Source organism: Dromaius novaehollandiae, chromosome 1, assembly GCF_036370855.1.
Source record: "Dromaius novaehollandiae isolate bDroNov1 chromosome 1, bDroNov1.hap1, whole genome shotgun sequence".
NCBI lineage: Eukaryota > Metazoa > Chordata > Aves > Casuariiformes > Dromaiidae > Dromaius > Dromaius novaehollandiae.
Window position 1 is genome coordinate 149,820,393 of NC_088098.1, and position 70,983 is coordinate 149,891,375.

Sequence of the window (70,983 nt, forward strand, 5' to 3'; positions counted from 1 at the left end):
CATAAGGATACGCGTGGCAATGTTTTTTCCTCTCTTCCCCCACCAAGGTAGTCCTTGAGTGACTGCCAACAGGAGAAATGAAAAAAATTAAAGAAAGAGAGCAACCAATGGCTGTTGAAAATAATTACTGTTTTTTCACTTGTTTTTTTTTTTTCCCCCATCTCCAGAATGCCAATGTATACTTGTGGTCCACTTGAGTTTTATACCAATAAAAAAACACAGAATGAATGCCTCTAAGGGAGAAAGTATAGTATAGTGGGAGCTAGGACTGCTTGACTCCACTGCCTGCATTTGCCAACTCATTTCCACTGACAGAACCAGCTCATGAACTACTTGTGTATTCTACATTACTGTTTGCTTTCTCCTGGCTGAGGAAAACAGCAGCTCTCCAGGCAATGGAAAGTGTCAGCAGAGAGCAGAAAAAGCTGCTGCAGGTATTTTTAGAAGCAATAAGAAATTATTAATTCAAAATATAATGCAGGTCATGAGGGAAATTGTCTTCCTTTTCTTCTGGAAAAGATTCATTAGCAGGAATTATAATAAAAGAATTAATTTAAAATGCACAAAATGTATCATAGATGCTGCAGGCTATTCAGACAGGTCTGAGGGCCAGATTGATCTGCAGGTCAGAGGATGGCTCCTGGCAGCTCCTGCTACCCTCAGATGGAGCCTCTGGTGAGATGAACTCTACCAGTGCTCAGGCTGGGCTTTGAGAAAGCCTGAGAGACCTACCTGGGGGCTGAAAGTCCTGAAGGACTGGGCCTGAAAGGAGGGTGATAAAGAGGAATATGATGTATAGCTGGGGAATAGGAAGATGGAAAAATTGAGGAGAGGAGTATGTGTGTGTGGTGGGGGGAACAACTGGCACTGCTTAACTGAGAACAGCTCTCGAGAAAAGGCAGGAAGGAAGGATGGGTGGGTGGAAGAAAGCTGGAGGCTGCTTTCATTTCTGCTGTGGGCTGTAAAGCAAGGACAGGATTTTGGAAAACCTGTTGTGCTGTAATGAGTGGGTATTCTTGCAGTAAGATGAGAGAGAATTGCAAGGTTATTCTTACAAAGTCTGAACTAATGTTTATGTTTGAAGGACACATGGAAAGAAAAGGGTAGAAGTAAAAGCCTCTAAGTAGTGTTATGTGTTATGAATGCTGCCGATGACTAAGCGCATAGTAAGAAAATAGGAGTGCCCTGATAAATATGCTACAGTGAATGATGGAGATGACACAGGAGGGGCTCTGTCACAGCTGAGCTTTGTTTGTGTGTGAAAACTGCAAGACTCTGCCGCATGGCCATTAAACCTCTCCATTTTTAAGGTGAAACAATCTTAATTAGAGTTAATATGCTGGCACAGATCAAAAGGTATGGCATGACACGACCATAACAGTCTTCTACTGAAAGTGTTTTTCTGTTCATTTCCCTCTGCGTGCATTGCTAATTAGATGACCGAAATCCGGTTTCTATTTCTTATTTCCAACCTGACTCTCTTTATTGTCCTTCCTCTCTGCCTTCGGCTCCTCTTTTTACTGTTTGGGTTTACGGTAGGATACACAGTGGTTGCAATGAAAACATTCTGTGTCAAGACTGCCTTTTGGAGTCCTTACAAGTACTAGAGAACAGTGGACAAACGTTATTAATAGAGAAATAAAAATCTTCTTAGGTGGTAATCATAAACATAACTTTTGAGGCATTTTCCCCAAGCAGTGTAAGAGTATCAAATTTTTGAGTGAAGGAGCATGTTGTAATTCCAGCTGCATTCATCACTCCAGCTTAGTTTTTTCCTAAGATTTCCTTGCAATTAGGCTAGCACTGGATCCATATTCAGTTTGTGCACAAAGCTACTTATGACTAATCTGTTAAAAATTACTAACAATGGCAGTACTATCTGCAAGTTTATTTGTTATGACAATTTAGCAAAAACAACATGAGAAAACAGAAAAATCAAAGTTTTTGAAAGAATTCAGTGGCAAGGTCTGCACAGCACCACTGGGCATGCATACAGCAGACATAAAATTGACTGCCTGGCATGACATTAATCAAAGTATTCTGTATAGTCCCTAGAAATATTTGAGGCAGCACTTAGCACAGTGATTCACATTCAGCCAGTTAGAACTCAGCCCTATGAAAGACAGTAAATTATCCTCCAAAGACTATAGGTTCATGCTCCAGTCATGGGAAATCAATTGCTGTAGAGAATTTTCTTCTTTTCTCTCGAGCATTATCTTCCACAGAATAGCTACTTTGATTTTCTTGCTTTTTTGCCGCAAGTAAAGTGATAGCTCGGGCAAAAATAGCTCAATATTTCTTTTTCTATGTCTTGAGTTGTTTTGAGGCCACAGCTTTCATAGGTGATAGGAGAAAGCAGCAAAGTGCTTTCTGCCTGTGTTTAAGGCAACTTAACTTTCTTTCTAAACTAAGGAGAAATCAGCAGTATACCCCAGCATTTCCTGAGGCAGAGATTTATTTTTCAAAGCTCATTCCACTGCAAGTTACTGCTCCCAAAGATTCTTTCTTTTTTATCATCATGTTTCAGGATCTGCTGTAATAATGTGTATCCTTTTGGTACTGTCCTAGCAATTCAGAAAATAGTCTCATATGGGTTCCTTCAGGCCACCTTGCTATTCCAGCATAGTTGTTGCTTTTGTTCATGTAATTTTAGAGGTATTCTATCAAGGGTCTGAACAACCTGACTATAGACATGCAGCCATTATACAGTTTGTCCAGATTTTATGGTGTGCTGCCCTTTTCTCGCTTGGCAAGCACAGTAAATTTAGGATTCCTTTGCTCACAGATCCAGGTTCCTTTTCCACATATTGCCCTTAATTGTATACCATTTAAGAGTAATTTCTGAGTGCACATTGTACATAGCAGAGTGCCACAGCAGAAATTAGACAGCCGCTCCATGATAAACAGCAGACAGATTTTAGTCACTACAGACAAGGACATGTATGCTAGCTGTACATGAAGGATAAACTCTGCATCCATCTTACAGACTTCACAGCAAATTAGTTACAGCCATTTCAGTTGCACTTCTGCTGACTCCAAGAGCTTTAACCCACAAAACAGGATATGATCTTGAGGTGGCTGTGTGTCAGGCAGAGATATCAAGTTGTGAAACTTGATTTTCATTTCACTGACTCACCTATTGGCTAGTGAAGCCATCACTTTCTTTGGCTCTAATGAGTTTTGTTACTGCCAGCACAGCCTCCACCTCAAGGAAGTCCTGAGGAGACCAGTAATAACCTTTAAGCCATTCTGGGATCTGCCTTGAGAACCGCTTTAGTCCAAACCAGAGCTATTGAAGTAATGACAGTAATGCAACCACTAATGGTTTACTTAAGTAGCAATGTAGTAAAGCCAAAAAAGCAGTTTTTTGGACCTGCTTAGTCATGTCGGGAAAGAGAAAGACTATAGAGCTTCTGCGTGCTGAAGAGAAAAAGGAAAAATCCCCAACAATTGTCAGCGTTGCTCTCAGGAGACAGGTAAACTCAGAAAGGATAAAACAGAGACACACCCTATAAAGAAATCCACAGTGATGTATTTACATGGTTGGAAGGGAGGAAAAAGGTGCTCCTCCTAGCATAGCACACATTCTGGGTTATATATGATGCAGTAGCAATCATACAACTGCAGAGACACCTCCACATAAACTGCACTTGTGCATGCAAACATGTAGAATTAATGAAAGATCTGCTAGCTTTTTTAAAAAGAAAACTTAAATATCTATTTTTGACAAGACTACATTCATTGAAGCTGTCTTTTGAGATAATTGGTATGTTCATGTTTTTCACTTACTTAATTACAGAATCACAGAATGGTTGAGGTTGGAAAGGACCTTGAAAATCACAGGCTCACCTAGCACAGGTTTCCATGTCCAATCGAGTTTTGAATACCTCCAAGGATGCAGACTCCACAACCTCTCTGGGCAACCTGTTCCAGTATTTAACCACCCTCACATTAAAAAAGTGTTTTCTTGTGTTCAAATGGAATTTCCTGTGTTTCAGTCCATGCTCATTGCCTCTGGTCCTGTCACTGGGCACCACTGAGAAGAGTCTGGCTCCATCTTCTTGACACTCTGCCTTCTAGTATTTATACACATTAGTAAGATCCCCCCCAGAGCCTTCTCTTTCCTAGGCTAAACAGTCCCAGCTCTGTCATCCATTCCTAATTAAAAAATCACTTGGAGATCATGTGCTCTACCCAGTGTAAATTTGCTCTAAGTGCAGACAAATATACTTGACCAAATGATGAAATCTCTCTGCTTTGTATGGAAACACCGGACACTACACCTGAACAAGCCTGAACACAAGAAAATATGCTTCAGGTTACTGCCATGTGTATGGAAGAGGTTGGACATGTCTTTGAAGGAGTAACACTAGAAGCACTATTATGAGTACAATGTCATGTCTGTGTCTTTTGTTTTTCAATTGCTATCCTGTCCTCTCAAGAAGAGCAAGCTTTCTACGTGAAGTCATCTAGGGGAAAGGATACAGTAAGATATGTAGCTTCTCAGTTTTGGTTTGGACTTTGGGCTTGGCTGAGCACGCTGCAGTTAATAGGAAACCCCCCATCCCCTTATTTAAGAATTTCTAGAATGAGAATCCTGATAGGCGGAAGCCCTTATGTTGTGTTAAAATAGGTGTCTTCAGACTGTAGAAGACTTGAAATTGTTTTGTGTTTTCAAAGGCCATAGCTCTTGGTGCTACAGCAAGCTGCAGCAAGATTTAACTCAGTATAAATAGATTTTTTGGCAAAAACTTGCTTTCTTTCCACATTATTCTATATTAAACTTCAAGGCCAGAGAGATCAGTGGAGAACTTCAGTGGAGCAACCAGGAGTGCCTTTGAGTAAACAAGTGTGACATAAACATTGTCATCAATATCTGTGGTGGATGTGTCAGAAGGGGCAACTGGAACCAGTTACTGTGTTGCTCTGAAGTCCACACCGGCCAGTTAGCACCGGATACTGAGAGACACAAACCTCTGCCTGGCCTCTTAATGCTGACTGATTTCTGAACAGTGCAGTCTAGCTGGCAGCAACCTGGCATCGGACCAGAGGTCTGAGCCCTGAAATATGCCCCAAAGTCCTGGAGTGGGAAGCAATGACAGGCTTTTCCCAATAACATGTGAAGTCAGCACTCAGGTACACTCACACAGTTAACTGTATAATTGGGTAACAGGTTGAGTTGTAAAACTCATTAGGGAAAAAAGTTCTACAGTGGAATGAGAACAGACATTAGCAAAATGTTCTTCTCTAACTTGAGTCTTATTGATACTTACTAGATGTTTCATGATAAATTCATCTAGAATGCTCTTAGGAAACTCTAGGAAATATTCCCTGCTCTGAGAAAAATGCATACTTCAGTTTTGAATCACTAGTTGGCAGTGATGACACTTGCGTGTGTTCTTTTAGAAGAAGTGTACTTTTGGTTTTATATGAATATTTTGTCTAAAATGAAATGCCACAGAATGCTTTGGGTTCTTATTTTAAAAGTGTGGTTGTGACAAATACAAGATATCAGAAGTGATGTGTGCCAGACTGTACAAATGAGCTTTTTATCATTCAACACTTCTCAAGTATTGTATACTTATCCATGGGTATCACTCTCTTCCTTGAGACTGCTGCATTTCTGGCATGTTTCCTATTCCCTTGCTACACAGTCAAGAGCTTTCCTGGTTGTTGCTAGCTACTGGAAGACACTTCTTACTCTGAGCCCTCCCATGTCACCAACTCTCAGGCTAGTTCATGCAGCTTAATCATAAGCCTTGCTGTTACCCTTTGGGTATTGTGGAACGAAGTGTTGGGCATATAAACTCTTGGAGCACTCCAATATGCTGGTTCTAAAGATTGCTATAGCCTATGAAATGTAGCATCTCAATGCTAGCCAGTCACCTTAAAATCACCCTTGACCCAAATACAGTTAAGGTAAAAGCAGATAAAAGCATTCGTTTCCACAGCTAAAACTGACATGATAGTTTGCAAAGGCTTATAAACACGCAGGGCAACAGGAATAGAAATTTACTCATCTAGCACATAAAGGTTTTTCTCACCCTTTACATGTCATCTAACAAGCATTTCACAGCTTTCCTCTCTGAGAACTCCATGGCTAAAGCAAGCTCTTCATCCTAATATTGTGTCCAGGGAAGGAGTCCAGAATGAGAGCCCCTCCCTTCTTGTAATTACTGTTAACAAAACCAAGACGGAAGGAATTTAGCTCTTCTACCTAAAAAAAGCTCAAGCTTTCCCTTTGGGTAATGTTCTGCAAGTCTGGAAGAGAGGAACTCATCTAACTCATCAGTTAAAACATTCATTTCCACTTTTTTTCCAAACCCTTAAGAAGTTGACATTCTCTTCACATTGGTTTAGGAATTGTTCAAACCGCAAGGTGAAGCTTCTTACATTTGCTTTTGTAATACATATTAACATTTGTTTGCTTTATCCAGCAGGTAAATAGAATTAATGCATGTGGATCTTTACAGTTTTGAATAAGAGCAGGCACAGGGATAAGCAATCGCCCTGAGCACCCTCCAGTCCTGCTTTGGAGCAGTGACTAAAAGTGAATTTATAGGAACCAAACTCAAGGAGAAGGCATTGAATTAATAGCAGTAGGGAAGGAAATAATTCCGTAGAAATTTCTCCCTGTCTGAAAAAAATTACACTTCTATGTTTAAACATGTTTAATTTGGCTCCCAAACAAAAGCAAGAACTATATATAAAGTCACCATCCTAACCCAGAAGGAAGAAACTATTGTTGGAAAAATAGATGTCGTGCCACAGTTGAAGGGACAGCCGATGAAATTAGATTAAAAGTAAACACTTAAATGATCACTTAATCACTTAAATGATTGAAAGTGAATAAGGCTCTGCTTCAGATGGAAAAGTTGGGCAACTCCAGGCCATGGAGCAAGGGAATGGTTGCACAGGGCGCTCATGTTTCTGCCCTGAATGTCCCAGACAGAACCGGGAGTCCTTGTACTACGATTCACCTCATGAGCGGGGTGTCTGATTCACCAAGGACTTGCTTCATTTGTGCTGTACGGGTCCCGCCTGCACGTGTAGGTAAGTCCAGCACGCTTTGGATGTGTACGGGCCGAATCCATTTATGTGAAAACTTCAAATACTCTAGTTCGTGTTTCAGCTAAGCAGTTAAATGGGTTTTAGCCCCTCGTCTAGGTCGGACCTAACGAACTGAGCGTGTCGGGCAGGTAACAGCGATCCCGCGCTGCGAAACCTGCCGGGCCCGCGGTGGCCGCGAGCCCCGCGGAAGCTGAGGGCACACTGGCACCACAGCGCCGGGGCCAGCCGAGGCTCCCTGCGGCGACGGCTGCAGGGAGAACCGAAACCAGGCGCCGCGGGAGACGGAAGCAGTGGATGCCAGGGGAGGAGGGTGGTTTAAACCCCTCCGTGTGACGGGAGATACCGCGGGGCTGCGCGGGGCGGGCGGGCGGCTGCCTCCGCGCCCGCGGCGGCCGGAGCTGCCCGTGGGCGGGGGGCGGGGCGCGGCGGCGGCGCGGGGCGAGGCGGGGCCTGCGGCGGTGGCTGTCGCTATGTGGCGGGGGCGGCCGCGGCCGTGGAGGCACGCGGTGCGCACGGAGGTGAGGAAGGGCGCGGGGCTGGGCGGGGGCGGTCGCCGCCGCGCTCCCTGCGCGGGGCTCGGCGGCGGGTCCGGCTTGCGCCGGCCGCGGCGCCGCCATTTCCCGTGCTCCGCGGCAGGGCGGCGCGGGGCGGGACGCCGCGGCCGGGCCGGGCGGGGGGCACCGGAGGCGACAGCGCGGCCTGTGTCTGGGCCGTGGCCCGGCCCCGAGCGGTTCCCCGCGGGGCAGCCCTGAGCGCTGCCTGCCGGGGAGCTGCTGGTGCCGGCTGCGCCGCGGGGTTACCTGTGCTGGGATGAGTGTGGTGCCGTGTTCGCGCAGCTGCGCGGTGTTTCTGCGTAGCTCCTGGTTCCCCGGGGGCTGTTACGGTGCCTACTAGCATTCCCAGCCGTCGCTTTTATTTATCGTTCGTGCATGCTTGCTGCTAGTGTATCGCGTTGTACAGGCGCAGGTAGGAAGTAGCGTCTGAAGTGAAAACTGGGGGAGCTGCTGATCGCTACCGCGTTTGTTTAAAGTACGTGTAACAGGAAGCAGGATAAAGCTTAGCTTAAATCTTCTTGACCCCGTCAAGCACAGCAGAAGCTATTTATTGCATAACCGTGGTCAAAAAGGGCGCTTTTTAAACCGTGAGGATGGTGACAGGAGCGAGGCTTTGGGACAGAGAGATGCCCTGACACAGCTGCCTGAAGAAACATCTGTATCAAACTCAGCAAACAGCTGCTTTGCTCGTCCTGGGTCTGCGCTGGGCACATCCGAGACGGGGCTTAACAGCTGTCCGTGGAGTGACAGCTTTGTCGGGATGAGTTGTTAATTACAAACTTGATGAGTTGAATCAAGGTTCAAGGTAGTTCTCAGAAGCAGCTCTAAGTTTGGATTGGATTATTGCACCAGGGACTTGAGCAAAATGCTGAATGCATTTTGTTTTTGTGCATCGTAAATTTGGCAGCTTTGTGCTTGTTTGACTTGGACCGTTTGTATGTGCTTAGACTCTCAAAAACAAGTTAGGGTTGCCAGATGAAAACATGCTTACCTTTCATATGGATTATGAAATTAGAATGTTTTAAAAGCTGAGAAACTGGCATAAAACTACCTCCAGGAAAAATTGTTTTATAACATTGGATCCTTAAGTCATATTTTAAATTAATCCTTAAGTTAGAATTACCTGTTGCTTTCTTTTTTGGTAGACATTATTGCTATTTTTCCCTGAGAATAATACATTAATTTTAATATTTAATTTAATATCATTGTACTGTTGAAATGTGTGCTTTTATTTGAATGACAACTTCTGGTGGTCCGTCTTCCTGCTTTTCATTGCACTTGAAAAATGTTAGAGAGTAATACTTTACTTTGGACTTAAATATTCTTATCAAGTACACATTGCTTTGTATTAACAGGTAACAGGAGTTGAAATGACATAGAAAACTGTTCCAGGCTCTGACTGCAAAATGGGTTCCTCTCACTTGAGGCTAGAATGAGGTACTATTTTCAATTGATTTGAATGAGATCACTTAATTTAAGGTAATTTGGATGCTCTGGTTGCCTGCTCTTTGACAGGAGGTAGAAATGGGTAGAATGGGTAGCATTTCATGGTGCCAGAATCAAGTGGTGGAGGGATTCATAGATCCAGATAGATAGATACCATTAACAAGTATTTCGTTTAGATGTAGAGTGGCTTATACTTTGTCTGTCTTGAAGTTGGACTTCAATTTAGTTCAGAAAGATCTAACTATTGCAGACCTCTTTGTGGACATTCTTCTTTCATGTGTGACTTCATTTTGATTTAACTTTAACACAATGTCTTGAATAACAGATTTTCTTTAGGGGTATTTGAGTTAAAGACTGCAGTTTCTGATTATCATTTCAGTGTCAGAATACCACAGTAGTCACCCAGACCCACCTTTAGAGGGTACTTGTGCATCTTTTTGTGGGACTTGGTGTTCATGCATGCCCCTTTAAAGCGGTCAGCTGCACTTTTGCTTTTATGTTGAGTATGTTTGACAGGAAAGTTGAGATCGCAAGAAGAGGTAGGTGGGAAACAAGCTGTGGTCTGCTAGAATAATTTATCTTGCTTTGCTTAGCTCGAAGAGGCTTGATGACGAGGAAGTACAGCAAGGAACAAGGTGTCAGCTGTATGAATTGTTTTTGGTGGGTCAAATCTTGTCTTCAAGTGGTTGGTTGTTGTACCTTGGAACAAGTGTCCATACTTTTTTTTTTCACAGTTTCAGTTAAACTTTAATAGTTTTATTTAAATTTAAAAAAGTTAATGCAGTTCTCTCATATAGGTGTGCCACTAAATTGGGGCACTTTATACCTCTCAGCCATTATGTTGTTTGCAAAGATGATAAGTAGTTACCTTTGAGTCATGTTTTCTGTGTTTCTCTTCATGGCTAAAGGACAAAGAAACTGTTTGTTCTCCTCACTACAGAGTCCCCATAAATAGTCATCAATACTGAAAACCACCTAAATAGATTAGTAAGTGCTGATACATGATACACGGGGCTTAGATGCTCTCTGAGCTACTGTCTTGAGCGTTTTTCAAAGTGTTGGCCTTTGTAACAATCAATCACGTCTGTGTATTTATAAATATTTACAAATAAAATCTTTTAAAAATTGGAAACAGAAAATCTGGAAAACAAAGATGCAGTTATGTCTTTTGCGCAGCTTCCTGAAGGACACGTTCGCTAATTCTAGTGCATACCGAGTTAAGGACTCAATATGTCTTTAAAACCCGATCTTACTTCATTTAAAGTTGGCAGTGTGCCTATGGCAAGTAAAGGGCAGGTTCTGTGAAGAGAGACAACCTGTAAAGAACAAAAGTCAATATCCTCAATTAGGTCCGCATATTTTCTATTTCTGTTTACAAGATCTTCATTTTAGAAACCTGAAGTAATAAGTTGTATTTCAACTATGGGAAGATAAATATCAGGAAAGGAACTTGCGAAATCAGAAGAAACCTTTTTTAGTAGCTCATACCACAATGAGGATTGCTTGATTTTTTGTTTCTTAAAAGACTTCACATGAATTCTTCCTTTGAGTCCAGCAAGCTTTGAGCCAAAACAGTTTTCCAAACTAAGTATATATGGCAGTCTTGTCAGCGAAGTTGCCATTCTTTCTATGCAAGTGAGATTACTGAGCTTCTGTTGTGTCACGAGGCAAGAGGGCATTTCACCTTGCTGGGACTGAGAGAGGGCAGTACTAGGCTAAAGCTGTTAGGTATGTGGACAAACTTACGCTTTTAAGCAAAGCTTGCTGTTTCACATTTGTGGATTTTGGATAATGCTTCACTGTAAATCCTGCTTAAAGAAAGAATGTGCACAAACCTTGTGGGGTCACTTAAGATCGCACTGACTTGAACAGAATTGCTCTGTGTACTATCAAGTATTGCAAGTGCAGAAGATGTTTTTTTCCTTTTTTTCCAGAGTGCCTAAGCTTTACCTCTGGCTTAACTGAATTTAAAAAAATGTGCACTTTGTAAAGAATAGAACTTTAAACAAGCTGAGTTTTAGCATACAGTTTAGAAAGACATTCACTCTTGGTATTGGAGATGAGTAAAAGGTACAAAAATGTGAAGTTTAACCTGTTGGATTGCTTAATTGTTCTTACCCTAAACTGAGATATTTTTTATTTCTTTTCAGTTGTTAAATTTGTTATACTGAGTGGCTACTTAAATCTGGTTTGGTTGCTTGCTTTGACACCTGTGTAATATCTCCTTGTTTTTGACAGAAACATCATTTACTAAAGGCTTTTGCTAGAATGCTGGCTAAATCTTTACTGAAAATTTTATTTTTGCTGTTTTGTTTTAAGTGTCTGCGGTGTAGACAGAGGGATGGGCTTGCTTTTACATTTAGGATGTCTGTAGAAAATCTGGTTTTGTATGGTTATGCTGTTGGCCAAATGATGTGTTTTGTTAAATCCTTTCTCCCCCTCCCCTTCTGTGCTCTTTACAGGTAAACTAAAACTTCAAGAATGATGATCATCTCATTGGCAAGTTACAGGAAAAACACATATAAGGCAGCTAAATAAGGACTACGGTATGAATGCTTCATCAGATAAACTGTCCGAAAGAAGTGAATGCTTGGAGGCTGTTATGTGCTGCTGTTGAACTCTGTGCTGTGTGTCCCTTCCTACTACCCAACACTTCTTTATGTGAAATCTTGTGAGAGAGAGAGCTGATGTACTTATTTGTCTTAGATAGAGTGAATTCTGAGTAGGTCAAGGTCATGTATGTTTTCCAGGGAATACATCCTCCTCTTCCAACCCATTTCTGGCTGGGTAGAAGACAAACATTAACTAAAACCTATGCAGTGTACATGGTGCAATCAACTAGAACTCTGCTTTGGTGTGAAAAGAAGCAGCAGATGGAATATACCTGAATGGAGGAAAAGCAAGACAGTTCAGTGCAGCCCTTGACCTACTGTCAAGAAACCTGTCAGAAAAGGATGGGGTTAGGTGTCTGTCAGCTGGCTGACAGTAGGTGACTTGGGGAAGGGCTCTGATGATATCATGTCAAGAAAAAGCAGGCCCATATAAGAGTGTGCAGGACGTGGTTAAGATTCAGAGGTTTTGTGGAAGCACATACCAAGCCTTGAGGGCAGTGGGTTTCTGTTCAGTCGTGTCTTGGTTGGAGAAACCTGCAAAGAAGACTTGAGCTGTGAAGTGAACTTACAGTTGTTGAACATTTTGTTGCTGTTTTGTGTGTGACCGCAGCACGTCCACAACAGCTATGGTTTCCACGAATGTCTGACAGGCAGTACTGTCACTTTCGAAGCGAAGGCAGGTGCCTGCAAGTTCACCTTAGGGTTACAGCGTGTTTGTTCTTCAGCAAAGACCTCTAAGTTCATCTGCTATGAACAGCAGTGTGGTGTCAACTGTACCAGCACAGTTCAAAGAACTCTTAAAGCTCTGCAATTGTCTCCACCGTAAAAATGCTGAGAGTAGCATATTCGAGCTTGATATATCAATTGTACAATATAGTTTAAACCACTTTATGGGAGAGAGGGAGGGAGGGAGGGAGGAGTGTGTGTGTGTGTGTGTGTGTGTGTGTTTGCGCATGCATGCATGCATGGGTGTGCTTAGACTGGCAAAAGAAGTTACATGTTTAGCAAGAGTTGCTCCAATAGAAAGTTGAAAACATTCTAATAGAAAGTCAAAAACTGAGCAGCTTTCTATGGGGGCCAATCAGTGCTGTAGCTGAAATGTTCGAAGGCTGGGCCTAAATTACCAGACCCATTTTTTCCCTCCCCAAGATGACCAATGCTTCTGAATTTTCAAGGAATAGTGCAGGGTGCTGAGGACAGTGTGGCTTAAGCATTCTTGCTATACTAATGGAAAAAATTATTCTTTGCAGCAAAAGATGATATCAGCATTTTTGCTCATTGTCTATCTAATTCTAGTGACATCTCCGTTCAATGCTGGTAAGTTAAATATGTTGTTAAAACTGTCATTCTAAAAAAGAAAACCTCCTAGAGGCAATTTATGTGTATGTAGTAGAAATGAGTTACCAATATCAAATAGTGGATTTGGGGTTTGCTTATTTTTGCTTCAGCGTATTGAGGATATGCCAAGCACTTCTTTTTAGACTGAAGCTGCATTTTGGATGGAACAGCTTAACATAAACATGTTTAAATCTAGCCACATGAATCTGAGGATATTGAGGCTTTGAAAGTCCTCTCTATATTTCATATAGAGAAAGTCTGAGGAAATTAGTGTCCTCAAATTGATGTTAGCTGTTGAATGCCATTTTTAAGAGACATGCTTTCTCTCTAGTCCTGAAAACAGATACATAGGGCCCAGTTTACTTCTGCAATGAATTAGTATTATTTTTAATGGCATATTTATTTTTTCAATAGAGTTTAAGATTAAATAAACTAATGGTGTTTGTCTTGCAACTCTTGGTATAAGTAATCTAACATTAATGGATCTGGTTTGGTTTATGCTCCATAGGGAACTGCTTAGGAATTTTTAAATTAGTTGACAGGAAGGGAGTAAAGGAAGGGTGAAAACTCTTTAGAAATTGAAAACTTTGTCTTTGCATTCATACAGTCACTCAGCATGATTTGTAAAATCTGTTCAGTCAGAATTTTTGCAGTTTTATAGTAATTCAGATTTGCACATGCATGCAGAATTTTGGAAGCTTTTAAAATCTGCTTTATGGCCAAGTGTCCTGCTCACTTTATGATAAACTGATATTCTCACAATAGTTTTGACTTGCAGATTTGTGGTTTTGATGACTTTTTGCAGTATCTGGCCTTCTTCTTCCCCTGGTATTTTCTGGCTAATATTTAAAAAAAACCTCCTTGCCAGGATGCATAGTTGTATCTTGTTAACTTTTTACACAGCCATAGTTATAAAAATGCTGTTTATGCTTGCCTTATAGCTCAGTGTGATGTTCACAACCATGTTGGTCATTTAAAGGAAATTCTCAATAAAGAGGAGAGAAATTTCAAACCTAGCAAGGAAATAATACATTCCAGTCAAGACTTCACACTATATATATTGCCTGTTCTCAAATTTGTTCTTATAATAGCACATTGGTTTACCAACCTCATTGATGTGTTGAGGTCTTGATCTAATTCCTTTATATCTTGTTTTTTCAGGTCAAAAACACTTCTTTCTTTTTTTCTCCTAACTTGTTTTTGACCCCACAGTCACAATGGCTAGAGTTCTGTGAGGAGCTCTGCACTGCTATTGTTTGTGCTATTCTTTTATAGATAGTATCTACATTAACAATTTGGTAATTTTTCATGAGTACTAACATGTTCAAATAAGCATGTTAGGAAAGATAAGTTCTAAAGCTTGTGTTGCCTGGTAAATCACGCTTGTCTTTATATATTATGATTTACAGTGAGGCTATTGGACTTACTTACATGCACATGTTGCTACCTGCTTTAATTAAGGGAAGTTATAGCTTAAGCTTTGTAAATTACCTGGTTTAGATCCTCGGATAGAAGGGGCTAAACAAATGAAAAAGAATAGTCTCTCACTGTTCTGATGATAAATTGTTACAGGAAGATTACTTCCCAATTCTGTGCAACTGGGAATGGATATTAATACCTCTAAAAACATTAAAAAAGTACAGATTAAAAATATTGTTAACATTTTTTTCTTTTAACAGGAGAATGCATTATTTGTGATTACTTTGTACTTGTTGGAGAGCCTACAGCTATTAGTTGCCCAGTAATTACATTTCCAGCGCTTCACTCTGATTACAATCTGACATGGTATAAAAATGGTAGTGTTACGCCAGTAACCACAGAGAAGCATGCCAGAATCCATCAGCGAGATGGCTTGCTTTGGTTTATTCCTGCAACACTGGAAGATTCTGGACTTTATGAATGTGACGTAAGGTAAAGGAGGAGGGAAACAACTGTACTGCTGATGTGTACAGTGCAATAACATATTCATGACGCTTGAGTGTTTTTTTTGGTAGAGAACTTGGATAGGTTAGAAGCACTGTTTTGATCTTGCTTGTTGTTTCTATGTGCTACCCTTTTTTCTTTCACAGTAGTAGAGTTTATCATTGCAAAATATTTCATACAGAAGAGCTTATGTTAAAGCACAATAATATTTACAATGGTGCGTGCATGTGTGTGTGGTTTATGAAGTGTAAGCTCAGGAAAAAGTCTTAACTGCTTCAGCTTTTTCTAGTTCAAGCTGTTGTTTGTTCCTGACAGATCAGGAAAACATTTTGGTTTCTTCATTTGTTATGGTTAAACGGGGAAGGAACTAAGAAAAGCAAACTCTGTATGTTATACAGTATCACCACATACAGACTTTCCGGAGGGATCAGCAACTTTGGGGAAATTGTTTTAGAAATGTACAAATTAAGAGGCAGAGAACCATTTTTGTTTGTCTTATTTCAAAAGCTTTATCAAGTGTTATTATGCAGAAAATGAGATAATGCCTGAGAAGATCAAGACAATGTGTTAGAGAGTATCTCAAAGATCTAAGTGCATGGAGAAGAAGGAAGAAGAAATAGATTCTTTTCAACTTTCCTGCAATTTTAAAACTGTTGTATCTAAAGTTCAGGTTAGTGGGTTGGACTTTACCACTTCAGGTTGTTGAATCTTTCCCACAGTGGCTGAAATTAACTGTGTGCTGAATGGGAAATTAATTTGGGGAAAATACACAGAAATTGTTCTTTTCATCATGACCTTTCTGCAATATGCTGAAAATAGCCAGTGCAGGCTTTTGAGATGACACAAAATTTGTTTTAGCAGTGTGTAGTTATGTGTAATAATGGACATACAGTACACCAGTTATGCTGAAGGGTTTTGGATTGTGAATGAAGTAACAATGATCAGTAAGAACTTACAGTGGAGGCAGAGATCATAGGCTGTTGCACCTTCTTGTTTCAGAGTCAATAGTGGATCTAAAAGTGGAAGAGGGAAGAAATGTAATCCCTTCAAAGCTGGCTAGTTAAGTAATAAACATAAGTTTAGTCATTCTTGCTCTGTTTCTAGTTATTCTGTCCTTGAGCTATATTCCCTTGGGCACCTCACATCTTGCTAAGTCTAGCTTGCATAATGTCAGCATGCTGCAAAATGCATAAAAGTTCAGTTGCATTAACTATAGGCTACATTTTGTGCATGAGGCACTTAAACCTTAATTATAAAACTTGCCAAGGTGCAGCACATGGAGGTTGTAGCCAAGAGTGTCAAACACGGAGTTCAGTCTTTTAGGAATTTCTCACTTAGCATAGCACTGAGAAATGAAGCATGAGCAAGAATTGACAAAGAGCGTTCCTTTATCTCTCGCTTACACTTCTGGTTTCTAGTGTCGTCTCCCTTCGGCAGAGCTCTTACTGTGCTACAGGTACTCCTGTCAGTGTCCTGTGAGATCTCAGTTTGAAGTAGTTTCACATTGGTATTGCACCTTGGTACATCTTGTATTCAAAAGCTTTGTCTCTTTTCTGTGAAGAGTTACAGTCTTTTTTCCTTGAAGTGTCCCTTCAAGGAATGTCATCAGAGAGCTGAATCTGTTTTCCTCTCCTGTTCACTTTGAGTTTGTTTGGGATTGGAGTTGTTTCAATGTGGTTATGTTTTGAGTAACTGCAAGCTACTCTGTGTTGGCGAGTGTAACACTGAAAAATGGAAAGACTTAGCTGGTGTTGTGGGCACTGCAGAGCATCAGCTGTGGCACGTCCTGACTGCTCCTCTAATGCTCCCAGAGCAGACGCCACTTCTATTCACAACTCTGCATCAGAACTTATTCCCATCTCTCTTGTTCTGGTGCATGGAGTGAGGAGCTAAGAATGGTGTGAAAGAGCTAGAGAGGGTGTAAGGGGTGTTAGAGGCAAGGCTGGGGAAGGTGCTGACATTCCTCTAAGTCCTGAAGTCTGCTTTCCATAGATTTCCTGGCTCTTTGAAAACAGTTGCCTTATTGTCAATGACTTGAGTCATCCGCTTTTCTCGTTACAGGAGACTTAACTACTCTAACAAAAAACCTATAAATCTAACAGTTTTTAAGAATGATAACGGTTTGTGTTTTAATGGAAAAATGAAGTTTGAACAAAAAGTGACGAGCACAAATACTGGAAAGATTATATGCCCTGATCTAGAACATTTTAGAGATGAAGACAATAACGAGCCTGAAGTACACTGGTATAAGGTATTGTGCACCTATATTTGGGATACAGAAGATAGAAAATGCTGTATTTTGAATATGTTATACAGTGAATCTGAATAGCAACTGTTGGAAGGAGAGGCTTATTCTCTATACAGTGTAAGGTGTCTGTCTTACCACATTTTTGGGAAAGTGTACAGAATTATAAGAGACATATTCTAAAGAAACAAGGTATCCATTTTGATTGCGGGGCCTTTCAGAGTCAGAGATGTGTGATCACACCTTGCTTTGGTTTGTTCATTCATGCAATAGTCCAGTTTCACTTCTTTTATCCTGCTTATTTTGTTTAGCCGATAAGTTTAAAAATGTGTAAGTTTTGTTAAATATTGGGCTCTGTATAGCTATACCTGTTTCACAGAACATGATGCTTGTCATGGTTGATTATGGTGTAGTATTCTTATGCCTCTTGCTCTGATTCTGGAAAAATACTCTATAGACTGCAGGCTTGGAAAGGTGTGTTTTGCCCATGATGACGTAAAATTCTAAAGTAGTTCAACTCTTGATTCTGATGCTGGTCTTATACCTGTGTGGGCCTGTATCTTACATGTGAAATATCCTCCGTGATGCATGTGGTGCACATCTTTTTTTGAGATGAAATGATTCTAAACTCTTAAGTCAGGGAAGAGAAAGGAGTTTTTCTCTGCATGTCCATTTTCGCAGAAATGGTAATATGCCCAACAGCATGGGTCACTGCTGCAGCAGCTCTGGTGTGTCTTGGTGAAGAGGAAATATAGGCATGCATTCTCTTAATTTCCCCTACAGGAATAATAACCTTTTGTACAGGTGGGGTGGATAACTGGCAAACCACTAGGTGAATGTAGTGTAGTAATAGACACCATTTCTCTTAAAATACAACATTTGAAAACTTAAAGGATTCGTTGCATTGGTTCAAAAGGTACAAATATGGCAAGACATCAGCAGGCTTCACATTAGGGCATAGTGACCATTGGAGAAGACCACCACTTTGTTTTTTAAAAAAATGGTTCTTTGTTTGGCAAGTATTTTATAATCAGAATAGTTATTAGTTTCAAAGAATCACAGGTATTTTTGATACATTTAGGAATGTAAGCCTGGCTTCCTAGAAGACAAGCGACTTCTCTTGGCAGAGGGTGAAAATGCTATTGTGATTCGCAATGTAACTGTACAAGACAAAGGAAACTACACATGCCGTATGCTATATACATATATGGGAAAACAGTATAATGTTTCACGAACTGTGAGTCTAGAAGTTAAAGGTGAGTGCATTGAGGTTTTTCCTTTTCTTTTTGGCTCTGCTATAATTACTTCTATGTAAGCATAATCTTATTTGTCATGTCAGTTTACTAGAAAGCACATTTTGCTCTGTGAAATTACAGCTGCAAGTCTTCTTTAAATTAATTTTGTCCTGAATGCTAAAATTAAAATACAATAATGCATGTTGCAACATGAATTTCTTCTGCCACCCACTTTGGATTAAGTTTGGATTATTTTAGATTACAGTTGAGTGCGCTTACCTTTAGGAAGTGTTCCATTTCCATTTGAATGAAGCTGGGTATATGACTTTCTCTGGATCTTCTGTGTGTATTTCCAGATGAAAGGGAGGGGAGAGAAATAAAGGCAATCCTCAACAGGGTTTTTTTGGCTTTGTTTTGTTTTCTTGGGTGGTTTTGTTTGTTTTAAACTGGGAGGGAGGTACAGGCAGAACCGCTTCCCAGCAACAGTGATGGATTTCCTGGCCAGAACTGCTCTATTCTTTAGGAGTATTTTGCATTTTTACCTTTCCTTGCTGAGAGATTGCCTATGCCAAAAAACACAAGAAGAGAGATGGCAGATGCATAGCTGAGAACGTGTTCTTCTTTTTACAAACTTTGAGAGATGCAGGAGGGAGAGTTGGCTGAACTGCCAATGGATTCGCTTCTGTCCTCTCAGCTGTAGTTGCTGGCATTCGACTTGTTGCTGCCCACTTGAGCCATGCTACTGGGGAATAATTGACAGAGGGAAATGAGAAATACGGGGTTAGGAACGAGAGTTAGTAGGAAGTAGTGGTTACTGGGGTAAGGAGTGGGGGCACTTGGCAATGGAACATATAAAATTGCACTTTTTTGCAAAAACAAATTAGGACCCACTAAAATAAACAAAAAAGGAGTAAAATCTGGACTTTTTGCTGAGACCATGACAGCAAAACTGTTGCCTGTGGCCCTGTTGGTCAACTTGCTATGGAACGTGGCTAGAATCTCAGCTTATGGGAAAGGAGATGTTGCAAGCTATATAAATCCTTTAATCTTCGGTAAATTACACGGGAAGGACTGGCTGACTGTTGGCACTTGGCTGTGCATTTCTGCATCTGGCAGGATGCAGAGCTAGCTGCCAAACTCTCCCAGTACTGTCGTTTGTCTCTCTGATCATTGTGATTGTGTCTTTGTAGGCCACATTGCTGATGACGTGACTGGTACCATGACAGTAGTCCTTTCAGAAAAGATGGCTGGAGGTCAAGTGTTCATCTTGTTAATTTTTTAAAAAAAATCTCAAATTTACTGGCAGTTGATACGAAAGTAATATAAGACCAGGTAACAACAACAACAAAATCTCAATGAACTCTATCACAGTGGTGGATAAGAAAGAAATCAACCTCCTAGATTGGGTGAACATCTATTTAAATAAACGAGCAGACAAGCAGCCATTCTTGTACCACCTATCTAAAGTAAGAATTCTGATTTTTAGATTAAATTAACAAGATGGACACTAAAGTATTTTTAGGGTAAATGGTAGGTTCTGCTGACTTTGAAGCTAAAAAAGATTTGTAGAGAATACAGCAAATCTCTTTAGAGATTTTAGTATTAGAAATTTAAAACTGATAGTAAGTGTGGTACTACAACAGTATCAAGCAATAAGACAAAACCATTGTAAAACTATCAGGTGAAGTAAGATGTGGAGTATTTAATACCTGAAGATTTTGTTTTTCTCTCTGTTTCTGTTAGAAAGCCCACCACAAATGAGACCAGAGTTTATTTATCCAAAGAACAACACAATTGAAGTGGATCTTGGTAAGTAATGGCTATTTAAGAAATCATTAACATTTAGTGGACAGGTTGAGCTCCTGGTCTTTCTGAAGTTGCATGCTAACAATTCCACTGACTTCAGGAAGACTGGGAGGTAGGCATGCGGATTGAGGATATCTGGAAGACAGATGATAGAACACAATTCCTAGAAGTAATTTGCAGGGATAAAACTGTATGCTTGAGGTTGGAGTCTCTTGACCAGCAGTGCTAGGTGGTATGTGTGTTTCTTCTTGTTCTTACCATCTGTCCTTTGTCCCAGTGCCCATGTCTTCACATATCTTCAGTATTTGTAGGAATATAGTTACATATATACACATTAGGATAGTTGCCAGTTGACCAGTTTAGTAGTTTCACCTCTCATTCTGAAGATGCCAGATTCTGGTGAGGATGGGTAAAATTTGACCAAAACAGTGAATGAGCTTTAATAGAAATTATGTTCTCCAAACTCCAGAATGTTTTGTTTTAAACAGGAAAGTATACATGAGAGAGAGAAGGCAGGATTTGATGCAGACAGTGTTATTTCATAGTCTTGCAGTCCTGCAGCCTTCAGATAGTCATTTAATTCTGTTGGAAATACTCAGAAATGGCTATTGATCATACCCTCACCCTCCTCTCTGCTGGTAATTACAGCTTCTCTTGCTTCATTAGAATTACATTTCTGAAAAGCTCTATTTGTGCTCTCCCACTAAAAGGAAATTTACACATCTCAGATTGAAGTAGGAAGACTTACCACAGTCTTAAAAACCTCACATAGCCTGTTCCCTAGGCTTTATGTGTAAAAAGTTGCCTTTTCCTTGCAATCGTAACTGTGGAAGAAATGGGGTAATGTTACGGTGGCGGTTCCGTGTGCTGAATCTCCCTTGCATTAAACTATCAAGTCAGTCTCCTCCCAAATTCTTCCCGATAATTGATCATAAGTTCCCATTTAATTTAGAGAAATTCTTATCAGCGCAAGCTCTACTCAGAAGGAATATGACCTTTCAATTCAAACACCCTTTTACTTACTAAAGACATATTCTTTAGGATTTTCTAAATCCTTTGATAGTACTTGCTGAGAGAATGGAGAATCAAGCAATTATCAGCCCAGGGGCTGTGACACTCGGGCTATATTAAGACCTGTTGTGGGACAGCTTGTTTAGAGTACTCATTTTAGATGAGCATTTGTTCCACTATGTCTCGTACACAATTGATTAAAAGTTGCTGGTGTATTACTTGCTGCCTAAGATCAGCTAATGTGAACAATTCTGGTTTCAATTGAACCACTGATGTTAAGAAAGCAGTCACATGTGAAATTAAAGGCCCCAGACCTTCACTCAGAGTGGGGTTTTTTGGCTACTGAGTAACTAATACAGTACAAATGATCCTTACCACAAGGGGACCTCTTCAAGGGAAGTAAAGCAAGAACAAACAAACAACCCCACCCATCAAGAACCACACAGCACTGCCATTAAATTGGGAGTAGTCTCTCTGCCTGGTATGTTTAATGGGGTGCTGGAGAAAAATCTTTGCTTCTACTAAATGTCTAGTTGTTTCCACATTCTGCCCCACATTTGTTGAATGAGAAATGGCAGAGGAGTGTGCAAAAAACCCTTAATATGTACATGAATGTGTGGAAATATAGGCCTGTCTTTAAACCTCAACCCCATCTTTAGAAAAACACATCACTGAGGTAGAAGGATATGAGGCAAGGGATTGAGGAGTGTCTGTGGTTCCTATGTGAAATGTATCTCTCTGTTCAAATAACTGCTTTGCATGTGAGCTAAAGGTTTATTTCATACTTCTGTTAGAGACTGTCCCTTGGTGGAAGCATCTAGATGTGATGTGGTTCTAGCGAAAGAAACATTGAGATCTTTACATAGGTGAACTGAGAGCTCACCTTCTCCTATCAAATCATAACCTCCATGAGTAAAATACAGAAGGACAGGACTCCAAGAAAGCTGCTTACCATCCTGTAAATGGAGCTCTTTGAGGTACATTGGCAATAAATAAATTCTGCAACTTGGCTTTCTTTCGTGCTACTAAGGCATTCTGTAAGATCTGCACTCTTGGTGGCAGTGGAGCTGAGTTACGGGTGAGCTTGCTCTGGGAGCAGATTATGGAGATGCTCAGAAATCATCCCAGTGGGCAGTGTTGGCCAAAAGACTCTGATCTGGAGTAAAGCAATGCATGTTCATTAATAATGGGATTCAGCTCTGGAGTGTAGACATCTAAATGTGGGTATCTGCATGTGAGTTAGGGGCTTCAGCTCATCATAGGGGCTGTCATCAATAGGGGCTCAGTTCTGTTGCCCACAAATAGTGTCTAGTGCTGTTTGGGATGCCCTGGTTACTGTAGCTCTGCAGGTCTCTTGGAGATCTGGAGTCCTATCTGCCAGCCCTCAGTATGGATGGCTTAGATGCTGGAGAGCATCTCAGATGTCACTGTGCTGTGCGCAGGCAACTGATTTGAGCCCTGGAGGTCTATTGGTATAGTCAGTGGAGTCTGGAGTTCAGCTGATGAGGTCCAGATGTCTATTTTAGTGTGAGCTGACTACCATGGAGCTGAACTCCAATACTAGCTTAGATATCTAGCTCACATGTAGGCATGAACATTTAGACACCTACATTTAGGGTGGAATTCACGTCCAGATTGGAGACACCCAAGTGTGGAGTACAAATGGACGAGTTTTAAGGACTCTGCTTTTCATAAGGTAAGTGGGTTTTTTCCTTCTTTCCCTCCTTTTCCCAGCTGTTCCCCAATCACCTAATCCTGCTTCTGTTACAAGACTTTTAATTGTCAAATTTAAATGTTGGGTTTTTTTTAGGCTCCCCTGTAGTCATGGAGTGTAATGTATCAAGTGGCATAAATGGCTTAATTCCATTCTGGAAAGTTAATGATGAGGATGTTGATAGCTTTGATAGCACCTACAAAGAACAGTTTTATGAGTAAGTATTCTTATCCTTTGAATTGTAAGTGAATTTCTATGAATCCACCATAAAGTTGACTAGCAGTCAACATCAGTAGTCATGGAAAAACTGTTTAAAAGTCTGCATCAGATACATTGTATTCTTATCACTTGGTTTTAACAAATGGAGATCCTAATGCATCTGATCCAAATGTAATGAAGCCACCATATGCAGATTTTTAGAATGCTGTTATGCAACATATCATTTTGTAAGGTTGTTTTTTTGCATTTATTTTTACACTTTTTTTTTTATACACAATCTTTTTTCTTATAGATTAAAGCCTGGTCTCCATCATTAGTGCGGGAAGGATAGATTGTTCAAAGACAAAAATTAAACACAAATTAAACTGGGGTGGGGGGAGAAGCAATTTATTTCAAATGAACAGGAGTTCTTTGTTACTCGACGACTGATTTATGCTATAGCAGAGTGTGGATGTATTATTTTGTTTACTTTCTTATTATGTCAACCACTGCTGTTAAATATAAGCCTTAAAACAAAGAAGAGGGAAAAAGTCTCAGATGGTCAGTTCATACTCATGCAGAAGCATTACTGTCTCCACCAAGTGCCATCATCTGTGTGTGAAACGGCTGGAAACTTGCAGACTGCTTTTAAGATGAATCTTTGATTCATCTGTATCTGGCCTCTAGAAAGGGTCTGGGAGCTCAGAGGCAAGCTGAGCTTGTGCACATTTAGCAAATGGGACCATGCTGCTGTTTCCAAAAAGGTACTGTAGATATACTATGGTTTAGAGGATGCTTTCTTTATGACCCTGCTCAAGCAGGGGGGATTGGACTAGATGATCTTCAGAGGTCCATTGCAACCTCAACCATTTTGTGATTCTTTATATTTATTCTGTAATAAAGAATAAAATATTAAAACCTGAACAAATTTGATCCTCTAGGACAGGAGGAGAGTGTAATAGATGTTTTCAAAAGTCCAGATGGAACAAGCTGTATGAAAAGTTAGTCAATACTTTGCCCTCAGGAAAGCAATCTGAGTTCTACTTTATCTCTAAGCTTCTTTAGAGTACATGATTTTTATTTTCATTGTAGATCTATCTGTATATTTGATGTTCACCTATAAATGTTGGAGGTACACCTTCTAGTCACTAAGGCACCAATAACTCCATTATTCTTTAGGGCATAAAATTTCTCAACTTCAACAGTTAAGTCATATATGCAGCTCTATGCAGCTATGTTAGAAGTTGTTATAACTGCAGCTTCTTCTGAAGCCAACTTGGTTCTGCTGTTGACTGCATCTTTCTGAAAAGCACTATATATATTTAATTCAAGGTAATTCTCTCAAGATTTTTAGCTTGTTTAGAGGTGATCTCCATCTCTAATTGTCATCTTGCCTGTTAGTTCTTGCACGCTGGAAGTAGAGATATACAAAATGCATCCTGTGAAAGCTCTAATTAGGATTAATAGTTCAAAGCAAATTATCTAGGATCAGCAAAATGAATCTGAGAAGTAGCAGTAATATTCCAATATTATTATTTCAAAAAAACCAAATTGAATTTGTGGAGCATTTCCTAGTAGCAAAGCACACAGTAGGCATGTTCAGCATTGTGGACTTCTTCTGAGAATGGTAAATCTGATCTAGTTAAAACTGACTTGAATAAATGTGAACACGTTGCAAAATAATTATGTTTGCATTAAGATCCCATGACAGACGTCACTGGCAATTATAAATGTAACAGAAACCGGTGCTTCAGGATGTTTTGCAAAATGAATTTTGCTCCTTGTGTGGAAGTGCGTAAGGCTATATCGTCACAGGGCATGATGTCGGTTTGTAGGCACCTCCCAACTGCTGCCTCTCCGCCATATGTAAACCTACCTTACAGCAGGATGGTGTTTAACAGAATGTCATATTATATGATATATTGCCACCAGAAGCCTCAAGCCTTTTGTGGCAGTAGATACTGGAAGTAGAGGTATCGTCACCATGTTTGTCTTCATTAGGCACCAGAGTTGCTCAGCTCTTGTGAAGCTCCTTCATCATTACTTTCCAAGCTGGTTGATGGCATTGACTGTGGGCTTCTATAAACACTGTGAGCTCGAGGAGTGTGTCTGTAAGCTTAGAAAGGTTTCTGCTTCATCATCAATATAAGGAATCATGGAAGATGCCTTTTCTGTTTACGTTTTTGTTATTGGTTATTCCTGGTTTGATTAGTCTTTCTTTGCAGGAAAAAAAATAAAACAAAACAAAAAAAGCAACGTGTATCTGGAAAATGCCCAGTCAACTCTAATCATGAAGCCCTTTTGTCAAAGGGCTGATATTTACTGATCTGTGCTTCACTGCTCTGTTAGGTTTCTAGAAGTTAAAAATGAATGTTCTTGTATTTGTAGAGAGATGAGTATCTTACATTAAGTATTGATATTTCAACTTTTACTAGTGTTTAATTTTTATTCTTTTTTTTTAATGACAGAGAGGGAATGCCTCATGGACTTGCTGTATCTGGAACAAAATTTAACATTTCAGAAGTGAAAGTAAAGGACTATGTTCATAAATTTTTTTGTCACGTTGTATATGATTCTCGACAAATTACAGCATATATCAAATTGGAACGTCCAGGTAAGGTATACAGTCTTGATAAAATGGAGATCAATGGTGTTGACTTCTGAATTAGTTTGACATCAGACTTCTCACAGCTAAAACTATATGATGTACCTTTCTGCTAAGTGAGTGATGAAACTGAAGACCTTTCTTAGTGAAATTATGTCATATTCCCATTATTGTCAAAATGGAACAAAATAGCACTTTTAACCTGCTTTACGTTCTCTCATTCAGTATCTTAGAAAAGGTTAATGAAACACTGGAAAGTAAAGTGAAGTAAATGTATTCCTCAGTGGAATACTGTGCCTCGTTTTAGATGCTTGTATTTCAAGGAGCTTGTGGATCAGAGGAAAGCATGTGTGTAGAAGAACATGGAGAATGGCAAATTCTCTAAAAGAACTGGGGGAGACATACTTATGTCCAGAACAGTGTGTGTCAAGAGGAAACAAACCTTTTTGTGCACCTGGTTGTCCTATCCTTCAGTAACAACCAATGGGCTCAGATTGCCAGGAGAAAAATAAGTTGTTTAGATAGCAGGAAAGGCTCTAACAGTAATGATAATGAAGCAGTGACATAGATTGCTTGGAAAGGTTATGGAGTTGCCATTGCTGATGAATATCCTGCATTATCGCCTCCTAGATAGGCTTATGCATCTTGATTGGGCACATCCTGCCACTTGTTGGATACCCCAGTCTTGTGCTGGGAGACAGGATGTTAGGCCTGTTGCCAGCCAGCCTGAAATCTTTCTTTATAGTAGATGAACTGTAAAGGTAAAATGAGTTTTAAAAACTCAAATGCAAGACTAAAGAAGTGCATTGTTTGTATTTAGAACAAGGTGCACAGAAAAGCAAACCACCAGATTTTATAACTGTCACATTTTTTAAATTTAGCTACAGAAGATTCTCTGGTCTATTCAGCTACAAAGATGGATTTGTCAATTGTGAGTCAATCCTTTGACAAGTGTCACTTTCAGATTTAGCTTTCTCTGGCCACATTGTAAAGAAATCATTAACTGACAATGGATCTGAGCTCTAGCATGTTACCTGACTTGACTATAAATAAAATGTTTGCATACTGTAAATTAAGGTCTTCCTTATCAGGGTAGGATTTAAACTTTAACATACATGAACTGAAAACTACAGTTCCATTAAAAAAAAAAAAATCAATGGTAGGTCTTCATAGAGGTTAGATATGATAGAAAGGTGGTTAGTCTGGGGAGCATGGTCAGTAAGCCATTTCCCCAACTTTGACATTCTTACTTTTTGACTGATCAAATTTTGTATGAGAATTCTCATTCTACTGCTGCATTGTATCTCTATATCAATACCCTTGTGTTGATTGAAGAATAGCTGCAGTTGTCACATTGCTAAGGTATGTTTCTTCTGAAAGATAAAAGTAGGTTTGTCAAATAACAGTATTTGTTGAAAGCATGCATGAAGAATCTTCAATCCTGTTCATTCATTACATTCTTGAATCCTTTAATGACTAAACAATTTTTGAGGACCCAGCTGACAGTTTTTAACATTTCTCTTCTCTTTTTTTCACTTCCAATATATAACTTTTTTCCCCTCTTCTCCCTCTTTTCCATTTTCTATTACAGCTCCAAATATTCAAGGTTACTTAATTGGAGGAGGAGTTTCTTTGGTATTTTTAGTATTTTTTACTCTCTTTGTCTACAAGATCTTCAAAATTGATATTGTGCTGTGGTATCGGAACTCCTGCCATCCTTTCCTGGGTAAAAAAGGTATGCTTATGTAGCAGTACAGATGTACTTTGAGTGTGGTGTGTGTGGTAATGAGTAGATTACGTCTATCTTCCCTTACAAAGCAATGAATAAACCTGATGGAGTGTGACTGGTCCTTTTGGGGATTTTTTTTCAACAGATGACACAGTCTTAGGATGTTTAGAATTAGTTTCAATGACCAAAGCGTCTACAGGGAGAAGTTGGCAACTTTCCAAAAATCTAGATGTTAAGTCCTGACTTCTGCATCATTCCTTCCCTTAAAGTTTCACTTCAGTGGTTTCAATGCACAGGCTATTCTGGCAGCAGTTGTTCAGATTTCCTTTAATTACTATTCTTATAGAAAGCAGTAATACAATGGAATTGCTTTTTTTTCATGGAAGAAGCGGGGCAAATTTCACTTTGGTTTTCCTATTTGAGGACACTTCTGATTACTTTCTGTAAACTCCTGGCATTTGCAGTAACATTGATAGATGTGCTTCTGTGACAACAGGAGGCTGACATATGGTGCATTTGTGAGTATCTGAAAGGAGGTGCATAGCTAAAGCAACAGATAATATCTGCTTAGAAGTATTGAGGTATCTGCTGGATTTCTGTGAAGTCTTTTAAATTGAGCCTGTCTGAAAAGTTTGTTCCAGCTATTTAATATGCTTCTGATATTCTTGAAATTTATCAGATATTTGGTTTTGTTTTCATGTCTAAGTGGTGATTGTATTTTGGAACTTCAGGTTACAAAAATGACCTATGAGTTGCATGGTATTTTGAATTTTAAATACTGTGTTGTACTACTGGAATGACTGCTTTCCAGATACTTCAGTGGTAATGTTTTTGGTTTAGGGTTGAGTAAAGAATACTCAAGACCTACTTAATTTTACAGGTCTCTTTTTTGCGTATTCAGATTCAGGATACTGAATTCTCAAGGCCTGATTTTACAGTTATTCAGGCTCAGTATAATTATATATGCTTAAGTAATAGTAAGAATAGGACCCAAGACAATGCTTAAAGTGTGTGTGTGGGGAAATAGACTTTAGGGATTTTTTTTTGTCTTTAGAATCCATTTTTTATATTACTCCTGTTGCTGACTCTTCAGTTTCAGATGGGAAGATCTATGATGCTTATGTCCTGTATCCAAAGAACAGAGTGAGCTGCTTGTATTCATCAGATATTTTTGCTCTGAAAATATTGCCAGAGGTCTTGGAAAGACAGTGTGGATATAACCTCTTCATATTTGGGAGGGATGACTTACCAGGAGAAGGTAAGCTACCTGAAGGCATATGATACTTCAGTTTTCTCACTGACTGTAGAAGTGAACTGTAAATATAGCTCGAGTACAGGTAATCAGATGTGATGTTAAATATCTCCCACCATGAGCTATGATTTTCATATCCTCTCTGGAGAATGAGGAATACAGCATGAAGTGCTGTCTGTCTCAGCCTTTTCCTTGTCATCAATTAGCTTTTCCATGGTTTTTTTTTTTTTTTAGGTGGTGGGATGTTTTTTGTTTGTTTTTGTTATTGCTGTTGTTGATTTCTTTTTTGTTGATATCTGGCTAACCTAGATATCTGGGATTGGAATGATGCTCGGGTGAAGAGGAGTTGAAGTAGTTGTGAATGGTGATTAATGGCAGGAATGATAGCAAAGTGGATCTTGTAAGTGGTTTGAAAAGAGCTTGTTGCTGTGAGGTGCCATTTGACAAAAGCAGCTCTCTATTCTTTCACTTTTATTTGCTCTGAGGATTGCAGTCAAACTGGAGGAATGTAATAAAGGGAATAACAGATGCTCAGACACTGCAGGTGAAGAAAAATGAATATAGAGCAACAATATGTTATGAGGAAAGAGCACCTGAATCAAAAAATACTTATCTATGGTAAAAGATTTTTGGTTTTTGTTTTTCCGAAGTACGGTTTTGCCAGAGCTTTAAGAAAATCCTTGTGGATGTTTCCTCTGTGTCACACACAGAACTTAAATTTCTAGTGTCTAACACTTGAAATTGCAAAGCCTTTCCCACTGACCGATTTTTGTGAGGTGTATGGAGAAAAGCCTTCTGAATCTTTCAGTCTTATCACTTTAAAAAGATAATATGGAGACAGAATAAATTTGCTGAATAGGTCTTAAAAAGAAGTTTTTGTTTAAGCAATTTTTGCAGGGATAGGGGAACAAGCTTAGATCAGGTCATTTATGTCTGGATCCCTTTTTATACATGTCAAGACTGTTGGTACTTGTTCAAAGGAGAAGGGCTCCCTCAGAAATAGAGTCTAAAGTGCTTCTTTACATTTTTCAAGGTGGAAAAGTAATGGTCTGTTCTCAGAATTAAACCACATGTGCTTTGTGTGGTACTTAGTGTTTCCCGTTTCAGAATTGAAAGCCATTGAAGGAAGGATTCTGTGTTTTTCTCTGAAATTTGCATGTAATGAAAATGTGTTAAGCATATCAGAACAAGCTGTTTAAGGAAAAAGGGCATGGTTTTACCTAGGCTTATGTTTATCTAGGCCTAGGGTTTTTGGAACTTTTGTTTGTTTTTGGCAGTTGCACCTATGGTGATAATGAAATGTCAACAACTAGATAAATAGTAGATAGCTAGTTACTGCTGTTGGTTTATGCAACATGAGAACATAGGTATGCAGTCTGATGTGGTCAGACTGTGTTGCATTAGCCAAATCTACACTTGTCAACGAACCCACTGTAACTGCTTGCTTGCTCTTACCCCATCCCTGATTATGCAGTAAAGTATTTTGGGTCAAATATCAAACGGTAAATGAAGCAGCTGCAACATGGCAATAACAAAATAAAAACATACAGCTCTAATTTCGCACAACCTTTTTCTCTCTACAGCTGTGATCAGCATTGCTGATGAGAAAATACGCCAAAGTAGAAGAGTAATAATTGTTTTAGTTCCGGAACCATCCTGTTACAGTATCCTGGAAGATGCATCTGAAAAACAGCTAGCTGTGTATAATGCTCTTATCCATGAAGGCATTAAAGTAATTCTGATTGAACTTGAAAAAATACAAGATTATGCAAACATGCCAGAATCCATCAAATACATTAAGCAAAAGCATGGGGCTATCCGATGGAAAGGGGACTTCTCGGAAAGCTCTTACTCAGCAAGTACCAGATTCTGGAAGAAAGTGCGTTACCACATGCCATCCAGAAAAAATGGATCTTCATCAGGATTGCATTTGTTACGAAAAGAGTTTAATTCTCCCCAAATTACATCAGAATGATGCCTCAAGACTATGCAGTTCACATAAGTGACAGTGGGTTCATTGAAGATGACTTGTATGTTTTGTACAGACAATCTCATCCAAATTTTCTGGATTAAAGGTACTACAACATAATCTATGGATATGAATCATCCTTTGTTCTGGCCAATCAGCAGAAGACCTTGAAATGTCATCAGTAGCACAGTGATGGTGTGAAAACCATGTAAGAAGTGCAAAAGGACTTTTTCAAGAAATGTGCTGTGATTTGGTGGGTTTTTTCTGGTAATAAAATTGCAAGGGTTTAAAAAAAAATCTGTCAGAAAACCACAGAAAACTTCTTATCAATTAAAGGTTGAAAATGAAGGAAACTGTATTAATTCTAATTATGATATTGTGTAATGGACTTGGTTGATGCCAGTAAATATATTCTTTATTTTTTTTTAATGAGAAGAACTGAAACTTTTATATGTTAAAAGTTCATTATTAGCTGCCTTGTTCAATTTGCTCAAAGAGAAATCCATTTATGTTCCTGCATTTGCTGTGATATCCTCCAAGAGAAAAGGTAAGAGACAATCCTACCTCCCAGCAAAAGAACTGTTGAACCCGAGTGTAAACTCTCTTCCCTGGTCTGTGACTCCTTTACATTCTAAAGAATTATGTGGTTTTTACTCGCTTTTTCTACTCAAACGGTATAAAAATATCATTGTGATGTTGTGCTGAGATATAAAATTCTAATCTCCAAAGGATTTTTTTTTTCCAGTTAGGTGGCTTAATATGTTTGTCCTTATTACACATATGGAACAATGAGCTAATGACACAGATTCTCTAATGGGGAATACAGGATGGTTAGCTTCATTTTTCTTCCTCCACCTTAGGGACCAAATCAAGGTGCTTCAGAGCACAGTTAGGCTGCACAGCTGAGCTGTTCTCGTGGGTTGCTATTGCTGAAAGAGAGCAGGTCTCCCCTCCAGGTCCCAGCTGGGGTGCTGGCTCTAGTGTTTGTCAGCTGTGAAAGCTGACTGAAGAGACTAACGTGGCAGAAAGCGTTATTTTCCTTGGGTTAAGTTTTCTCCCAAATCAGTGAGTTTATGTGGTTCCCTGAGGGGTCAGCAGTGTAATGGGAGATGGAAAGGGGTAATGGGGCCATGTTTTTTGGCTCCAGGTGCATTTAGAAAATAAAAAATAAATAATAATTTATATATAAAAATATAAAAATATATAAATAATAAATAAATAAATAATAGAAAATAAAATAGTATTGTTGCCCAGTACTCCTTAAAGTCAGAGAGAGCTGGCCTGCATTATCCCCAGGAGCTGCTTGCCCCTTTGATTCCCCCTCCTTTCCCTGATTGTATCAGGACACTAAAGTGACTGTGTACCTGATTTGCTTGGGACAGGATGAATTTAGGCTGGAGTCACAACTTCCTTCACTGTTTGGGATAGCTGTTTGGAAAAGGAAGTTGTTAAAACTTACTGTGCATCTTTTAACATACAACATGCTTTTGTTAACTCTCAACTTATGCTTGACTTGTGTGTTTACAGTGATGTAGTTTGCAGTGATGGATTTGGGGAATTGATTTGATTTTAGGAAATCAGCAAATGTTTAAAGCCATGTTTATAGCTATGGATTTTACAGGGGAAGATGTGGAAAGCTAAATTGCCTGTGCTTTTCAGTCTCTGCCTAATAGTTTACATTTTTAAGTTGAGATCTATTTGTATAGGAAAGTTTAAAGATTTGACTGTTAACACTCTGTGTACTCAGAGTACAAGGCATATGTAGCTGTTCTGAACAATACTATCAAAATTCAAAGTTTGCTGAATTGTATGCTAACCTGGAAATTCAACTCTGGTTGCAGCTAGTATATATGGGTATTGATTTGTTTTTGCTGCTAGTGATTTTGGCTGATGGTTTGTTTGTAAAAAGAAATAGTATTTTGATTTAGGAAGATAAGTATTGCACTGTTTTTGTGGGGTTTTTTAAGTGCAGGTGTAGTGATCAATAGAATGTATTTCTAGGGAAGAAATATAATGGCTCTGCTAATTGTGCATGGGTAGGGAAGAGGCAAATGATTAGTTATTACATTTAAAGTGAGATCTTGCTTGTGTACCAGTTGAGAAATATGCAGGTAGGGTAAGACAGAGACCTGTGGAGACTTTTCTTGATACATGTCACAGTAGCAGATTCTTTTCAACTCCTAGCTTTTCCCTAGGCTAAATGGAGTTTAGCTGTTAAACAACAAAACTCTGCAGTTGTGTACACTAACTCTTTTGTCATTGTTTGTTCTAGTATTAATACCTGCCCTAGCACAGACATTCAAGAGGAGACTTAGCAGCAGATTGTTGTGATTTACTTGCAGCATGATGAAGGTGTAAGCTTCCCACACCCAAAGTTTCAGATGTGCCTTTAACGGTTGCTTGCCACTCTGAATTCCTGCTTGTGTTCACATCCTGTTAGCTTCTGCCTTGCAGTACCGTGTTCTCCTCCCACTCCAATTCCAGCATATCTTTTCCCATGCAGCTCCCTTATTCTGGAACAACCAATTTACTGCTGTGTCAAACTGCATCATTTTCCAAGCAGTCCTGGAAGGCTGTTGCTTGTACAGCATTAAGCAGATTTCTTTTTCCTTTGAGTTGGTCTTTTCATATTTCCACTTGTTGATCTGAAAAAAATGAGTGTTCTGCATCCTTCAGAACTATTCTGGTCTTTGAAGACTGCTTCCTTCTTTTTGACATGGCAGTGTTGGCTTTTTCTTCTTTCGTGGCTCAAGTGTTTATCTTTTTATGTCTCTATCCTTAGGAAAAAAAAAAGGATAGTGTGAGGTACCAACCTACAGAAGAGTTGTCTGGTGAATGATCTGACTCATCTGAGCTTTGTCTTCTGCCTGATGGGTGACCAAAGCAGTGGAAATAGCTTCCTCTCCTACCTGAAGTTATTTGGTTACCTGAGTGTATGCTGGAAACTTCAAACTGCCTCTGACAGCTGATGGCTTCTAGCTTTGTACCTCTCTTGGCAAGAAATCCAGCCGTCCTGAAAAGATCTTTCAGCCTTGTCAGTCTTTCTCTGCTGTTCATCCCGTGTCCTGTTTTGAGAAAAAGGGCTGCATGACCGCACTAGATATCGTTCAATCCATACCCTTGGTAAACAAAACCATACAGAAAGTAACAATTCCTAACCAGACAGAAGGTAACAATTCCTAACCTACTTATTTAACTTGTTCCTAAAATTTTCTAGTAACAGACTGCAACTCCATAAGCAGCTGTTTAAGTTGTTTTTTGACAGAATGGAATAAGAATCTCTTCATTTCAGAGTAGGAGGGAAAAGATGTGCATTTGAAATGTCAAAGATTATTTCAAACTGTCACAGTACTGGAATGCTTTATTGCTGAATGTTATGTATATGTAGACCAATGCATATGCTTATCCTCTGTTCTCATTCTGTGTTTTGTTCAATTTAAGACAGAAGTGTTAAGGGAGGAACACTTCTGGTTATAAAGTGTCACATTCACTTGGCTGTTGCACAGAATCTGCTTTTCAATATTGTGTGTTTGATGACAGTTTTTTGTGAGATGAGAGAACTTTGGGTAACTGATATCCATCTGAGCAGGGGTAACGCACTAAGTGTGGCAGCTCGCAGGTAGATGTAATTGATAAAAGAATTTAGTGAGGCACAGAAGCTGTACAATTTGGTCTCAGAACTCTTTCGTAAGAAGATCCCTATTTCAAATGTGAAGACTAGACACTGGAAGTACCATATTTGTACTCTGAGGACTAAGGTATGGTATTCCAGTTTCCATTTCTGTCAAGACAGCTTGCAGTATGGAGGCCAACAGAATTTCAGCAACTTTGGGCCACCTGTGTTTTTTTTGCTGACTTAAATGGATTGTGGTATGAAAAACTGCTACTTGGTATCCCTGTCTCTGGTGGAAAGTTATTTGACTGAGCCAAAATACTGTTTTTATATTTGTACCTTTTGATATATTTATACAAGTGATGCTAAAGTTTTCATATGTGTTATGTAAAGACACTTTGAAGAAAAGTCCATTTTTTAATTCAATAAAACACTATCTCTCTTTCTCGCCTTCTCTATGTATACAGTTTTTTTTCTTACAGCACTGCTCTTTTCGTCTCCTTTGTGCACTAAAGCATGTTGAACAAACAGCAGCCTTGCTTTGAAATGTCTTAAACACAACAGTTTTATTAGCCCTGCATTCAAGTTACTTCTCTCAAAAAGGGGGGTGTGCAGAGAAAGGGTCTCATTAACCATCAGGTTAATCTGGTCTCAGTATCACATTTAGCACAAACCACCTCACCTTGCCTGGGCAGAGAGGAGCTGTGGGCTCCCTCTGCCCTGTCCGATACCCACCCTACAGTGAAAGGAGGCCAGAGCAGCCCCAAGGCTGCCCCCTCGCTTGTGGGGACCAGCACTGTCCCCAGCAGATGAGCAGCCTTCTCCTGACGCAGCTACTCAAGGGCTGGCAGAAATGAGGGGGAACCCAAAAGGAGATGTGAAGGGTGTCTGGGCTGTAGGGGAGATAAAGCCTTCTCTGCTTGACCACTTGGGGAAGCATCGAGAGCTTTGGCAGGAGGGATGTAGGGGCTGGTCCCACAGTCGGTGATCCACACAGATCAGCTCCCTGGCAGAGGAGTCTGGTCCCTTAGCAGAAAGGCTCCACCCTCTGAGACTGGCTGGAGAGGCAGTGCTCCAGCAGGGGTTTGCCCAGGTGTGGCTGATGCCTTGCTCCCTGCTCTGCCACACGGCTTGGAGAAACATTTGTGAGGTGCTAACCTGCCCCGATCTTTCTTTGTGCTGTTTCATTAAACAGAGCTAACTTTGTGTGGCTCTCCTTGTATCTCTTTGTTAACCTTCCAAGGAAGTTTGATATTAGTTTGCAAACTACAGTCTCTTTGAAATTAATTGTCCCTCTTTGAAACGCAAAAGTGTCCTGTAGTAGATTATAATATTTAGGAGTGACTCAACTGCTGAATGTGATTGATTGTTTTGCAATTAAAATTTGCAGGGGGCGTTTTCATGAAAACTTTGCTGCATAGGCAAGGATCGTGCACATAAAGTATTTACTGCCATAGAAAAACAAAGTAATGTTGAACTGGCTGTTCCAGTTGCTCTTATTCACATGCAGTTTCTGGAAAGTGCCCTGACATGTAGGGATCTGCATATCAGATCAGCCTTAAGCACTCTGGAGTGTAGGAGCTGGTTGCTGGGAACTGTAACAGGACTTTATGCTGGAAGGGCTATTGCTGGGGTCAGCAAGGGAGAGCAGGAAAACTGCCCTCTGCAGGTTTTGTGGCCAGCTCCATCGTCAGTGGTGCTGCTGCCAGTGCAGGAGATGCTCTGGTGCTGGGTTAGGATGTGCTGAAGGGTGGGTGCTGAGGCACCAGTGGATTTGTAGGTTTTGCTGTTTCTGCTGCATGGTTTTGCTTTGCAATGAATAAATGCATGAGGAAGTGATGACTGCTATGTCCGAGCAGGAAGAAGAAAACCGCAAAAAGATATTGTGTTTTTAAGGGCTCATGCTGTCAGCTGCACTATCTGCAGCTGGTAATGCAAAGAAAGCCCCAGGAGTAGCCTGCCATGGTAGTGTTAGTGAGATTTTGCACAGCCTCTGTTTGGTAGAAGGTCATTGTATGCGAAGTTCTGGCTCTTGCAAATCCTTACTATTTTGTCCTAACAACTTAGATTGACCTTACTGTGCCAGCAAAACAAATTCTTGTATGATCAACTCAAAAATCTCAGCTGGGATGGGAACCCAGAGGCACTAATAAAGTGGGAGAAACCAATACAATCGGAGGTGGTAATAAAGACTCACTTCGATGGTGCATATTTTGGGAGTTTTTACTGGCCAAAGAGACGTTTCTTGCCCAGAAGAAGGGTAGTACCTGTAAAAACAGTAGAAAATTTCCTAGTCGTCTGCTCAGGTTGGCTGCTGAGGCATCTGGTTTCACTAAATGAAGTTGTCAGTGGGAGGACTTTTCCCGCAGTCCTTACTGATTCTGCAGTTTGGACTTCCCAGCCCAAGGAGAGCTATCCTCTACAGTTGGCCTGCTCAAGAGAAATCTCAAGTGAAGCCAAGGCAGTCTTCACCATATGTCTAAGAATATGGGACCTCATGTTGATTTTGGATGTGCCAATGAGCTTAACTAAAGTTTACAGAATATTTTTCAATCCGAATAGAGAGAGGAAAGGATCTTATAAAAGTGTGAGTTTTAAATTTGGACTGTAGCTTTTGCATTGATTGTTTTGAGCTTCTTCTTAAAAGCTATTACTGAATATCATTTTGTCCCCTTTTTCTAGTAAAGATAATGATAGCTCTGTTTACCTGCAGTTTCATCTTGGGCTTGGGCTTTTCATGCAGTATTAGGTAAGCTGGTAAGAAATCTATTGATAGAGTTCTCCTGAAATGGGCTTCTATACACCTCTGTCACTCTCAGAATAGTTTTTTTCCAGAATCTGAGTTCTGTTAACTTCTGTATAACCAGTGGCAATGAGTTAAACTAGAATTTGGTATTTAGACTGTATCAACATTTTAATGTGAAGTTTCCCAACTGAAGAATTTTCAATATCTATTAATTTTTCTTTCATCAGGCATAACCTATACACCTGTCTAAGACCTAGACAAAGGTTTGGGCAGTAAATAATTGTGTGTCTGAAGGCCCTGTGCAAATGCTGCTTTCTCTTAAGAAGTGGATCAACATTAACATCCCTCCCATGCTGCCAGCAACACAGCACAAATTCTGTTTAAACAGGAGGTAGCAGATGACTTGTGCAGTCCCTGTTTCTGCTAAGGTGCTCCTCATTTCCCACCTCTACCAATGAACATCACCTTTGGACTAAGTCTGTGTATTTAGTGATTGACAGATTGTGGTGGGAAGAGTCAAAATACTATGAAGGATGAAGCTGGCTGGACTGTGTGTGGTGCGTTGTGTGTGTGTGTGTTTTCTTTTTTTTTTTTTTTCCTTTTACAAGGACAGAAGGAATAGTAAGAGTATGAACAGTACTGCTACCAAGCAGTCTGCTGTGGGATTTTCAAAGGCCTTCACCATTAGTTCAGTCCTGTCTTCCTCAAAGCTGTGGCAAAGCTTCTTGCTCAGTGAAGAAAATAAAGACCTCCATGTGAGGTGAATAAAGTCAGTGTACTTTTTGGATGTCTTCACTGGTAATGAACTGAAAGGGAAGCAAATTCATCTTACCTAAGCCTCTGGAGTAAGAGAGAGAACGGGAAAAAAATGGGAAGGAAAAAAAGGATTGACTTCATCAGGACGCTAAAGCAGAAATCTAATGAATTAATCTAATTTCTGCATGTGAAATGAGCTCAGGAATAGGATTTTAGGTTGCTGAAGGGATTACAATTCCTAGAATTTAAAATTTACAGGTTTTGTGTATTACATGATATTTTGGCCTGCATAGGTTCATTGTTTCTGTCCTGCAAGAGTATTAAAGATACTATTAGTTACCTAAATACTCTTCCTCTATAGTTTTCTGCCTTTTTTTTAAAAAAACACAACTTTTTGTTTTGTTCCTGTGAGATATATAGCCTGTCCTGCTCCCTCAGAGGGTGGTGGGATGGGTCCTGTCCGCAAGGCCCTGCCCTGCTGCCAGGGGAAGCCCCTGCTGCTACCAGCTCCTGTCCCTTAGGGGGCAGCCGGCCCACATGCTGCCCTGGCAGTTAGGTAATACAGAGACTTATCATCAGATGCACTTTAACTTGGCTTGGTATGAAAGTGGAAGCCAAATGCTTATCACTATAGGGAAACGCTCCAGAGTACATCGGTGTGAGAACTTGCTTTTGTTTGTTCTCACAGCTGCATGTTTGGGAACATACGTGAGTGTTGTACAGTAAGGAATTTCTCTCGCCTTTTATTTTGGATTTTGTTCCTAAGTGCAGAAAGGAAAAAAAAATAAAAAACCTTGAGAAAAGAACCCTGTGCAAAAAAACAGATGACATTTGCAGTGTTAGGAATACTTTCGTGTTACCAGTCCCAAACACTATCGCAAAATACATACAAAGTAGAGCTTTCTACTTTGATTTTTAACAGGATTAATTTTGGTGAGGCTGCTACCCTTCAGAGATGAGCATCTCTGAGTAACTTAAGAAATAATCTAGCTGTCTGATGAGAGATGTTTGTTCCACGAAAGTTTATGGTTTCAGCTTTTTAAATTAAAGGAGAACGTCTGGCTTTAACTTCCAAATTTTCATGTGGACGTTGCTGTAGTCTCAGTTATGTTGTTGGTGCTTGCTCTGATAAACAGATCCAAATTGCTTGGAAAGAACTGCTGTTTTCTTTTTTTTTCTTCCTGCATCATGAGCCATTTTCTTGGATACCATTTGAAAGCCAGGAAGAAGGGGATGGCTATCAGTTATGAGCATCTAATTGCCTAAAGGATATGCGTGTCCCATTTGAAGGAACGCAGTTTCCTGGAGATTCCTTGGGAGCTGGAAGAATTGCAATGAAATAAAAATTACTGGCAAGCTCTCTTACGTCTGTATCTGCCACTTGATAGACTGAAACAGTAAGATTGAAACGCATATGACGGACGACTAGCAGACTTATCCAAAATACTTTCCAGGCACAAGCAGTGCAGAGGAAGATAGGACAGGCACCCCTCACGCTGATGCAGCGGGGAGCATTCTGGCTGCCAGGCTAGCAAGGGGGAGACATTATCCTTGCTCCCGTCCTGCACAGGCCAGCACAGCCTGCACGGCTGCCTCCGTCGCACAGGTCTGGAGCAAAGTTTGCAGAACGTAAGCCCGAGAGCAGTGGGAAGGAGAGCGCTGCCCCACCGCCACACCTGCCTTCTCCGCAGAGCACATTCACTGTAGGATCCAATTTTTCAGCAGGTACAAGTGGTATTTTGTACCAGGTTATGCCTGATCCTGTCTCTCTTTTGCCTGAAGTTTCCTACATGATGAAATTAATTATGCAGTGAAACCAGAGAAATGAAGATGGGAGAAAAGCAGAGGGAGGGGAAGATGGCAGGGATGAGAATTACTCTCCTCTAATACCACTTGTGTTGGTACATCAGGCAGCAGAAAGTTTTCTTTTTTGAATGCAGCTACTGCCCTGGCCATCTAGTCTAATTTTCACTGGAAGTTACTGGAAAGACAGAATTTAGGAAACCAGGGCAAAAAAGCAGCTGTGAAATATATCAGAATGCTAATTCAAATGTTTCATTTTCATCATGTGATGAGCTAAAACAACGTATTTAAATGTGTTGGTTTAAAAAAAAATTTGCTGGCTATTGCATCGAGCATGAATATTATATGTCCTTATTTGTACTGTTTCAGAGATGAGAAAGAATGCTTTGTCCCTTTACTGATACAGGGTATAAGATATTGCTGTGACTCTCCCCTATTTAATTTTTAATTGTAAGGTGTGTTTTGTTGTTTTTTTACACTGTTTAAAACTAGAAATGGGGATAGAAGGGGAAATGAATAGATATATCACTATGTATTTAAATAATTAAAAAATATTATAGTGATTAGGTTCAAACTCAAGCCATTTTCTTTTCAGCCTCTTAAATAGTATGGTTATATAAGAGGGGACTTTGTATATCAGGCTTTTATATCTCTAGTTGTTTAGATATGCTCAGTTATTTTCTCTGCCTCACTTAGTTCACTCTCTAAATTACATTTAAAAAAAAAAGGACATCTTAATTTTATGTACATGTCCACACAAATATGAATAATAAAGTGATTATTTCTGTTGGCTAGAATGCCCTCATGTGTAGCCAAAAGTCAGTGCGAGCTAAGGTCGCTTAGTGCATCTGGAGTGCACCACTGAGCCCCAGTACCCTTTCCCACATGCCTTGTCTTGATGGACAGCTCTAGCTTTGCAGAATTTGTGGCAGGGTTGTAGGCACTTTGTAGACAGATCCAGTAATCTGTCTATGATGTATAAAGAAGAAAAAGAAAAAATCCTTAGTGATGCCTTAAAAGAATTATTTTGTTACTAGATAAATTATTTCCAGCATTCTTGAGAAGGAATATTTTAGTTTTTGTATCGTTATTTATTTGTATTGTAAATGTTTCAAGAAATAATTGTTACTGCATTTAGCAAGGTAATTGACTTAAAGACAAAAGGTTTCTTCCATCGAGAAAGGATCTGATACTAAACAATGTGACCGTAATTGATGGAGGGAATTACTCATGCAAAATCACATATAATTATTTGGGACAACCATATAGCATTTCACAAAACATTTATGTAACGGTTATTCATAAGTCTACTTTTCATTCTTTAGTGTAATGAAAAAGTGCGATTCTATGGGTTCTCAATTGTGTTTTTATCTAAATCCAAACCTGCTTCTTTGCAGTTCTTCAGTGAAAATGAAAGTCATTCTATCAGCTGCTACTGGTATTTCTAGACTAGTGCTATCTCAGTTGTTTTGGTAGATATTTTTAGGCTGATGGTTAATTCTGATAACATTTAGTATTTGTGGCTTCCCCCTCCTGCCCCAGAAAAAAATTATATTCTTTATCCCAAAAATATGACTGAAGCTAAACCTGGTAAATAATTAACTTCTCACTTCCGTTTCCAGATTGTAAGATAAATCTATGTCAATGATGTGCCTAATATATTTATTGTGATTTTTTTTCAGACTTCTTAATGTTAGAAAACCTGTTCCATACTGTTCCCAAATTCTTGATTCTCCATTTGTGTTCATAAATAAAAATGGATTTCTTTCAATATGTATCTTGTACTACAAAGACAAGGGTTTTGTATAAGCCTCTTGCATGGCAGAAGTAATTCAAAAGTTTTGCCTCAGTGGAATACTGGGAAACTCACTGTGAAGAACGTAAGCAGTGAGTGCTAGAGAAGAGGCTTGTCTGATTAGAGATATGCAAAAAGATTTGTGCAGATGAAAATTAGGACAGTTTGTAGTCCTCGAGACAGGAAATTAATAGAAGGTATGCTAAAACATCTTACCCACTACTTTCTTTCAATTCACTCTCTTCTGAACAGAGTTTTGCCTCAGAAATTGAGATATGCCAACTACCACATGAAATCTGCTAGGGAATTTGCTACAGCTCAAATGGGAGGCACTCAATGGTATAGTGATGAGTACGAAACTATGATTCTAGGATAGATAAAAGTAAATGCAGTAATGAACGGTACAGAAGACGTAAACTGGAAGTTTATTTGAATAATAATACTTACAGCGACCATGCTGACGCATTTTTAGAAGATAGATGAAACTTTCTGTATTTCAGACTTTGCCAGTTCCTCATCATTAAATATGAGAGTGAGGTCTAATGTTAGTGTTCAGTTGTCCTAAATCGACTTCTTCCATTTAGCTGAATTCTCTCGCACCCTCAGTCTTTCATATGAGCTACTGTTTTTATATACTATATATAGTATATACCATTTGGTTAAAAGCATCAAGGCCAGTAGGGGACCAAATTCAAATGACTTTGTTGTACTGTGCAGTCTGCTGGTTAGGGCACTGGTCTAAGACTCAAGATATCCAGATTTACCTACCCCCTTGTTGCACACGAAAAAGGAACACCTGCAATTTTATAGCTTTTAAAAAGGCATCTGAAATATATCTGTGAACTCACATTGTTATAGCAGTCTCAAAGACCTCTTTCCCTTTGCAAATCCTCTTTAAAGGCAAGACTTAATACTCAAACATGGTAAATGGCCTCATTTGTGCATTGTGAGTTTTTGTGGCTCTTAACTTCAAGAACCAGAGAAGGTCTATGTGTACAGATAGTAACAGAAGCAAAGGCAGCAATTTTAAACAGCCCAAATGTATTAAATGCCAAGCTTACGAGAACCTACTCATGTGAATGATTCAGGTTGTGTGTGTCAGATATGAATTTGAGCAACTTTCAGTAGGGACTACTTCCACTGGGGTGCTCCTGTTTGTGTGCAGAAACCCTGGGCCACTCATGTAGGATCAGAGAATTGTATTTCAAAATGGAGGCAGAAATTCAGTTTAGAGAGTGCTGGGAAATAGGCTTTGTCTGTGGCCCTTGAACACTTAACTGCACAAATGCCATTGGTTCTGGCTTAGGTGCTGAAAGAAGAGCTGTGAATCTCATGTTAAGTCAGAGAACAACTTGCAGGACTGGGGTCTCATAAGGCAAACAACCCATAACCTGATAATGGGACTAGAAAAAACACTCATATTTCTAAAAGTTCTTTCCTTTGTTCTGTCAAATTGCTCTTCAGCTTGTTGCAGTTTCCTATAACCTGAATGGTTCAGACTGTACAGAATTAAATAAGGCCACTGTCTAATGGTGTCTTTCAGGGTCAAGCATCATCATAGACTGCAATGTATCAAGCTTCAATGAATACGTGACTTAGAAAAAAATGAAAATGCTTATTGCAGATCTGGATTCTTTGTCTTGTGGTTAGTGAACATCTGTTGTGCACTCAGCTTACATTTTTAATTCTTTTTTTGTCTCTTTTAAAAAAAGAGAGGTCTAGAAATGTTTGAGTGTCTTTTAAAGACAGATGAACCACCCATTTCCTCTCCTTAGAATCTGGATAGTAACCCCTTAGTTTTAAGGAGCTTTAAGTTTTATATAAGAAATTACTGGTGTAATTTCTGACTGCATGATGAGCCTGTTGGTAAACATTGTTATGAGCCACGCCTCAGTCATGTAATTCTCTTCCAACTGTTGTGTCACTGGCAAATTACACAGAAAACTTCAATATTTTTGTACTGAGAGCACTAATGAAAATATCAATATGAAAGCAATGACAATGACTCCTACTGACTGCTGCATGACAATAACTACTGTCATGCTTTGGCTGTTCCCTTTTCAAGCATCTGCTTGTCATCTTTCTACTAGCTGTCTCCTTGGTCAGCCTTGCCATTCTGGTTTTGCAACATAACTCAGCTTTCTCCAGTCTACCATACTAATTGATTTCCAAGATGAAGTGGATAAGGATATCAAAGTAAAATAACAGACTAATGTGATGTAATTGAACACTGCTATGTTCCTTTTGTATTTTGTTCAATTTTCCATTCCTGTTTTAAGCTATTCACACTGTCAAAAAAAAAAAAAAAAAAAAAAAAAGCAAAAAAAAAAGCCTCACATACTTTATAGCTTGTTTAAGAAATTTGGTATAGTTTCTTCCTAGATAGCACATTTTCTATTCTCTGATTGTATGGCGCATATATTCTTTTAAATATTGCAGAAAACTTGTAAGTTTGCTTTCATCTTAGTTTTGTCATTTCTATGATTATATCTTCATTCCTATCAGCCTTACAGCCTACTTTCCTGCGTTCACCATCACTTTTCTCAAAGCAAATGGAAGGATTCATATGGTTTTGTGACCACACTAAATTCTTTTCCTCATCCTGACTGCACCGAAGTCCTATTTGATTGGTCACATTTATGGCTAAAGAATCTTTTAATAAATGTTTCACTTTACCTGGTGAAACTAAACTCCATTTGATATTTGCCAGTGCTTACACTTATGAACTTGAAAACAGGTCTTTGTTTACCAGTCAATCCCATGTCCCATTTCTCTAGTATTTTTTGCTGAGACATCTATTGCCCCGGATGAGTTTGAAGCCTTCCAAACCTGCATGTAAAGTGGGAGAAAGTGAACTTTTTGGAAGGATGAAAACTAGTGAATCATTGTCTTTAGGGGGGAGGGAGGAAGGACCGATTTTATCACAAAAAGGGGCTTTTTTTTTTTTTTTTTAATAATAAATAGGTATGTACCTGCTAGAAGAGCAGACCACTTCCTATGCTCTGCTGGGGAATTATTTGTAACTGCAGTATGTTTAATTACCCTACTTACAACTCCAGAGAAATTCTTCTAAGACAGAGGTCTACAAGATGTAAATGCTAAGATAGTTGCTCAGTGTTAAAACTGAAAGTGGGATTGCTCAGTAAAATGGAACCGTACATTAAGTCTGCATTTGCAAGTCCATTTAGATAGCCTTAACATTCTTAATATTTTTGATTTTTTGGATGATAGGTATTAAAACAGCCTGTTTTGTGCAGTTTTAAATGTCTAAATAGCTAACTGCTATTACATTTATTGACTTTTTTTTCTTGTAAATTTAACAAAGATAGTTTTTTATGTACAATGATATTCTGTATTTCTTAACCAAAGACTTATCTTGTACAACAAAACTTAAGGCAGGTGTGGCAGAAAAATATACATAAAGGGCTTTAAAATTGTTAGTTATTTATCTTGATCGGTTTCAATGAAAATCCTTACATAAGGTATGTGTATTGCAGCCCAAAACTGAAAAATAGGATTATGACTACAAATCAGATAGCTTTGCCCTAAATATACTTCTGGACGACTTAGACACGCAGTGTGATTATAGTCTCTTTTTATGTAGAGGGCATGATTTACCAGGAGCAGACAAAATGGAAGATTACAGCATTTTATCATTTGCTTTAAAAATTATCAATGACATTTGCTTGTCATTGTCTCTTGTCCCAAAACAGGGCAAGAGTGCTTCACATTAGTACCCAAGGCTACATCTATATGAGCAAGTAGTGCCCTGATTTTTTGGGGGCAAATCAGCTGCTGCAAAGGACCTGATGTCCACACAATACATACGTATTTCAGGAGATTTTCTAGCTGTTTTCAGGTGCTGTGGACAGCATGCCCCTATGGTTGGAGCTTATCTTCAAGTCTGGCCTCATCTGAAAGGAATCCATTTCATAAGCTTCAGCAGTGCTTGGTGATACAAAGTGTGGGGAGTGAGGATGAGAGGCAGGTGAGCTTTAAAGGCGTGCTCTCGATCCAAACTAAGATGCAAGCCACGCGCATACACCTAAAGGGTATGAATAGAGAAGGGAAAACTGTCAGCATTGTAAGTTGGGGAAGACAGCCAAAAAGCTGAACAGAATCATTGGTGGAAGTGAAAAAAGAAAGACGTTTGTGGTAATGAAAGGCAATGGTATAAATTCATCCTGGCCAACTTCCATCCCTTCCTTATCTAAGTGAACATTTTTGCTCTAATTTCCTCCTATGCAGAGCTTAAAAGGATAGAATTACTCACTCTAGGTATCCTTCTCTTTTCATTGCTTGTATAAAGCTCATCAAATACATTAGGCAGAGGCATAGGGCCACCCAATGGCAAAAGGACTTCAGAGAAATCTTATTCAGCCAATACAACATTTTGGAAAAACACGATATACCAACTGCTATTCACAAGCCCAGTTTCTTCTTTACCGCAATGGTTGCCTTCTTTGAACGCTTCCTCAGTCACAGAAAGATAAGCTATGTCATGAGCCGGTGGTCTTTGGCAATCCATTTTCAAAGATGGCTCTAATTAGTTGTGTTAGAGCCTTCTTGCTGCAAATTATAAACAGATCATGCCGCCTTAGAGTTTTATGAGATGACATACTTCTCAATGTTGGATTTCGGCATTGCCCTGTGTCCCCACCTGAGCTTTCCAACCGGAAGGGGCGCCTCAGAAATTGTTACCTTGAGCCTAAGAAAAAAAAAAAAGTTGATTAAAAATGTGAAGGAGGAAGGACTAAAGCAAAATGACTATTTGTTTTATTTAATTCCACAGGATTTTTTTTTTTTTAAAGTGACGCTCTAACACCAACCAAATGGAATGGGGTGGGGAGGGAGGGGCAGCCGTGGCTTTTGTACAAATTCCTTATTTTTCGCAGCCAGGCTTTAATCGACGCCGCTTGTGCAAACCAGGACGACCTCCTCCCCGAGCAAATCGCGGCCGCTTCGTGCCTCGCACCTGAAGCCCCCTCAGTCCCTTCCCTCGGCGCCCCCCGCTCCCGCTCGGCCCGGGGCGCAGCCTCCCCTCAAGGCAGGACCGTTGGGGCGCGGGCGGCGCGCTGCTCGCTCCTTCTAGGACACGGCAGCGGGGCCCCTCCCGCTTCCTTCCGTCCCCGCCCGGCCGGGACCGGTGCTGGGCGGCAGGTAGGCAGCGGGGGTTGCCCCTCGGGGCGAGGCCGGCTCGCCGGCTGGCTGCGAGGGGGGGAGCTGGCGGGCGGGGCGCCGCGCGGGGGCCTCCCCGCCGAGGGGTAACGGCCATGGCGGCGCGGCGGCGCGGGACGGTGCCACAGGGCGGTGGCCGCCTGCGCGGGCCGGGAGCTGCGGAGCGCCAGCCCCCCCCCCCGCCGCCAGGTACGCGGCGTCGCTTTGCAGCAGCGGGAGACGTTAAACGGCTGCCTGGCCCTGGTCGGGCAGCGCGGGAAGGGCAGCGCCGCCCGGGATGAGAGCTTAAATACTCGTAAAGAAATAAAAAGGCGTACGCGCAGCGGGGACTGTTTTTGTCAGTCATGTAACAAGTCATTTAGCCCCAGCCGATTTGGGGCAGTCGACTCAGATCCTAATTCTGTTTCGATGTTCTGTTTTAAGAGGGCACAGGGTGGGGAAAAAGGGGGGCAGAGTAGAGCGATGTCTCTTGGGTAAACAGAGCTGAAAACAGGTTGCAACTTGGAGTGAAGTGTCTTTTAAAAGGTCACCATTTTCCTTGGCGAGTAATGCGTGTTTTGACGTGACTCAGTTTCTAAGAGAGTGTATGCAAGTACTTTTTTTTATGAATTTAGATTTTGACTCGTGGGTCTCACGAATCTTCCAAGAACATAACCACTTCTGGCGTGTGTCGCAGTGCTGCGAGTTTAGTTAACGTGTGCAGGTAGGGGACGGGGAGCTCAGGTACGCTGTTCCTGTGCCGCTCAGGAGTTATAGTTGTGTTCAAGTGAATGTTTCAAGGAATGGGTAAGAACTTAAAACGAAGGATTTTGAGAAATGCTTTGTTCCCGGATCTGCTAAGAGGTGTCAGAGATTCACAGAAAAATAGCTAAAAATAGATCAATAATGTGAGTCTTAATTCTGTAGCTACATCTGAGTGGGTGAGCTAACTCAGCTCTTCAGTGCCAGTTAAATAGGCATAAACATGTAAGGAATGTGTATTCGTTACAAACATTTTTCACGTATCAGAAGTAAGAGCCTTGATGAAGTTCTCATGATGGATCATAGTATATCTTGCAGTTAATAGAAGTGGTTAAGGTAATATATATTTCTTTTTTCCTCATTCAAAATATTTATGGGCTGATTTAAAAGGAATAGTGTCATACTGTCATTTTTTGTTAGTTCTTTTCAATTTTGAGAAGAGGGTTTGTTGATGTTTTAATCAATCCATGTGTTTGATCATGAGACATTTGAAGAAAAGCACCGTAAGTATGCAAAAATTACTGAAAGCCATGATTCTTCAAAGTTCTGATGAGACTAGTATTTTTTTATTGAGTAGATCTACTTTAAAAGAATTAAAGAGCAGAGGAAAAGGTGGCAGAATCAATTCAATCACAGATTTTGACAGAAATCATGTTTTACCGTGCTGTCGTGGATCCTGTAATTCAGGTGGCTGTATTAATGAAGACCTCTTTCAGATACTTTTTTTTTTTTTTTTAATTGATGAGAATATTTCTTTTCAGGCTGAAACTTTATGGACATGGACTCAGGTACAAAGAATTTTTTAGCTCCTCCGGAAAAATTGGATAAAGATAACTCCAGATAAATTTTGCTGTCCTGAGTAGTAAAGCTCTACAGGTCAATTGTAGGTGGACAGAATGGCTAAGAAAAGGGAGAAATTTAGCTGTTTATGGTGGCAGAATGGAAATACATTTACACTTGAGTGTACAGTCACAGCTTTATTATCTTCATCATGAATTATGTGATCACATCCACAGTGCAGAGCCTAATTTTGCTGCAGAGTATACCTTCCACATGAAAGGAAGTTTTTTCTTCGTAAAAGGTCAGAGGCAGGAGGAGTCTCCTCAGAGCAGTTCATGTATATGGCTTTGCGTGGGGCTATATATTTGCAGCTCTTGCATGTTGGCAACAGAGCAAGAGAAAGATTTAAATAGTTAGAACATTGGATTTCTAGAGACGCGAGATTCCGGAAGACTGTTTTATCATAACATGGCAAGATACTGCTTTTCCATTACTTCTGGATCTACTGGTAGGGGCCCAAAAATTGCTTTAGAAAGCACATATGAGACAGAACCTTAGAATAAGATGAAAGAGAGCTTAAAAAAAATCAGAGAAGTTATAAAGAAAAGACCTGATCAAAATAGGAGTCCCTCCAGTCCCATTTTCCCTTTTGCTTTTTGCCATCAGAATATTTTCATCTTCTGTAAAATTGAATTCTAGAGACTTTGTGTTCTCTGCATTTAGTGAAGAAAGTTGAGGCTTTTGTGCAAACACACATAACACCCCTTCCCCCCCTCCCCGCCACACACAGTGATTGAAGGCTTGGTATATTTCTTTTTATGCTCAAGATTTTTGCAGGGACTCATTCCTTTGTACAGCTAAGCAAGAAAAGACCTGCCTGGTAATTAGAACGGAAATTTGCAATGAGGGAGGAGGGAAGAGGAGGGGAAGAAAGAAGCAAGCAGGCATTGCAAGAAGCAGTGCTGATGACTCAATGTATGGCACACTTCTGAGTCAGTTTAGTGTAGTAAGATACGGCAGCTGGAAGTGCCATCTTTGCCTGGGGTATAAATTCGTGATGAGCTCAAGATTCTTCACAACAGGATGGGGTCCTCCTGCTTGTCTTTCTGTTTAAGGAATTGCATTTTTCTTTTCACAGTCCTGCATAAACTGTCGTAGGCTAAAGATAAAAGAACAGTAAGGCAGGCATACAACTAATAACAGATCCTTCTTCAAACACGTTAGGGATAACAAGCCTACCAAAGAGTCTTGAGGGCCAATATATGATTGAGATATATAAAAAAGCATAGTTTATCTTCCCATAGCCCATAGGGAGATCTGTGGGAACATAAGAATGTACAAGGGGAAAAAAAAAAAAGAAAAAAATTTTTTTGCATTTGTGTTCATCTTGGAGGACAGTGAATTCCAGTGCCAGAATGTTTCCTTATGGCAATTTTCCATAGGAAGATCTGTCTCAAATTGAAATGTCCTTAACAGACAATGATAGAACAAATGATTAGTAACAAATCACCAGGACTGGTTGATACTCGATCTCGTGTTCTCAAGGAGCTTAAGACTCAAATAGGTGAACTAGTAATAAAGGCGTAAATGTCTCACTTAGAGCAGCTTTGGGACCAAAGGATCAGAAGGTAATAAATGGGAAGCCTGCTTTTTATTTGTTTTTCCTTTCTTTTTTCTCCTCCCTCCACCACAATGATCTGAAGAGAACTAGGAAGTACAGACCAGTGATCCTGGTATCTGCAGCAGGCTGACAGGTAGAAACGGATTTAAAGAATGGAACCAGCAGAAGTGTGGATAAATTATATATGGAAGGAGTCAACAGTGACTTTTATAAGTGGAAGGTGTGTGTGAACACATTGATTAAGGGAGAGATGGCGCCTACTCAACAGGGGCTTTCAAGGAAACCAAATAGTTAGTCTTCCATGTATAGATAAGTAGCTAAAAGCTAAATGCTCAGTTTTTGATGTAGATGAAGATCACTAGGAAGATTCCCAAAGGAACCTCTTCTGCTCAGCAGATTTCCTAATGGTATGGAAAGGGCGGGGTATGACTGTTGTGGTGGCAGAATTTGCCGATAGTACTAAGTTATTCAGAATAGAACATAGATGTGTAACTTGCAAAGAGTGGCAGAAGGATCTCATGACAGTGAATGACTGCGTAATGACTGCAGAAGAAATCTGATGCAAATAAATGTAAAGAAATTTTAAAATGAGAGCATATGGGCAAAATCCTAACTTCATGTGCACAGTGACTGACTGGGTTTACCCAATTTTTCACACTCGGTGATGAGATCTTGGGGTTTTGCTACACAGGCCCATGAAATGCCAGCTCAGTAACCAGTAGTGCTCCAAGAGAAAATAGAATGTTAGTAATTTTCACAAAATTATTAGAAAATAAACCAGAAAACATCATTTTTCTGGTTAATAAATTTGTAGTGCACTTCCATTTTGATCACTGTGTGCAGGCTCTGGTCTCCCTTCCCCACCGCAGAAAGTTGTAGTGTAACTGCAGAAGATGCAGAAGAGGGTGGCAAAGATATGAAATCAGGTTCCATGGATAGGACAGTTAAAGAGTCTAAGACTCTGCAGCTTGGAAAAGCAAAAACTGAGGAGGAGTGTGCTGGAGACCTATAAAAATCACGAGTACGAGACAAGATAAAGGGGAAGTGTTAGTTAATTTTTTTTCCTGGTATAATTCTTAGGGGCTGTCAAGCAAAACTAGCAGATAGCAGGCTCAAAACAAGCCAAAGACCATTACTTTATTTTCTGTGTGAGTATTTAAACTTTGGATCTCTTTGCTACGGGATGTTTCATGGATTCAAAGAGTGTTGGACCAATTTGTGGGAAAGAATCTGCTGGTGGCTATCAAATACTGAGAGACCAATGCTGGCGTAGAAAGACCCTACATCATAAACTGGTGGAGTCCAGTGGGGGATATTCCCATTCTGGGGGTATGTCACTATATTCTTGCTCTCTTCCTTTTTTTTTCCCAAGTCATCTGCTATTGGCCACATTTTGAGACAGGACGTTGGTTCAGAGGGACCAGAGGTCCCTCTGGTATAGATGTTCTTATGTTTAGTTCTGCTTTGCGTTCAAAAGTTAGTGCTCACTTTCTTTCATACTAAAAAACAAGTCTTTTGTAGTGGGATTGCCACACAACTATTGGTTTTTAATCCTGGAGAAGCTTGTATTTTCCCTGGAGGTAGATAGTTTCTTTTAATAGGCTACAAACACATAAAGTGTGTCGAAAGCTTTCAATAAGAAACACATGGTTGTTACAAAGACACCGGATTGCTAACAGAAACTGTATAATGCAAAGCTGGCTTTCAATTGTGAAAGTTTTTACTGGAAGCCAGTGATTAATTTTTTTTTCTTTTTTTCCCTTTTCTGCAGGGAAACATGACAGCAAAAACATTGTTGTTGTGCAATATCATAACAGCATTTCTGTCTTTAATCATAGCAGGTAAGTTTATTGGTGGCTACGGAGGATCTTGTTCTGAAGCTTAGTTTTTTGCACAAGTAATACTAATTTTCTGTGAAAATCAGTGTAAAAGTCAGATTCATGTGCATGCCAGTGAGGTTCTTTTTAACAGTCTTTAAAGCAGGAACCTATGAAACATGTAATTTGGAGTATTTTGTGTTCTGATTGTCTTAGGAACTGATTTGTAATTTTAACTTTACAGAATATATCCTTATCATTTTTTCATATGGGACAATTCACTGATTTGATAATTAACATTGCAAGCTACTTTATCGAGATTTTTGTAAAATTACTAGGCCACTCAGTTGCAACTATTTGTTTCTGCCCTTCAGCTGTCAGCCAACAATTCTGGTAGTTCACATGTTTAAAGCATTTCAAATGGTCTGAATGAGATGCTGTCATAGTCTTGTCATTCTACCTAGAGTCTTGCAACTGTGCCAGATTGTTAAAAGCAAAACTCCATGAATTTCCATTCCCTGGGTTTATAGCAAGACATTCTGTTGATTCTTTTTTTTTTTTTTTTTTTTTTTTTTTGCCTGTGAATGGGCAAGCTCCAAGGCTCACTGACCCTTTGAATAGTCTGTATTTTGGCAAATGGAGTAATCATACAGAAAGATATTTACATTATTTGGTTGCCCAAATAACATTAGACAGTTCCCTTGTCTGCTTAGTCATGCACGTGTCTTATAATTCTTGCTTGCTCCATGAAGATAATGGAGGGCATGGGCAGGTGGGGAGGGATTTCAGATAAACTGAGGCAAGAAGTGCATAAACATGATGCTGTTTTAGAACATTGGGATGTAGCAGCAGAAAAGAGCTGTATCAGTTCCTGTGGCCACAGAAGATAAGTATTGGTCTGCATTTCGTAACTGTCAAAGTTATGGGGCAATCAGCACTGACATCTGCACAGTTCAGTGTTTTGATAAGTAATTTGGAAGTTTATAGTGAGGTGATGCGATCTGTGGATGATATAAAGTTATTCCTGGTGGTCAGAACTAATACTGACTGTGAAGGAGACTTCTGGGTATTGAATGATTTGGTGATAGAATGTCAATGAGTAAAATAAAATGTATGTGGAGGGGCATGGAAGGAACATACACATGTAGCACAAACATGCATACTTTTTTAAGTAGTGTGAGCATTAAGTTAGTCAGAGCCACTTGGGAAAAATGCTGTTTTGGCATCTCCGGATGCTCTCTGGAAGCATTAGTTCTGTCCTTCGTGAGCAAAAAGGCAAGCAGGAATTATTGAGAAAGGAATAGAGTAGAAAATAGAAAGCTTCATGGTGAATGTGCATCTTGAACTCTGCAATTCTGGTCAGTCAGTCTCAGAAAAAACTGTATTAGAAAAGGTAAAGAGATGAGTGACAGTGTTGGCTGATATGGGATTGCTTCTATATGAGAAGTCATTAAATGAATGAGGGCTGGGATAAAGAAAAGAGATGACTGAGGCAAGGTCCGATGGAGGTCTATAAAACTGTGAATGTCATTGAGCAGGCAGATAAGGGAATGTCTGCCATTTCTCTTAACAAGAAATACATAATAGCCAGAGAAATGATAAAAGGCAATGAATAGCTTTTTTGTGCAGAATGTGAGAGAGAAGGCAGACACCAAAAGCAAAGTGTTATTCTTACTTGCCCTGTCCTTATTTTCTTCTCTGATGCATCTGCCACCGGTTGTTATCAGAGACAGGATTTTGGGCTAGACAGACATGTATGACCCTGTGCTGCTGTTCTTATATTTTAATGAAAGGAGGAATTTTAGATAAATAGAATACTGACTCTGGAATGTGACCAGGGTATCCAGAGTTGGTGCCCTTCTAAGTGCTCTTGGTGTTGCTAAGTGTCTTCCTGTATGAAGCTCCTTGGGTTCAGTGTGAAGAAAATGAGCTCACTGGGAAGTGCCTGTAATAATTCCACTCTGAATGCCCACAAAATGAGGAGGTAGTTGAGATTTTCTTATTAACCATAATATTTGTGCAACTACAACTTCAGTGTCCTCTTTGAACATTTTGGCATTGAAAGAATAGTGTGTCTTGAAGACATGCCTTTACTACAGTTGAGAAGAAAAGTTAACATATAGAGGCACTCAAAATGAAATTTGTGTGTACATATGTGTATTTGTGTGCATGCAGAGGAAACAGACTGGAGAAATACAAATACTCTAATAATTTGCATCTGAACTAAAACGTACAAATGACAGTCTGCTGCAAACAAAGGGATTCTGCTGCAGTGTAAAGTTTGCATTCAAAAAACAGCATTTCATTCCAGTGATGTAACTATACATGTAGCTGAGTGATACCATCAAGTCTTAAGACAAGGAATTGTAATTGTTTTTTTAGTAGCTGATTTAAGAATGAAGGTGGAAACTCCAGGAACTTTTTATAAACACAGTCAAGGAATGAGTTAAATATATTCTTTCACAATATTTGAGGTTTTCTTTAATGTTTATCTGTTTTCCTTTAGAGAAATGTGAAGCCTATGATGTGGCATTGAAACAAAGTCTTGTGCCTGCTGGGCAGCCTCTTGCTGTTAAGTGTTCACTGGAAAAGAGCTTGAATTTTAAAAGTGGAGACTACAATTTAACATGGTATAAAGTTGGTAACCAGATGTCTGTGCCTAGAGACAAACTTTCTAGAATTCACCAGCAGAAGAATTTAATTTGGTTTCTCCCTGCAATGTTAGAAGATTCTGGAGATTATGAATGTGTCATAAGGTGAAGGTTAAAAAAAATTACATTACTACAGAATTGAGTTGCAAAGGGAATAACTTTTAGAAAGCAAGTAGAATTTTGGGGCTAAGGGATATACTAATTAAAAGAGAGGGGTTGTTCACAAAAGCTATAGGTTAGGAGGTTCACAAAAACTATAGGTAGGAGTCTAGTTTTCCTTAGGTTCTCTGAAGTCACTGTAGAGAGAGGATTCCAGGTGAATAAGTGGGGGGAATGCAGAGAAATAGTCCAACGACTGTAAAGGGAGATGAACCTTTGTAGGCTAAGGGAGCTATAAAAGAAGTGATGATCAGAATACTTTCAGCACTCACATTTAGAATGCTTAGGCAAAAGTAAATCTATTAGAGAAACGGTAGACTTCTGGTCCTCTCTTCTCCAGAGAGAGTACTATATATTTTCTACTTGGAAAATATGGCATGTAGCTTAATTCAGTTATGTTAATTGCAGGAATTTGACAAGCTGCAGCAAAATGTTTACAAAAGTAACAGTGTTTGAGAGGGTTGATGGTTTATGCTTAAATGAAAAATTTGCTGTAGAGGAGGTGATATTCACATTATCATCTGCAAGGGTTGTGTGTCCACACTTGGATTACTTCAGGGATGAGAAGAATACTCTGCCTGTTCATTGGTATAAGGTGAGAATGATGCATTTTGTACTGTCATAACTGTCTGTTACGTAAAATACAAATCATTGATGTTCATGAATTGTAGTAGAAAAACTGTGGATTTATTTTAAAAGCAGAAAGAATGTTTTTAAAACAAATTTGAAGGGAGAACAAGTTAAGACTTTTTGTCTTTAAAGGTATATCTTGGCTTTTGAACAGTGGGGTCAAAATTCAGCTTAAACATAGCAGATGTTGAACAATGTATCCAGCAGGTGGCATGTTTTTACCTGCCAGTGAAACTATAACTATCCTGACTCTTGTGCAGAAATGGATTTAATATGTCATTCCATATCCATTATGTGTTCAGTATTGTTCCATTAAATAAATGCCATTTAATGCTATTCCTGCTTATTTAAAGGCTCTTTCTGTTATAAGAATGTAGTGCTTTCAGCAGCGTATCTGCTTCTTGCCCTTGTAGTCTCTATACTACCATGAATGTTTAAGTACTTTGAAACATGAAGTCTAATTAAAGGATTCTTCATTAATGAATACTTTTACAAATCCTGACCATTGCATCTCACTTTATCATTTCTGTCTTTAATATTTTAAGTTGTTTTCTATAGGAAATGAACTGGAGTATCTTTGAATCAAAAATTCAGGGTCACAGTGAAATATGTTTTGTTTTTAGTCCCATTTCTCTTTCATGCTCCCCTTACCCCCAGCTTCCACAAGGCCTCAATCACTATGTTGTGGTCCCTTGAAAATTCAGATTGCCTTGAAGAGAGACAAGCCATGGAAAGAGATGGTGGTATGAATTAACAGAGTTCTCTACGCACATTTAGGATTGTCAGCTACTGGAAGGGAAAAGGTTTTCCTCCTTATACAATGATCTTGTCATTTTCAATGTAACTTTACATGATAAAGGAAACTATACATGCAAAACATCATATACCTACAATGGAAAACAATATAACATTTCACGAGACATCAGTCTAAGTGTGGAAGGTAAGTAAGTACCTTCGCTGTTGTTTTGTTCATACCAATGACTCTCCAAAATGTTGTCTAGATTTCTAGTGACAGCTAAAAACCAAATTTGTGGATAGGAACACTTAGAGCTATTTGTTTGTACCTAAGTATGAGGGAAAGAAATGCTGGCTGAGAACTTGCATGTTTTTGTTTGTTGCTGCCACTGTGTTGAAGATTGGTTCCCCTGTTCTGTGCTGGAGCATGTCAGAGCTGTGCTGCTTGGGCCAGCTGCAGAGGTCCCTAAACAGGGGCCCTGCCAGGCTTGGTGGACATAGTCTTTTCTGCTGCAGCTGCACCCTCTCTGTCCTGCCTGTCTTGCTTCTCTCTCTTCTGCATCATCTGCTTGCTACAGGAACAACCAAAAATCCCAGCCTAGACTGTAGCATTGTCATGGCTTTGTATGTCCTATCTGTTTCCTTCAAACCTTTGTCTCTTCTGTTTTTGGTTTTAAGCTCTTCAGCACAAGAACTGCTGATTTCTGGTATCAGGTATCTAGCTCAGTAGACCCTGATTTCTGTCAGGGGGCCACCAGCACAACTGCAAAACAAAAAAATAAGGCCTAACTGTAAAAACGTGAACTCCTTTGCTAGCAGAGCATTATGAAATTGATATTGGATCACTGAAAAGGCAGTGTAGTATCAAGGTATGAAATGGCAGTACTATTTCTACATTCTAGCTGATGATTCTCTCAGGTCTACTTACAGGTTGTATTCCCATTTACTTGTCTGTCTTTATGTGTATGTGTGTGTGTGCATGTCTTGAGTGAATTTGTGTATATGTGTGTGTATATATTTACATGCATATGTACATTTACATGGACATCTTCATGTGCAGGTACATTTATATATCATATGGATATTTATCATATGTATATGATGTGGATACACAAAGTACGAGTAACAAGGTCAGACTAGAAGAATTGATCATTCAGGTCTTAAAATCTATCTCTAGAACTTCATCCTTAGTGTAATGTCAGCCCTCACTACTCAGTAAAACCAAATCATGTCACTCCTGTGTCATAAATGACTGAAAGCAGCTCAGTTGTTTTTAAAGCAAGACTAATCAAGTCTGCACTAAAATGGATGATTCTGGATGTGAACAATAGTGTGGGCACACTTTTTGGAAGGGAGAGGGAAGGACACATCTGGAGCAATCCTGTGTGCTTCACTAGAGGATTCAAACAGGATGCTTACAATTTTCTTATGTTAGTTTGTGCTCACGGAGGAACTTCCCTGAACTTTGAATACCTATTCAGGAAATGTTCTAAAAAGTCCTATAGCTGCCTGAGTTCACTGGAAGTGATGCATGTGTTGAGTGAGGGATCCTCCAAGTCAGAATTCATTTAGCCATACTGAGACATTTGCAATTTAGATGTCTAGATCTCCACCTGTTGATTAGTCTCCTTTTGTAGACTGTTGAGAAAAATAAGCATTTCAGAGTGTGATATATCTAGTCTTGGTGTAAACATCCAAAATAGGCTGTTGGTGTTGTACTCCTTTATACACAGTGCTGTGGGCAGAAGTGTAAGGCCTTTAACTAGAGTGTAGAAATTAGATTTCCCCTTTATAATAATAAAAAATCAGAAATAGATGAATTGCAATCTAAAAGTATTTCTCTCCAGTTTGTATCTATGGGGTGCTGGATGACAGGCTAGCCAGACTGTAGAGAGGTGGGTAATACTATAGATATTGATCCATGCCTGACCCAGCACGTGTGCATACAATATTATATGATTTTTGTCCTGTAGGACTGCCAGTCCACCATCAATGTGTAGAGATTAGTAACACTACATTTTGGAAGAGGTGGAGAGACCAATATTTATCATCAGAAGTAACAAAATTAGCTGAGATACGATATTTTGAGCATTGAGTAATGTCTGTGGTAAAATTGCTGACAGTCCTGTCCATAAGACAGATCTTTTTAGGTTGCTATTGGGTTATAGAACTTAGGACAGACAGCAGCTGCCTGAGGTTTCTGAAAAGAACTTTCTTTCTTTTGGTTAGTGAGCCCACCAAAAATGCCCCCAGAAATATCTTATCCAAGAAACAACTCCATTGAAGTGGAACTTGGTAAGTAATTTTCTCTGTAACAAAATATGATTTTGTATCCTAGTGGAAAATTTGTGCCCAAGCGGAGTGCCACCTTCTGCATTTTTTGACCAAAATAGGTCACTGACCAGCTCAATTTCTCCTATATATTGACCTCCTGAAAGAGGAGTGTTTGGGGGAAGAGAGAGAAGAGACAAGGAATGTGGCTTCCAAAATCCTGGGAAGCCTGCAGGGGAATTTCCCAGATGTAAAGGAAATTACAAAGAAACCACATGATTCTCCATCACATCCGTTGGTTTCCATTGCCCTAAGGTGGCTGTTGTATAACCCTGGAAGAGATTCTGAGAACATACGCATCTTTGAATCTGCAGAGAAAGTGATGCCACAGAAAGGGGCATCTTCTTCCTGGATTTAGCTTCTTCTGGTTCTACTAGTCTCTTTTTGAACCTGCACATCACTGAATGTATAGACCTCTGTTAGAGGAACTTTTCTGAAAGGGAGTGGGAGGAAAAAGACATCACACACAAAGCAGCTGATGCTGTCCCATCCTTCTCCATCCTTAGCTGGTCAGTATGGGGTTCTGTGAACAGGGGTTTGTGGCCTTTAATTAAAGTATAGAAATTAACTTTTCACTCTGTAATACAATTTTATAGGCTCACAGGTTACAGTGGATTGCAATGCAACAGGTGCTGCTGGGTATGAGGTGTTTTGGACAGGCAACGATGTGTATATTGATGTATTTTATATGAGCAGAATTTTTGCACAGCCCTATGTGTAAGTATATTTTCAGATTAGAAAATACTGGCTTGGCAACCAAAGTGGAACTTTCTGCTTTTGACATGAAAGTATTTAGCAACATTTTCTACTCGCTTAAATAGCTTTCTTTTCAAGAACTCTAATGCTTGCCTCCTCCAATTCACTTTCTGCTTTGCAATAGCAGCTTGAAACATAGTGGGCACATAGACTTTGCATGAGGTTGTGCTCTTTATGTTTATTATAAAAATCCATCTTAATTTCTGACCTGGGTTCTCTGTTCTGTAAATAGTTTCTACTAAGCAAGCTCCGGCCTGGCATAGACCAGTTTCAGTTGGCTCGGGCATGTCCTGGCACGTGAAGTTCAGACTCTTTTTTGTGTTCTCCAGTTTCCGCTCACATCTGCCTCTGTGAAGGCTGCGAGAGGTGGAACTTGTGCCTTTAGAGGAGAAATTGAAGCTTGCGGGTTAAAGAGCCCTGAGCTGGGAAAGGAAAACTGAGATCAGATGAAGAGCTAATGGCAGATTTTGTTGATGACGTTTGGACTGAAACTCAGTGGGATGAGAGGAGAAAAGGGAGACGGATTTCCAATGATATGCTGGGGTTTGGGAGGAAAACTGAGGCTGGCACTGAGTAAAGCATGAGAAGGGCAACCAGGAGACAAGGTGAAGATGAAAGGCATGTTAAATAGAGTTAGGAGGCAAGAAAATAGATCTGACTTGGAAAAGGTAACTGAAATTGGGACAGAAGGTAGTCTAAAAAAATGCCTTACAAATGACAGTTCAGAAACTAAAAATTGTAGGGTTTTTTTGTCAGCCATCATTTCACAATGGTGCTATGAGGAAGAAAATCATGTTTATAAACTCTCAGGCACTGTATATGAGGGAGAAACTGATGAAATGAGAATGATGTCTTCAAAGCAAGATTATAGTTGTGAGAAATAAGTAAGCCAAGGTGCTCATCACATAAAAAGAGGGAAACAAATGCTGAGTTTTGTTAGTGCTCACCAAGAGAAAGCCCTGTAGCAGAGTAATCATTATAATATCATTAAAGATTGGGCCATAATGCAGAGACAAGCAGTCTCTGAATTGGTGTCATAACGATAATGTCAATGTTGAGATCTCCTAGCTCTTAAATGGTTGTCTTTGAAAGATAATATTCTCTGGATCCAGTCATTTGTATTAATGATAGTGATTCATTCATTCCTTAATGTTTTAACAATTGTAATCTTTTGCTCAAAAACTGATTTGCGTGGTCCTATATATGACCGTTATGAATATATTTCAAGCTTTTATTTGGCATTTTAAATCATAAGTAGAATACGTTTTCAGGAAAGAAGAGTCCATGGCTGAATAGACAAGTTAGATAATTTTGTATTTAAGATATACTGTTAACAAGGTAGTGGTATCCCTCACTTTGCCAGTGATTAAAATGTTATTTATTTAGTTATTTTAGAGTAACATTCATCTAGTCACACATCATGGTGTGCATGACTAACTGAATGTGCAGCATAACTGGCATTTTTGTGCCTTTGGACAACGTGTGGGGAATAACTTGGGCCTCTTCAAAGCGCAGCCCAACCCTTAAAACCCATTCAGCTCTTTTGAGTGTGTTCTGATCCATGGGGTGAAACAGGTTTGGACACCATTGCCAGTAGCTGGAATCTCTCAGAGAATTGTTGTTGTGTGCTGTGGGTCACCTTTGGTGTCCTCCTTGTCCCAGAACTGCTTGCCACAAGATGGGGCCCTTGTACTGAGGCCTCCTTTTATGTCATTTCGCATTGCAGAATTTTTTTCCTCCAAGCACTGGGGCTTTCCACATACTTTTACAGGAGATGAGAAGCTAAATACAGCTGTTTTTCTTCTAAGCTTTTTTTTGCGCAGGTACGTCCTCCCACAAGTTTAGTTCATGTTAGAAAAGTATCTATCATATTAGAAAAAGTAACCAGCAAGGTTTTGCTTAGGTTTGTACAGTATTCTTTTGCACTGTAGCCTATAAAACCTTATATGCCTTCGGGGAAACACAGCTTCAGATAAGTTTACATCATGATGTTTTCTGATGTCTATGCTAAATGTCAGTAAGAGGCCCAACTGTTTGGGTTGTTGTCTGGGTTTCCCTCATATAATGTGGCTGCTTATCTATTCTGAAATGTAATAGACATGATTAAGATAAAAATGACCATTGTCAAGCAGTTGTGGTGAAACCATGTTAGAAAAGTCAGCGGTTTTATTGGTCTACTTGCTGTTTTTTGGATAGGGATGAAACTTCCCATGATGGACGCCCCATGCTTACTGTGAAGCTAATAATATCAGAAGTGTACGATGAAGATTATGAACAACCATTTGTCTGTCATGCTTCAAATGCCTTTGGGCAGGTTGCATCCTATATCATATTAAAACACAGAGGTAAGGAATTTATTTATTTTTGAGGGCTGTGTTTCACTTGACTTCCCTAGAAGGGTTTTGATACCAAATTGTTGTATATCATGTGGATGACACAAAGATGATAATTTGCTGTATGTGTGCATGTACAAGTGCATATGGGAGGAGTCACTGTAGTAATATACTTATAATTAATCATTATTAAAATAATAGGTGGAAGTGGAAAATATACTTACATTTTTGTTACATTTGTTTGAAAGATCAAATTTGGAAAAATTTGGCATTTTCTTTTTAATCTTATTCTTATGTTTTTGTGCAGTTCTTGATTTACGGAGATGGCTGATTGGAGGCCCTATCTCTTTGTTGCTTATAACAGTCATTACTTTAATAATCTACAAGATTTTCAAGATTGACTTTGTACTTTGGTATCGTAATTCAGGTTGTGCTTTTGTAAGTAAGGAAGGTATGTAAGTATGACAAGGTATGACACTGTAACCAGTCTATCATTTTTTTATTACCATTGCTTGTCAAAAATAATGTGATTATTTAATAGAATGTGTTTGAAATTTTCTAGAGAAATTTTCAGATAAGCACTGAAAGATTTTTATGGTTTTTTTTCTAGTCATATGTATGAAATGTATGTCATAGTTCAGACAGTAAACACTGCACGATCTCCATAGCAGTCACGGTGAGGACAGGTCGAAAAGAAATTAGCATGATGTTCTTTGCTTTTCTGTGAAGTGATTTCTTTCAATGTAGATTTATGGTCACTCTGATGGTGATCAATAGGTGTCAGCAGAGCTACACCCTGTAGACTAGCTAGTTATAAATTTGCATTAAGTATTTTTATTGAAAATCAGTTTCTCATTTTCTCAGAGATGAGTTTTTTTTTCTGTAACTTCTCTCTTTTACCCATAACCCATTACCCTCATTTACCCTTCTAATTCTTGCAAGCTATGATAGTTACACGCCAAAGGGAAAATGTGCTACCAATTCTCTGTTTTGTGATTTCTATTTTATGGTTTTATTGCTGTGGTGTAGACAATGCCTTGGACAGGTGTGAAAAAATGCGAGTAAGTGCATGCAACATTATTGTATCATTACATGAGTGCTGTGGCAGCACTTCAGACCTAGACTGGCTGAAGTTCCCTAGAGCTTGAAAGAAGATGGATTACTTGCATATAGATAGCTAACATTTATTTCTGGCTGTTTGAAATGTTTTCACAGAAAAATAATTTCAACATAAAGTAGATTTTTTTTTAAAGTTAGAAGCTCAGTTTCCCAGAAAACATTAACAGAGTTCTAACAAAAAAATCAATGATACTATGTTTTGTAACTTGTTCAGCTAAAATTAACTTGAGTTAAATTTGATTTTGCTTTGATTTCTTTGCTTCATTCCTGTTTATTATGTGATTTTTAACTCTTAAAACCTCAGGCTTCTACTGAGGCCTCTTCCTCTCTCTGCCTACCTCCCTCTGCCACAAATTATTATGAAAGAGTTGCCATTTTCTAGCTATGCTGGATAGGCAAAAGTGGAGAGAACTACTGTTGAGCGTGCTTCAGAAGAGGTTTTGAAGAAAGTCCGGCAACAAGCCACATACTTTCTTAATGTCCTGGCACCTCTGAGGTTGGGGCATCTTTCCTGCAGGTCCCAGGGTCCTGCATCTAGCTCGCTTGCTGGCAAATTCCTCCCCAATGATGGGAAGAGAGGTCAGGTTCTGTGGCTGATCATCTTTTGATTTGTACAGCATTTTAGTGCCTTGCCGTTACTCTGTCAGATAGCTGAATCTGCCCCCCATTCCTATTTTAAACAGTCCAAAATTGAACCTTGTAATAAAGGCATGTTACTGTTTTTTATTTTCTAATAGAATACTTTTGTTTGTTATAGATGGGAAAATATATGATGCATATGTCTTGTATCCAAAAGGCAATGGAGGCAGCAACTCCTATCCTCTGGAAACCTTTGTTCTTAGAACACTACCTGATGTTTTAGAACGACAGTGTGGATATAATCTCTTTATATTAGGAAGGGATGATTTACCAGGGGAAGGTATGATTTAACTAGTAGAATTAATATATTGTCTTTTTACACGTTCTTCTGGGGTTAGGAAAAGATTATACATACAAATAAAATCCAATTATTTTTGGAAACCAGATTTAAAGTTGTATATGTTTGTTTATAAATGCATAGGAGAATGTTTTCCTACCAAACATTCTGCACTGATGCTATGCGAGTTGGTATTTTCTTTTTAAAGGTAAATAAATGAGAATTCAGCAGTGTTAGTTACATTATTGAGGTTTTTTGAAGGACACCTGTTCCTGGGGACCGAGGAAAACAATTTTTATCAGTAATATGCAATGGATTTGAATCATGAATCACTATTGGGAGGTCTTACACTTAACAATCCTCTGAGTTAGCCACTCGTCCATATTTTTGCAGTTTTAAAATTATGAAATATTTTGCATCATTTGTAATGTTTCTATGCAGACTTTGATTGTTCTTTCATAACTTACAGCTGTGGTCAGTGTTGCTGATGAAACCCTTAAGCAAAGCAGAAGATTGATGATTATTCTGGGATCAGAAACATCTAGTTGCTGCCTGTTAGAAGACACCTCTGAAGAACAATTAACTATGTATAATGCTCTCATCCGTGATGGGATTAAAGTGATTCTTATAGAAATGGATAAAATACAGGACTACACAAGCATGCCAGAATCAATCAGATACATTAAGCAAAAACATGGGGCTATCCAATGGAAAGGGGACTTCTCAGAGAAATCTTGTTCTGCATACACAAGATTCTGGAAAAATGTACGCTATCAAATGCCATCCAGAAAAAATATATCTTATTCTGAAGTACATTTGTTGCCCAAAACTTTGAACAGTTCTCCAGTGTAGGGAAATTAAGATGTTCTTGGCTTAATAATACTGAGAAGGTAATTCTGAAATGTGTGTTTTCTGCACAAATTCTGTGTATTACAGACTGGACTTTTTCCTTGAGGAGTAAAAACTACCCACCCCTCCTGCGAATTACACCTTATAACAAAAATGTTATGCAACTTTATTTCTGTTTAGGCTATGAATAGCAACAAAATTTGTTGTCTTAGTCTCACACAGATACGTGAAATAAATGTTGCTGATGGTAGTAGACTGTTGTCCACATAAATGTGCTATCCACTATATCCGTTTGTTTTTTTAATGGAAACTGCAGTTGATAAATGAAAAATCTGATTGCAAAATCTGCATTTTCCTAGTCATTTTCTTCCACTTCTTGTTGCCTCTCTGTGACAGTCTGACTTGCTCATTACCACAATAATCTGTCTTCTGCAAGCTTTGAGGTCCCCTCCTGGGCAGCAGGCCTTATTCTTGTTCTTTGAAGTGGTGGGGAAATGCATGATACGGTAAGTATATTTAAAATTTCTCAAAGCGCTAAATGTTGTCACCTGGACAGTTGGATACCAACTGTTTTAAACAAATGGAGTAGAATCTGTGACCTTTCGCACACTTGTTAAATAATGCTGTGGTGTCTGGTCAATGAAGTGTTTCTAAACTTTGTCTCTTGAAATGGTCAGGAAACTGAAAATATTTGAGATTTTTTGCAAACTGGAAGGTTCCCAGACTGTGCTGCTACTCAGGAAAACAAGTGTTCTCTTTCTGTGTCTCACCTGTGCTAACTACAAACAGGAAATTCACTGAGGATCTGTCAGAGGACTGTCTAGCATCCTGAAAGCCCAAAATCTACAGCACTGGAGCCTACAAATTTGGAAAAGCAGGAAAGTCTGGCTGCAGTGCCCTACAAATTGTGGACTCAGGAAGCACTAGATACTCAAACATAAGGTCTACAGAGAGGCCAGGCATGCTTCCATCAAATGAAATGAGTGGCTTGTTGAATGCTTTTCATTTAAACAGTATTTTGCTGTGAAATTTCCAACCAACTGTAATGTTAACTTGTGGTATTTTGGACTTCTTCACTCACCAAGTTCCTCTTCTGCTGTCTCTTGCTTCTTGCCATGTGTTGTCACAAATGGTCCACGCGCAGGATGCTATATCCATCACTAAATTCCTTTAGAAAACATGGACATACATCACTGGGTTAAACAAATATGTGTTGTTCCCCCCGCCCAGCCTGCAACTAGGGAACTGCATATATTCACACAGCTATCAGGAACACATGGTGAAGAAGGCTGCCAGGCTTTGGTATGAGTAAGTGTCCCAAGGTGTGAAGAGCCTTAGCTGTCAGAAGGGTGGGAGAATTCCCAGGGCAGAGAGGTTGGTGAGGGGCTCCTGGTGATGTTGGAAGACCTAACTTCTTCCCCACATGCATTGGTGATATGCGTGGACAATCCACACAGTGTGAAGAGATTTGATACATCTGGCTTTCTTGATAGGCCAGTTCTGAAACCTGACCAGGAGCTGATGACAGGAAATAATATCTTATCTGCCTTTGGTGGGACAAAAATAGAGGCAAGTGGATATATCAACCTGCTTGGAAGTAGCTTGGTATTTCTGGATCATGGTCCATTGTTTTGTGTGCATTATGGTAAAAGATGTACTACTTCCTTTTCAAGATCGTCTGAAATGGCAGGAGTTTTCACTCTCTGACCTTGAAGAGCATCATCTGAACATAAACGTGAATTCTACTTACTCTTTGTGTTCTTTTCTAATGTAAGTAGGTTCTTACATTATCTTTATTGCCAGGTTAGCATCTGTCGCTTAAGTCCATTCAGCTGGTTCTCAGAAGTCTGTATGCTGTGGAATATACTCTTAGTTAGGCTGATTTATATTGATGGGAGAGAAAGCAAGGTCAAGGAAGTGTAACACATTTGAAGTGAAAGATTTACAATAACATATCATGGGAGATTTTTGTTTGCAGGAGTGTAAAGGTATATGTCCGTATGAGTAGTGTCCCACTTGCGTGGTTGTGTGGTTCAGAGCAATTTGATTTTCTACAGCCTCCATTGACTTAGAGGCTTCTTTGAAGATGTTGCCATGAAAACTGTGATCAAGATAGATTCATCAGATCAGGTACTATTTTTCTAGTAGATTTTGGACCAGTCTTCTTTGGAAATGCATAATGTTTAGGCTGGAACTTTTAAAAAACAATTTGGAAATCTGGATAGTTCAGATAATCAGTATTGTCAATTTTTTATATTGGGTCTAGACTTTGAATTGCCCAGAAAAACATTGAAAAACAACAGTTTCCTCTAAAGTCAACATAAACATGTTTTTTTTTTTTTGTTTCTTCTGTGAAAGTGCTGTGATGATTTTTACTGACTTTTTCATAGTTCTTTTCACAGGTTTGGTACAACAACACTGGAGACAAGCATTCTCCCTTTAAATCAGACTCCCACACTTTAAATGAAGAAAGATAATTGTGAATCAGTATTAAGCTACCTTGCACTTAATTTAAGACATCCAAATTTTGTATGGTTATTTGTTGCTTTAGTTTTCTTGGGTGAAAGTGGGTATGGGAAAGAGGTATCAGTTACTGTGGTTAATTGTTAGCTAATTATTTGAATGTAGTTTGGTACGAAGGTGCTTACCTTTATAATGGAAATCTATTTTGAAGCTGAATTTTGTATCTGCTTTCTTCTCTTGGAAATTTTTTTTTTTTTGCAAGTCACATAGGAAAACCAGTCTGTCTTTTTGTGGTCCAATAAAAGAATCCCCATAATGAGAGGTGTGCTGATTGCTCTTTATAAAAAAAATGAATTAGGTGGCTAGACGTTTGCTTCTGGAAACTTGGTAGTTTCAGAAGGAAAAGGAAATGTAATACAGGAAGAAGTATTTTTTCACCACAATGTGGTAGATATGTTTCAGTTTGTATTGCTTATGTTGACAGAGAAAACAGTTTGAATGTTATATGGAAGCTACACTAAAAGCATTTTCTGCAACATCTTTTGCTTTTGAACCAGAGCTATCTGGCATTTTTTTTATTCGGTTGTATCTGTCGATTTATTTGGCACTCTGGATTGCCCCTTCTCTTTCTTGCCTTTCCATTAATTTGTCTCAAGTTTTCTAATTCCACTGTGTCTAGTGAATCTAGTTCTTCCTGGGAGATGTTCCTCCTTCTTTCTCTATTTCCCTTTCAGAGTCCACTTTCCTTCATGTCAGCTAATTCCAAGGATATGGTCTGCTTCATGTTTTAATGTACATATCTGTGACTGTATTAATCCATGGATTATGTGATGGGGAAGAGAATGGTTTCTAAGCCCAAACCCAGACTGACTTAGCACAACCTGGTGGAATTTACATGGTGACCCTAGACAGAACTGTCCTGAATTACTTTTTCTTTTTTTCCTTTTAAGTTATCTGTGTATTGCATTCTCCAAGGATGAAAAGTATAAAGGTGATCTCACGTTTCCCCTTTATCTTGTTCTCTTCAGATTCTACCATGGGAGCACCCATTCAGTCTTGTAGCAATGTCCTGTATTTTGTTCAGAGGCCATGGTAGTTTAGCTACTATCCTTCCATAGCTGCAGTTAGCTTGAAGATGAAGCAGTCTGGGAATAGAGTTAATTTTTCTATAAGTCTAGGCTAAGGAGAGACATTTATCCCTAGAAGTACTTAAGGTATACTACATTGTTTAACTTCAGAAGAGATACAGGTAAAATCAGTAGCTAGTGGCTTTATTCCAGAGTACTGCTCTGTCTCCCATTTAGCCAAACACGCTGCAGTACATAAACACAGGACCAATAAAATTTTCTCCTTTCTTCTCCTACACTTTTTATTCCCTTTCCATCAATATAGGTAACAGGAAACTAAAGGCAAAACATGCCGCTTGATGTGCATGCTTTTTCTCTTTTAAGATGTGCTAACACTAACCAGGGCTTCATGGATTTATTGAGACAAACTGAATGTTAGTCACTAGAAGTAAGCTAGAAAGCAGTACAATCCACCTGCATCCTCAGTACACTCTAGGATTACTTCCCCTATTGAAATGTATTTGAAAAAGGAGTCTGATCAGATGTGTTTACTAGGGAACAGGTAAAAGTGCACCTATAATGAAGTTATAAAGTGCAGCTAATGTGTAATTTCTTCTAACAGACCATCAAGGTTGCTGTAGAATTAAATTAGAATTAGAGCTCTGTTTGGCAAGTGCTGTGACTATCAGGAGTCAGCATTTCAGCCTGAAGAAAGTTAGAAAGCTCACAAAATGATTTAGATGATGTTGGGTTCAATGTCTGAATACTCTGCTCCAGAAAGAATGGTTTTGAATTGTTCCAGATCAGGTGACTTAAATATGTAAAATCTTTTTCTGATTCGTTTTTTGTCCCCACCCACTCATTTGATCTTACCCTTGCATTTTTGGGCACAACATCTCACTGGATTTTCTGAACTAAGCCTGATGGGCTTCATTTCTGTGGGCATGTTTTAAAGTATGTTCTGTCTTTCCCCTTGTCTCACCAGTGATGTGCGTTAGGGGAGTGCTTCCTCTTCCTGCATTATCCGTGGCAACACATCCCAGTGCTGCCTCATCTCTTCTCCGGTTGGTAGTGGTGATTTTTGATCTTTTACACTTTCTTGCTCAGTTCACAATGTGAATGTATACAAATTCTCTGAGAGGCGGTAAGGGCTGCTTTGAGGTCCTTAAAAGGTATTTTTCCTCTCTTCAAGCACGTTGTTCCTAATACCCATACCTCTTGCATGTTTTTTTCCTCTTTCAAATACGCATAATTCACTTCCGTGCCATAAAAGTGGGTGTCTTGGACAAGTAATTGTATTTAGAAAGAAATCTGGCCTGTCTGCTCTTATCCTACTTCTCCCCCAGAGGGAAAGATAACCACTAACTAGGTCTTTGCCTTTTGGATAAGTGTGTGCTACAACCACATTATTTCAAATGGAGCATAGCAGAAGTGACAGGAAAAGTAAATCTTTGTTGGAGTAAAGAATTTACAGATAGGTAAAGGAGTCTAGAAATTCCCACTTTTCTGAAAGGGTGAATAACCAGGATAATTGGGAGCAATAAGAGATAGGATTCATCTGCCCCTTTAAAACAGAAAAACATTTGGCAGCTAACTCCCCTACATATTGCATACAGGAAGAAATAGTGAAAAAAGCTGAAGAGCTGTCTTGACAGGGACACTCACAGTGGGAAAGAACTTGTGTGCCATATGTCCCCATACCATCTGTGTACTCTCTCTTCTGGGTCGTGACATCTGGTTCTGATAGATACCTGGCTCTGATCCCTGTATTTTCAGAGTAGATAGGACTTACTTCTCCTTAGAGATTAAGGCGAATGGAACAAATGCTGATTTTTGCAAGAAAAGGCAAGGTTTTTCATAAAAATGCGTGTCCTCAACCCCCATCTGAATGACTTGATATATTCATATATATTTAAATGAGCCAAGAATGTGCCAGCGCTGACTGCTGTCACTTTTTAAAAATGATAATTTTGGCATGTTTGACATTTTTGGAGTGTTGGGTCATATAGTTGGGTGCCTAAATTAGGAGATGAGCTAGTTTATTTCTGAGGAAAGGATATGTCCAAAATGACAAAAACTGAGGATGGGAAAAGGTCGGGGGTGCCATGGTGAGGACTGATGAGGAAATAATACAATTCTACCATATAAAGTAGCTGTGGAATAAAGTGACAAAGTTCTTCCTGTTCCTGCAAATAATACCATTGAGGGGCATCAACATTCTGTTGTGCAATACCTCCACCTAGTGATGCTTAACAGTGAAGCAGAGCTGAGACTAAAATTTTAGAAAAGACATTCTGCTTAGTGAAGATTAGAACAAAATTTTATGACTAATAATGCCAAACCACAAAATTAAAAAATGAGAGTCAAAAAAAGGGTATTTTGACAACTGCCATTCTGAATTATACTATAATTATTATTTTTAATTCTTCTCCCATCCTTTGTAGGAACTAGCAAGGAATTTAGTGGAAAATGAGATTTTGACCTTTGGGTATGTACATCTGTTAATTCTGTGCCTCAGAATTAGTTGGGAATTGGGGAGAGACTGTCCTCTGTATAGCTGTAAATCTTACAAGCCTCCAGCATGTGTTGGTTAGATCTGGTTGTTTTATGTTGAGCAGTGCTTCCCATTGATTTTTCCAAGGCAAAGACTATGAACGGAGACTATTTCATCACGGATCTCCATTCCAGGAGACCAGCAAAGTGTGATGGCTAGATCTCAAGAGGGCATTTGCCATCTGTATGTTCCCCAGGCAATGAGGAGTCCCCACAGATTACATGACATGGTGAGCTATGTCTAATTTAATTTGTGCCTAATTTACCTGCCTATACTACTGAACTGGGAACAAATGGATCCAATGGACATGTAGTGAGCAAATCTTGCAGTCTGGGATGTTGAAGAGGTTGTAGGAACCCCAGTTTGCAGACAGGCAGTGGGCAAAATTCAGTAGTTCTGGAGGATTGCCTTTGGGGCCACAGCCAGAGAGGAGTGCTGAAGTGAAACTTGAAGGCCATCTGAAACTGAATGTCACAATGTTCCTGGGAGCAGGAAGCACTGGCCAGTTCTCCCTGGCCCTGAAAATTTGGGAGTCTATATTAATGTGCAGTATCTCCGTCACCTGAAATGATCACTTGCCAATCCTTGTCTAGGAGGATTTGCCCAGGTGCCAAGGGGCCTAGCAAACCTTCTTCCTTGCTGGAATGTGGATGTTATTTTTTTCCCTTTTTTTAAGTCTACAAGCATATGATTTTTAAGTTGAAGACAGTTTGCCAAATGGAAATGAGTGGGTGTATGCGGGGATGCTCCCAGGTACTTCCCCCCCCCCCCCCCCAAATTTGATTCCAGTCACAAGCAGTCTGCATTCCTGTGTTTTATGGCAAGCCCTGCATATGGACTAAAGTTCCAAAAGGGAGGATGT

General features: G+C 39.5%; 2 protein-coding genes across 18 annotated transcripts; both read left to right on the forward strand.

The window, feature by feature from the left end:
* Positions 1-6,955: 6,955 nt before the first annotated feature.
* Positions 6,956-34,766, forward strand: LOC112984961 (interleukin-1 receptor type 1-like). Of its 10 annotated transcripts, none has more exons than XR_010386310.1 (14): positions 7,466-7,589; positions 8,981-9,062; positions 11,534-11,617; positions 12,934-13,000; positions 14,701-14,932; positions 17,006-17,195; positions 18,271-18,445; positions 20,168-20,233; positions 23,052-23,172; positions 25,622-25,767; positions 27,350-27,493; positions 28,581-28,745; positions 30,323-31,255; positions 33,491-34,766. XR_010386310.1 is itself a non-coding variant. In XM_064502688.1 (14 exons), the coding sequence occupies exons 5-14, from the start codon at positions 12,940-12,942 to the stop codon at positions 30,712-30,714; spliced, it is 1,692 nt and encodes a 563-aa protein (XP_064358758.1). In that variant the 5' UTR covers positions 7,466-7,589; positions 8,981-9,062; positions 9,665-9,731; positions 11,534-11,617; positions 12,934-12,939; the 3' UTR covers positions 30,715-34,766. The 10 variants fall into 10 exon arrangements, 9 of the variants coding, with proteins under 9 accessions (XP_064358776.1, XP_064358786.1, XP_064358758.1 ...); XM_064502688.1 differs by adding an exon at positions 9,665-9,731 and having other exon boundaries at positions 30,323-34,766; XM_026103204.2 differs by lacking the exon at positions 7,466-7,589 and adding exons at positions 7,903-8,037; positions 9,665-9,731 and having other exon boundaries at positions 30,323-34,766.
* An 11,886-nt stretch (positions 34,767-46,652) lies between these two features.
* On the forward strand, positions 46,653-66,819 carry LOC112984973 (interleukin-1 receptor type 1-like). 8 transcript variants are annotated; one of them, XM_064502774.1, is made up of 11 exons: positions 46,669-46,788; positions 51,513-51,582; positions 54,065-54,314; positions 54,777-54,963; positions 55,776-55,938; positions 57,963-58,028; positions 58,661-58,781; positions 61,017-61,165; positions 61,461-61,604; positions 63,030-63,191; positions 63,658-66,819. In XM_064502774.1, the coding sequence occupies exons 2-11, from the start codon at positions 51,519-51,521 to the stop codon at positions 64,038-64,040; spliced, it is 1,689 nt and encodes a 562-aa protein (XP_064358844.1). In that variant the 5' UTR covers positions 46,669-46,788; positions 51,513-51,518; the 3' UTR covers positions 64,041-66,819. The 8 variants fall into 8 exon arrangements, with proteins under 8 accessions (XP_064358879.1, XP_064358844.1, XP_064358851.1 ...); XM_064502781.1 differs by lacking the exon at positions 46,669-46,788 and adding an exon at positions 46,805-47,302; XM_064502792.1 differs by lacking the exon at positions 46,669-46,788 and adding an exon at positions 47,309-47,385.
* The last annotated feature ends 4,164 nt before the right edge of the window (positions 66,820-70,983 follow it).

What these genes read in the sequence shown, in the direction of transcription:
- LOC112984961 (XM_064502706.1), top strand. Translation starts at nt 12,940, where the DNA reads ATGATATCAGCATTTTTGCTCATTGTCTATCTAATTCTAGTGACATCT. An exon ending in CTGAAGTACACTGGTATAAG is followed by an intron (nt 17,196 to 18,270) that starts GTATTGTGCACC and finishes TGATACATTTAG; the next exon opens with GAATGTAAGCCTGGCTTCCT. An exon ending in TATCAAATTGGAACGTCCAG is followed by an intron (nt 25,768 to 27,349) that starts GTAAGGTATACA and finishes TTTCTATTACAG; the next exon opens with CTCCAAATATTCAAGGTTAC.
- LOC112984973 (XM_026103223.2), top strand. Translation starts at nt 49,926, where the DNA reads ATGGAAGGAGTCAACAGTGACTTTTATAAGTGGAAG. An exon ending in GTGACTTTTATAAGTGGAAG is followed by an intron (nt 49,962 to 51,512) that starts GTGTGTGTGAAC and finishes CCTTTTCTGCAG; the next exon opens with GGAAACATGACAGCAAAAAC. An exon ending in GATTATGAATGTGTCATAAG is followed by an intron (nt 54,315 to 54,776) that starts GTGAAGGTTAAA and finishes TGTTAATTGCAG; the next exon opens with GAATTTGACAAGCTGCAGCA.